The sequence below is a fragment of the Cnephaeus nilssonii genome, assembly GCF_951640355.1.
Source record: "Cnephaeus nilssonii genome assembly, chromosome: 18".
NCBI classification, from domain to species: domain Eukaryota; kingdom Metazoa; phylum Chordata; class Mammalia; order Chiroptera; family Vespertilionidae; genus Cnephaeus; species Cnephaeus nilssonii.
In genome coordinates, this window is record NC_137089.1 from 12839240 (window position 1) to 12911328 (window position 72089).

Below are 72089 nucleotides of genomic sequence, written 5' to 3' on the forward strand. Positions count from 1 at the left end.
CAGAATGCCAAGGTATCAAGGGTGAGGTGGGGACAGAGCACATACAAGAATCAACCAATGAATGCATAAGTAAGTGGAATAACAAATTGATGTCTTTTTCTCTCCCTTCCTCTCTCTAAAATCAATAAAATATATTTTTTAAAAAGTAGTTTCTCGCCCTTCCTTTACTGGAAAATCCGGGTCTTTGGGGAAGCATCAACCCCCTCACCCTCCCTTTCCACACGTCATCTCTCGCTTCCTCTTCTTCAAGTCTCTCTATCTTTGTTCCAGACTCAGGGAAAAGCCAGTATTATTTTCTTCCCCATGAGCTCTTGAATTCTTCCTTCTTTCCTCTTCTAAGACCTAACATCTTATGATTCATAATATTTTTTATTCTGAAATAACTGATATTTACTTTAGACACTTTAAACTGTCTGTATTAAATACAAAACTGTATTTTGACTTTTTTTTGATGAAAGAAATGCGAGTATATTTGCTAATATCTTTAAATTTAGAATTGGCAGTTTCTTTGAGTGCTAATCTTATATTTTTCCTTTTGAATTCTGTGTCCGGTCCCAAAATAATCAGTATGCGAGCCAATGAATTGACATTCTTGGATCCGGTCTAAACATTCTGATGAACAGTTCCGCAGCAGATATGTCAGCGTGACTTCTTTTTAAATGATTTTATTTGGATTGCCTTCCAGGTACTTTCTTTCTATTTTGCTATGCTTTCAGTTTTAAATCTTAGACTGGCTAACAATTACAAAGAAAAATTATTTTCGTTTTCTGATCTAATTTTGAATTGGTAGGGAAGAATGTTTCAGTATCTAAGAATTCTTATAAAATGTCCTGTTAGATTTAGTAATTACTTCTTATGCGCTATTTTTTGCATCGAGGATCCAGGAACCAGGCCTGGCGCGGGTCTGCCTCAGGTCGGCCAGTAGTGTGTGGGTTCTTGACTTCATGCAGGAAAGAGTTCACAAACAAGTCCAGGTGATTTTGAGAGTGTGTTTATTTAAGCTGGGGACAGTGAAACAAAGGAAGGGCTTAAGGTAGAAGAAGCAACAGGAGAGAGAAAGGGAAGAGAAAAAGGGGGCCTTGGAGAGAGGTTCAGAGAGTAAGCCTGAGATAAGCTGCCACTGCCCGCTACTCCCCTGGTTGCAAGTCTCGTGGGGTTCTTTAGAATTTAGGAGAAAGAGAGCAGAGGGGTGTGGGCGTACTCTAGCTAGAGCTTGCCATAGGTCTTTTGTCTTGAGGCTTTAATCTCTCTTTGGCTTAGGAGAGGGTCTTAACAGAATATTCATTAGCTTTCCAGATGTGTTCAATATGTTAATATATCAAAATGTACATATAGAGACCTGAGGTGGGCAGTGGGCTAGAAGGGGTCGATGGGGAAAAAAAGAGGACATACGTAATACTTTCAATAATAAATATTTTTAAAAATGTACATATAGAGATCTCAGAGGTTATTTTCTGGATAGATTTATTTTCAAAGAACGTCATCGAAGAGGGTCAGGGACCAGGCCGTTCTATCTAGGCACTGTCTGGAATGTGTAAACCATTTGCTATTAGATGTCCTTGGTTGGGAAAATTAAAATCTTGTGATTCATTGTCTGGCTGTAAATTGCTCAAATAGTTTGGTCTTGTTTAATTATTTTGTCTCAGTTTCCCTTATTTTGCGTGTCAAGGAATTTTCCTAGCTTCTTACTATCCTGCCACAGACAGACAGTCGGTGTCTTCCCCTGGCACAATTTGCCTCCCTTCTTTGGGTTAGGAAAGAGGCTCCACTTTTGACCACATCCTCAGTGTCCCAGTTGCCCATTTTGTTTAATGATCATAATTGACAGTTTCTCAGAGCCTCGAGCACTTGGGAACTCCTGGTGGGGAAGCAAGCTCAAGCTGATAGGAGGGCGGTGTTGGGCTGAGAGAGCAGTGGAAATGAATTGAAGCAAAAGAGGTACCTCCTATCAGGGAGATGTCTGCAGTCAAAATCAAGTTCGCCCTGGCCGGGTAGCTCAGATGGTTAGAGCATCATCCTGATACGCCAAGGTTCTGGATTTGATCCCCAGTTAAGGCATATATAAGAATCAACCAATGGATGCATAAATAAGTGGAACAACAAATCGATGTTTCTCTCTCTCTCAAATCAATCAATAAAAATTTTTTAAAAATCAATTCCAAAGGACAAAGTGAATTTTACTTCACTTTGGAGTATATCTACATGCAAAGCGTTCATCTAAGAAGCCTGAGGTGACATGTAGAAATGCAAATCTTAAATCAGAGAGGCCCTTAGAAATTCTGGAAGCAGGTATAGCCTCATGAAAAGGTTCTTCTATGAACTAGATGAGGGAGTCATAAAGGAATCCGGACCCCTCAGATAACACAGTTACAGCACAGTCTTCAGTTCCAGTAAGAATGTTAGGGAGTAGGGTATCTAGGAATGTGGGTGGGTAAAAGGCTCATCAAACCACTTGGTTACATGGTGATGGTTCGTTAGGGCTCCGACTAAAGGGCTCTATTCTAAAACACAGGCCAGCTGAGACTGATTCTAAATGCCCCCCTGGAGTTGTCCTGGCTACTACTCTTCCTTTTCTCCCCTCCCCTCCCCTCCCCTCTCCTCCCTTCCCCTCCCGTCCCCTTCCCTTCCTGTCCCTTCCTTTCTTTTTGTTAATCCTCACCTGCAGATATTTTTCCATTGATTCTTAGAGAGAGTGGAAAGGAGGGGGAGAGACACAGAAAAAGAGAAACATCGATGTGACAAAGACACATCAACTGGTTGTCTCTCACACACCCCAACCAGCACTGGGGATTTAGCCTGCAACTGAGGTAGGTGCCCTTGACTGGAATTGAATCCAAGACCCTTCAGTCTGAGGACTGCTACTCTAACCACTGAGCACCGGCTAAGGCCTGGCTACTACCCTTTCATTGGCCATGGAAGAGGGGTGAAATGGTGTTCTCTCATCCAGAACAGTTGATACAAACTAAAGTGGGGGCAAAGGTTGGCAGTGACTGACCTGAAACCATAGGACAAAGCTCATCATCTGATACACACACACACACACACACAGCTATGGGCTAGAAAGGCTGCCCATTTATCAGTGGTGCAACATGTGACAAAGGAGTTGGGTTAATGAGGGGTCCATTCTTTTGCATCAGAGTCTACAGGTCTTATACCACCTGGTTATAAAGGGTCATGTTTTGGCAGGACCAATAACATGATGAGTCTGAAAGAAACAACGAGAGATTTAAAAGAAAAAATAAGAAAGTTCCATTTTCTTGGCTGAAAACAACAACAACAATACCACACACACACACACACACACACACACACAAATTACCACTTGCGTAATTACAAAAGGCCTGATTTAGCAACCATTCATGAGAAAAAAAGACCTGGGTTTTTTGGTAATAATTCAGTGTTAAAAAAAAATCCAATGAAATCTTAAATTGCATTAGCATAATGTCCAGATAAAGGGAGCAAAAACAGCCCTGGCGAGGTGGTCAATTGGTTGGAGTGTCATTCTGTACACTAAAAAGGTCGTGGGCTCAATTCCCTGGGCAACGCACAGACCTAGGTTTTGGGATTTTGGTCGGGTCATGTACAGGAGGCAACCAATTGATGTTTCTCTCTCAACATAATTTCTCTCTCTCTCTCTCTCTCTCTCTCTCTCTCTCTCTCTCTCTCTCTCTCTCTCATCAATAAACATATCCTTAGGTGAGGATTTTTAAAAAGGTTTTAAAAGGAGCAAAAACAAAAGATGGTCTCTCTGAACTCAGCAGTGGTCAGGCCTCATATGGAGACCCTTTCTAACCTTGGAATAACTATGTTCAAAATGTTAACAGGTCAGGCAAGGGTCATATGATCACCCCTCATGGGGCAGGAAGGCAGTCCCCCCCAAAAAGTAGAATGCTGTTTCAAACTCCACTCTAAGCAAAACTCAGAAGACCCCGTGAAGTTGTTTCCTTTATAACCAGGTGCTACAAGACCTGTAGACTCTGTAGTGCCTTTTACGGAGAGACACACACCTGGTACAAACGAGCATGAATCCAGAGAAAGACACTTAGGCTGGCAACCATGTCGCCTAATATGTAGTCAAAAGCACTTGTGGGGCTTGGCCGAAAGAGAAAATACTGTCAGGAATGTGTCTTCCGGTGCTTAAAGGACCATCTGACGAGGTAGTAGCCTTAAGGTTTGTTCGTCTACAGGGCAAGCTGAGAACTAGATTTCCGCGTAATGAAAAGCATGCATTTTAAAGAATCAAACCTGTAGGACAATAAAATTCAATACTTTCCAAAAGCATGGCTATGCATCACTGGACACACTCCAGTGGATGTCAGATGGTTCTGGAATGGAGTGGGGAGGGGAGCTGAAGTTCTTCCCAGCCCCACGAGTCCATAATCATCTCAGCCACCCTTGTCTCTACCTGATCTCCCTCCCTTCCCATTTCTTCCAGGGTTTGCCCCCACAACCTCCCTGTCTTCTCTAGCATCTTCATGTTCTCTTCCTCCAAAGATCCTTTCCAATTTTTATGCATAAAGAAGGAAACAACTTCACGGGGTCTTTTGGTTTTGCTTGGAGGAGTTTGAAACAGCTTTCTACTTTTTGCGGGGGACTGCCTTCCTGGCCCCTGAGGGGTGATCATATGACCCTTGCCTGACCTGTTAACATTTTGAACATAGTTATTTCAAGGATGAGCATGTGACCCAAGTTGTCCGATAAAGATCAGTTGTAAGATTTTTGCTGGAACCATCAGGAGCTGCTAGGGCCACTTATCTGTTCATCACGAAGCTGGAGCTGCCAGAAGCCAGCATGTGGAAAGAGGCTGTAAGAGATGAAAACCAGCACAACAAGTGGGTGTGAGGGGTGAGGAAAGAGAAAGAATATCCTGATGATGTTGTCAGATCCCTGCACTTTCCAGTTACACCAGCCAATACATTCCCTTTCCGCTGACTCTTGAAGCCAGAGGAGTCTGCACAATATGCTTGTGCTTTCCGTCTCTTTCTAACTTCTCTCTCTTTTCTTCTCACTCCTTTGCACGGTTTCCAGGGCCCATAGCAACTTGGCCCTGCCCACCTCTCCGGCTTCATCCCTCCACAGCCCTCCCCACTTTGCTGTAGACACAGCCCTGGTAGGGAGCGGGCAGGCTGGCTCTGAGCCTGCCCGGAGTCTGGCCCCCTTGCAACAGTTTTGCAAAGAACTTTCTTTTCACTCCTAAGTGCTTTTGTCCCTGTGTCTGCCTTGCACATTGACCTGTCTGTTCCTCTCTGTGGCTTCTCCATTTTTCTGTTCTTTAGATTAGAATCCTGGCAGTGTAAGACATATTCCCCATCTGGGCTAGATGCTGGTGATATAACAGGGAAGTCAACGTTCACAGGCCCTACCATTTTTCCTTACATCTTGGGGTGGGGGGGGGGTGCTAACTGAGGCAGCTTTATCTGAATCATAATTTGGAGAGAATCCAAGCAGCTGTTCTTCTGAACCTTGATTTCACACAATGTAGAAAAACCGTCATCATACTCTCAGCAGCCACATTTTCCCATTGCTGGTATAGGATACAAAATTCAAAAGGAGCAAAACAGTGTGAAACTCTCTTTTTACTTCCCTGGCTCAGTTCCCATACCTTCAGCACCCCTCCCCCAGGCAACTATTATTATCAGTGTCAAATGTATCAATCCCAAACAAGTTTGTGCCTGTTCAAGCAAATGCAGATGTATATATATATATATATATATCCTCCCCACACCACCCCTTTTACAAGTCGTAGTCTTTGAACCTTGCTTTTTTACTCATTATATCTTAGAGAAATAGTATATCAGTACCTATAAAGGAACACTGTTCTTTTTAATGGGTGAGTAATACTCAACTGTCCAGATGCACATATATTATTTAAATAATCTCCTATTGATGAACCTTACATTGTGTCCAGTATTATCCTCTTACCAACAGACCTTCAAGTATTTTCTGGGTTATATATTATTTTATTTTATTTTTTAAATATATTTTATTGATTTTTTACAGAGAGGAAGGGAGAGGGATAGAAAGCTAGAAACATCGATGAGAGATCGACCAGCTGCCTCCTGCACACCCCCTACCGGGGATGTGCCCGCAACCAAGGTACATGCCCTTGACCGGAATCGAACCTGGGACCCTTAAGTCCGCAGGCCGACGCTCTATCCACTGAGCCAAACCGGTTTTGGCTGGGTTATATATTATTGCATACACATTGTGAATTATCTGTAGGATAAATTCTTTAAAGTGGACTTTTCAGGTCAAAGGATATGTCCATTTTCCAAATTGATATCGGTTGTCCATTTATTCCCCAAAGTGATCATATAAATAACAGTCTATAAACAATGGATGAGTGCTTGTTTCCCAACATCCTCTTGACAAAGTCTATTATTAAACATTTTGGTTTTTGCAAATTTGTTAACTTGCATATTTTATTGTGAGGTTAAGTATCTGCTTCTGTTGAAAGTCCACTTGTATTTTCTTTCCTTTTCTAGAACTCTGTGTTCATGTCTGCTACCCACTCTTCTGTTAGATTAGTGACCTATTGATTGGTATAAGCTCTTTATATTTTATGGAAAGTAGTCTCTTTCCTGCCATATATATTGCAATTTTTTTAGCTTGCTATTTAATCTTTCATTTTGTTTGTGGGGTATTTTTTTTTCTTTTTACTCTGTCTTGTTTATTTTTGCCAAGAGCATGACTCTTTTCTCTTTTTTCATCCTTAATATATTCAGTCTTAAAATTTATTCCTTCTTACGATTTCTCTGATGGCAAAGGAGAATGAACACACCATTCATAGTGAGGAAATGCAAGTGACTAAATAAGCACATAAAAAGTTCAACCTCACAAATAAAAAATGCAAATTAGATTTTATATTTTACTCCAGCAAATTAGCAAAGATAGAGTGAATCCAGTGTTGCTATAATCTGTTGGCAGGAGTGCCAGTTAGTCAATACATTTGGGAAGCAAATTCTCAGTAAGTAGCAAGAACTCTTAAAAAAAAAAAAAAAAGCTTTAAGCAGTCATGGCATGTCCAGGAATTTGTCCTAGGGATAAAACCATCAAGATGGACAAAGATTAATGCATAGAGATGCACTGTTTTACCAGGAGAATTGATGGTAATTTGAAAGCTGTTGTCCGACAAGTAAATCACAGTGTATCCATACCAACTAAGGCCACACAGCTACAAAAATGAAGCTTAGAGCTATGGAGGCCTGGGAAGATTCTCACACTATTCTATTAAAGACATGTTGCAAAATTGCTTAGGCAGTGAGAGCTCAAACGCATAAAAATATACGGAAAACTAGAAAGAAATATGTCAAAGCGGTCATTACTTGAGTCTAGAGAGATTGTGCACAATATTTTTCTTTTCTGTGATTTCTCAAATTTTATAATGTACATGTATTATATAGTCTGCTAAAAGTCAAAATTAGCACATACACAAAAATGTAGACCTATTTCTAGAATTTACTTTTTTTCTTTATCTCCTCCTATTGTGACCATAGGCCTTCATATGTAGCTTTGTGTGTGTATTTTTTCCCGTTGGTATTATTGTAACGGTCTCTATTACCCAGTCACCTTCCCTCCCCTGGTCTCCTCCAGTATTCTGTTAGATTACTTGAAAACATTGTCTATCATTACTCAAGACCCCACAGCAGCTTCCTGTTCCCTACTGCACGATGTTTAAATTACGCTAGTACAGCAGCCCTTGATAATTTGGCCCCACTCTACTGAAATCATCCGGGTGTATTTCCTTCTACCAGCCCAGGAAGGTTCGGCATCCCAGCTAGAGTGCCCTGGTTATTATTCGCCCCACCCCATGCCCTTTCTCTGACCCTGCTCATCTGTTCACTGTTCTTGTAGCTGCCTTCCTCCTGCTCCCATTGTCCCCAAATCTTACTCATCCTCAGGAGGTTCCATCTCCTCCGTGTCAACCTTTCCCCTCACCCTTGGCTGAACTCTCAAAGCACAGCCTTTAATCACAGCCGCAACCTAAGGCTCCACAGTTCTGCCATCATTTCTTGTGTGTGAATATTGGCTTCCTAACTGTTTTGAAGGCTCTGTGAAGGCAGGCCACTCTACTCATCATCTTCTTTTCTCTTCCCACCCGGTTTCTGCTCATTGCTGAGCAGAAGGTAAGGCCTGGCTGACGTGTGAGGAGGCTGCTGTGATGAGCAGCTTCTTGGGCAATGTCTTCTTTTCTCCTTTCTTCTGTTCTTGCCTGGACACCTGTCTTCCGAGGAGGCCCTGCCCCGTGGCAGAAGCAAATTAGAGGAAGCCCTAGAATAGTGGGGAGCTTTGGGGTGGAGCATTTGGGGAACTTTAAAAATATGGCTGTTTGCTCCCCCCGCCCCTTCCCCCTCCCCATGGCAGAGGTTTAGAATTTAACTGGCCCAAGGTGGAACCAGCATTGGTATATTTTCTTAAGCTCCGTAGCTGCTGCGAATGGCTTTCCTACCAAGTCTTACTCCTTTCGAGCCCCAGCCCTTTTGGCATGCACGCATTCCGGCACTTTTCTGCCTTGTTTCCAGGCAGGAAGTCATCCTAGAACTGGCCAGAGACTCCAAAGAGAGGCAGTCTTTAGATAAACCCTTTGGCATCAGCTAGCGCCTTTGTTGTTTTTCAGAGGTGTTTACTTTCAAATTGACAACTGTCTGCCGTGCAGCCTGCTCTGAAGATTGCCGTGCCTGCGCTGCCTTCCAGTCTAGGCTCTAGATAAGCGCATGGGCAGACAGACGAGACTAGGGTTAAAATAAACGCAGACACCCCCAAACAAAAAACACTGCTGTTCCACAGTACAGCGGGGTGATTAAAGCAACCTGTTTCATATGGAAACGCAATACGTTATTTGTGTGGCCGAGTGAGAACAAAATGTCAAAGAAAAGAGAATAAATATGTACAAATCGGAAAATCGTAACCATTATAAAAGTTTTACTAATGTATCAGTACACAGTCCCCTTTTTATATAAGTACAGAACAGCAGCAGCAGTAGTAATCATGATGAACAACTTTTAGCACTAACTATGCACCCGGTACGCGTTCTAAAGGTTTTATCTGGATGGATTCACTTAATCTGACAACCCTATAAGATCGCTGATGGTATTGCCCTCATTTTCTAAATGAGGAGACTGAGGCGCTGAATTACTAAAGAACTTGCTAGCTGGTGAGTGGCAGAGCCAGGAGTAGGAGACTTTCGGGGATTCTGTTCTTAACAGCTTACCAGGGCAAATTCTTAGTTCAAAGGAAAGTTCGATTTTTTTTGAAAATCCAAGGTTTCTCAAGTATCTGAGTACACATGAAATATTTTCCATTATCGTAAGTTTTATAATCTTCAGTGGAAATTATTTCCAAGTATCCTGTAGACATCACTGCTTCCTTCAAGGACACTGAACACAATTTAACTTTATCTTAGAGCCCCCGTGTTAGCATCATAGACATTAATTTGGGGGGAGGCTAGATGGAGCCTGACACTCTCAGGCTTTTCAAGGTTTAGAGTGAGGTCACTCTGATCCACGCACTGGACAATTGCGGTGGCTGTCTCCCCGGAAGCCCCTTCTAAAGGTGACTGGCTGATATAGTCCCTGCTGGGGCATTGGCCCATCAATTGTGTTCTGATCTAAGCAAACTTGAGGCATCTCAGCCAGAGCAGGTGACGCGAAGAAGACCCCTAACCTAAGCGGCCCTGTTCCGGACTGGCCAGCAGTCTACTCTATGAACCGGTGGGCAAAAATTTAGCTACAAATGGGCGCGGCGGTCCAGAGTCTCCCTTTGGGGGATTTGCCCTGGGGATTACTGGTTCGCAGTGGGAGCTAGAAGAGTGTACCGAGAGAGCCCATGAAGTAGAGCAAGCAAAAGCGACAGGAAGCAGATAGTCCTGAACAGAAGCTGTGAGGTGGGAAAGAATACCCAGCTGGCTATGGAGGTGAGTGCAGAGGGCACGGCCAAGATAACGGGCCGGTGAAGATGAGGGGACTGCCAAATTCAGGCCCACCCGAAGACTTGGGCGTTCTGAACAATATGAAAGCACCGTGTGTGCAAACAAACAAACAAACAAACAAACAACAGAACTGAGTCTGCAGGTTGAGACAAGTCAAGAGCTGGCCGTTCACAAATTCCAAAGAGAGGCTGAGGAAGCCAGGTAGGGGCAGGCAGAGAGGCCGAAAGACCCCTGGGCGCAGCCAGAGGAGGGCCGGATCACATAAACACACTGTGGTGATGCACCAACTCCCGACGCCGAAGTGCTGGGTAACGTGGATTCTTGCTGGCGTCCTGGGTCCCGTCTTCCTCAGGTCTGGCTCCACGACACGCCTGTTCTTCCAGAGGCTTGGTGATTTGGCCTTTCGTGGTTCCCACGAGGCCCTGTGGGGCTGAGATCCTGGTGTGCTTTTTTAATTCCTTGGAACTCCTTCCCCTAATATTAGATGTAACTTGAGCTGTTCCTCGGAACAAAAAGCGCCTAACAAAAATACTCTACAAGGCCCCAGATTGCTCTTTCCCCCGCACACCCCCCCCCCCTTGGAATTATTGTTGTCCTATTTTTAGTTTTTCTGTTTCCTCCTGTGCTGCTAGGATGTCAACCATCACTTTTTATTGCTGTAGTTGGCTTGCTTCTAGCCATTCTCTCTTTGTCATTAAGGCTCCTTGTAGACGAGGGCTCTAGATCCACTAGCTTGGTGGGGCTAAAAAAAGGAAAAGTAAACAGGTAACTGAAGAAGGGTGAATTTTATAGCATGCAACTATCTCAATGTAACTGTTATAAAAATGAAATGAGCAATGCAAGAGTTTTAGTGTCGCATGAGCTTTAGTGTATAGGTTTTGGAAATGCACTTGGACTGTTCAGATGTCCTTCTTGCTTATTCTTTTACGTTTGGTCCCAGTCCAGTCAGTGAATGGCTTCCTAAAGTATCCCTTGGTTCTGAGGAACCACAACACGCTGGAGCCAGCAGCGTAAAGGAAAGAAGATTTATTTTAAGACATGACACAGAACTCAACCGAAGAAAGTAAGCATGTAAGACAGCCTCCCTCTCCCTGATCCTGTCTCTCCATCTTTCCCTCTCTCCCTGGAGTTTCTTGGTTTCCTGACCTCACCTTGTCCTTGTTTCACATCTGCTCCGTACTCCTCTCTGCAGACTCTTCTGCTTCTCTGTCAGGTTCTTAGTGTCTTTTTCCTCCTAACACTGGCTTTGGGCTGCCATGCTGCCGATTTTGGCAACTCCTCGTGACCTCGCATCTTTAATGCCAACACCCTCCGATTCAGCCTCTCTGTGTCCGAGAATACGATTGACCTGTTTTGAGCCGCGTGTCTGTCTGCCCCCGATCAAATGAGATGGTCAGAGAGCAGTGCCCAGAGCTGGGCCCCCACTCCTGAAGGAACGCCCTCCGGCCTGCAGGCAGCGCTCTCAGGAGATTTTGGCAGGGAGGAAGTGACTGGCATGTCAACCAGAGTGAGATTTCTAAATTTCTGAGCTCAGATAGGTGCTGTGTTATTACATGTTTACTCTTCCTCTGCGTTACTCGCCGTTCAGCACTTACAGTCCTGCTGACAATAAACAAATTGTTCCTTGGTGATATCACCTATTACCATCTAGTCTAGTCAGTAGTCACTACTTTGGTTTTCATTTATGTACAAATACAAAAACATATTAAAGGCAGGTCTGCCCTTCAATATTTTCCTGTCCTCTCTCAGGATCCTGTTATTCAATTATCTTCGTAAAACCCGACTCTGGGTTAAACCAAACAATGCAAATTCATTTTTAACAGCAGAGCTAAAGGTTGTTAATGTTTCAGTAAAAACCACTGTGAACACCACATTGCATCTGCACAGGGATGCTTGCCTGACCAACAACTTGTCACGAATGCCGGGGTGACTTTACAGTGTGTCTAAAACCACTACTTTCTACCATGTTCTTTTCACAAAAGTATGAAATAATTATGAGTCAACCATGGGTGGAAGCATTTGTTATTAGATTTTCAAAAGATGCCAAGTGCTGGAGGAAATTTTTCTCCTAGGCCAAGAACAGTTCTATTTTAAAAACAATAAAATGCAAATTAAATGTTTCTTCATGTTTTAGTCTAGCATTTGAATGGTACTAAACAGTTTTTAAGACGTTTTCTCATGCATGATTGAACTTAATGTTCAAAATAAAGTTCTGGTGTTACTAGTATCATTTTGTAGCTGAAAAACGAGCTCAGAGAAGTTATGTGACTTATTCAAATCACGGTGCTTTGGGCTTCAGATGAAACCTAAAGTCATTTTACTCTAAATCTTGTGGTTTTGCATGGCACTTTGCTCTTTCCTTACTTTATCCCTACGATTTTTGTGGGGAAGAGAGGCATCAGTATAAGTATTTCAAAATCCGCAAATTCTCAGTATACAGTCCTGATTTGTTTTTCTAATTCCAAGGCCCATACATGGATAATACGATAACAAAACTACCGCCTACTTATTTATGAAAAATTAAAAGTGATAGGTTGAGGGTTACCACAGCCTAGTACAAAGTTTGACCTATCCCTCACAGTTGAAATCACATACGGTATTTTAATTCAGTGTAATCCTTTCTTACTCTTTATTATGTCAGGGATGTAACATTAATTAGTGAGATTAAAATAAAATGCAAATCTCTATTGAAACCATTCTTGGACAGAATAACTCTCTATGCTATCTAAAAGACCAGATTAGTCCTTGAAGTGATTGGTTGTGTTGGTTAAAAGAAGAAATGTTTTTAAAGGAGGTAAGTGTGTTTGCTATTTATATGTATGTAGCTCTTACTAACTACCCACATGTTATTATTGTTAAAGTAGGCAAATAGGGTTTCTGAGGACAACCCCCCCTCACCCTTGCAGTTCAAGTTACTCTAGGTATCCAAAAGTAATACAAAGTTCTAGCTCTTTAAAAGTCTCTAATTCAGATTTTCCATTTATTTAGATTTTTCTGTCTACTAAGTCTCAAATGAACAGAGTTTTGCTGTGTTTATTATTATACAAAGGGCAGACAGTTGTTGAAATTTAGGTCGTCTATATGCACTATTTACTAAATTTTGTTAATATTACATTGGGTGCTTTATAACAGGATTCCCAGGACTGTGTTAAGCAGAGCAATTATAATAATTTAGAGAGTATGAGCAAGAAACAACCCACATGTAATAAAATATGAAGAAAGAGGGGGCACCTGGAACATGTGAGTTATTTTTATTTCAAATTATTTTTTTAACTTTATTTTTTTTTAAATTTTATCTTTATTGTTGAAAGTATTACAGATGTTGCTTGTTTTTTTCCCCATTGACCCCCTTCACCCTGTATCCGCCCTCCCCAGGATTTCACCACACTATTGTCCGTGTCCATGGGCTATGCATATGTGCATATAAGTTCCCCAGTTAATCTCTCCCCCCCACCCCCGCCTTCCCTCTGAAATTTGTCAGTCTGTTTCATGTTTCTGTGTCTCTGAATCTATTTTGTTTGTCAGTTTATTTTGTTTATTAGATTCCACATATGAGTGAGATCATGGGATACTTGTCTTTCTCTGACTGGATTATTTTGCTTAGCATAGTACTCTCCAGGTCCATCCATGCTGTTGCAAAGGGTAAGAGTTCTTTCTTTTTTTTACAGTTGTGTAGTATTCCATTGTGTAGATGTACCACAGTTTTTTAATCCACTCATCTGCTGATGGGCACTTGGGCTGTTTCTAAATCTCAGCTATGGTGAATTTCGCGGCTATGAACATAGGGGTGCATATGTTCTTTCTGATTGGTGTTTCGGGTCGAATTCTTACTTCTTTATGTTGACTATATTCCTACTCTCTTTGTTTAAAAGCATTTAGTGTAACTTTGGGACAAAATATAACCTACACATTTAGCCAACTATTTAGGGGAAAGGAAAGAGAGCACAGCTGATGGGCAGAGCTGAAGAGGGGAGAGAGGAGAACAGGGACCCACGTTTCTATCTTTCTGTTCTCTCATCTTCTGTTTGAGGATTTCATTTGCAAGGTCCAAGGTGGTCTAATTTGCCTGCCAGGCCTGCCGCGATGATGTTTGTGCTATAGGCAGTACGAAGGAATGGGGAGGGAGAGGAGTACCAGCCCCTCATTCCCGTGCTTTTAGAGAGACTAATTGGAGGTCCCACAGAACACTTCTATGATAACTTAGTCATAAATCCACAACTGGACTGGGATATATAATCCCTTATTTCAGGCAGTAATGTGCCCAGTTAAAAATGGAGTTCTGGAAAAGTCGCCATTTTGCAACCCTCATGGGAAAGACTAATCTGGATAAGAATCACTAGAGAATGTTCAACCCAAGGAGGAAAGTTGCTGAAGAGAACATTTATATGGTCTTAACGTATTTCCTCCCAGATTGCTTATTGGTCACAAAGGGGGAAGGAAGTGTACAATGGAGAAACCAGACAACATCCTGACCCAGTGATGGAGAGTGACATACCCAGGAGCAGGAGACGTCATGTGGCCTCCAGATGTGACCTTGTGAAGGACATAAAGTCACTTCTGTGGTATTCCAGCTGGGAAGACATAACCTGAATCTAATCACGAGAAGACTGCAGACCAACCAAAATGAAGGAACAGTCTGTAAAAGAACTGACCTATACTTTAAAAAAATTGTCAATGTCGTGAAAGATAATGGAAAGCTGATAAACTGTTCCAGATTAAAGGAGGCTAAAGAGACATAACAACCAAATTCAATTCATGATCCTGGACTGCAGCCTGCACTGGAAGAAAACAAAATTCTACAGGGGACATTTGACTAAAGTGGTAGGGGTGTTTCGCAGAGAGAATGAATAGGATCTGCTGACTAAGTGTTGAATCTGTTTTCTTCTCTAGATCCCACTGTCTTAATTCAGGCTCTCAGCATTTCTGCCCTCAGCCTATTTCTAGAACTTTCCAAGTAATATCACATTGTCTTTCCCTTCCAATCTGTCTGCCATATTGTCACCAGAGTGATGTTTTGAAGCACAAATAGGATTATGCTGTGGTCCCTGTCTTAGTCCATTCAGGCTGCTATAGCAAAAAGATTATATACTAGATAACTTATAAACAACAGACATTTATTTCTCACAGTTCTGGAGGCTGGGAAGTCCAGGATCATAGCACTGGCAGATTTTCTGTCTGATGAGGACCCACTTCCTCACTGAGGGCCGCCTCTCCGCTGGAATCTCACATGGAGGAAGGGGCAAACAAGCGTTCTTGGTCTATTTCCTGAGGGCATGAATCCCATTCATGAAGAATTGAACCACATGACCTAATCACCTTTGGAAGGCTCCACCTCCTAATACCATCACATTGAGGAATAGGATTTTAACATATGAATTTGCGGGGACACAAAGATTCAATCTGTAGCACCCCTAATTAAAAATCATCTGTGGCTTGCTATTGCCTATTCCTAATCTGCCATATGAGACCCCTCTCTGCACGGGTCCAGACTTCCTTGTGGGTCATTTCTTTCTGGCACACGCCTCTCAACTGGTCCCAGTTATTGATTGGTCCCTCCACCTTCAGTAGCCACGACATAACACCCAGGATGACGTAATGAAGACAAGGATGGGATGGAATAAGCCAGTGAGATAGGCAGTTACTTTGAAGCTTTTACCTAGTTTGAAATATAGGCTGAGCTATCGTGTGAAATGACTCCATTACAATTTTTTCAAAGAAATTAATTTTTCAGAGAAATAAAGAAGTGCCTATTGCTTGTGCCAACTGAAGGAAAGGGCAAATGGAGATGGGCTTGTTGGCTGACTTCCATTCTAAAATTTCCTGTGAGGCTATTAGATGCTGCCAGCTAAGGATCTCATTAGCTTAGTCCAAACTATTCTATCAACAGCCATTTTCCTCTGTCACAGCTGGTGCTGAGAGTCGTGTGTCATAAAACTCCACATACTCCCAAGGTTTAGAACCCTGGGCGAATGAAAATAAATCACTGTTGTTGAATCAAGTGACCCATAGGGTTCCCAAGAGAAGCTTCCTTTATATTTTATAGTTATGTGGTAAAAACTCATGATTTTCCATACCCAGGTGGCTTTTCTCCCATTTCCCATCTGCTTATTCCCTATAATTTTTCTAAAACGTTATTCCATCATTCTATTCAATAATAAATTTCGCTTACCTCACTTGCTCTCAGGAATAAGGAAGTGTCACAGGAATTAAGCAATGAGATGATAGAATGCTTTAAGCAATGAGATGATAGAATGCTTTTCCTCTGGACTTATCAAATAAGATTACCAGCAGACAAATACTTCTCTAGAATTCAAGACAGAAGGCCCAGCTATTGTATATTTATTCCATAGATCAATATCTATACCCAAACTCACATTTTTAAGGCATCCGCTTTAATTGTTGTCAAGCATTCCCTTAAAAGTCGAGGCTCTATTGGTATAATGAACAGTAAGAGAGGATTGAGAGTATAATTGTGAATTGCCCGAGTAATGATTATTCATTCTGCACCATGTATTCTGTCAAGTGGAATTCCAATTGTGACCATACACCATGCTCATTTCTTTGTAGAAGAGAGAATCTATGGCTCTCATAATAGCTCTGTACTTCAGAGGGATGCTGCTGCATTATTTTATACCCAATCTGTGTACTTATTATGTCTTGATTTCTCCCTTGCTCTGTAAATTACAAAAGTAACTTACCTTATATTCTTAGAGTAAGGGAAGTAATATATCATTTGTGACAGTAGCAATTTCTGAGCCACAGATCTACTTAATATAAGTTATTATACTTAGACTCTAAAATCATCCAAGATTCCAGGAAATTTATGGAGAAAATATGAGTTACCCTTTGATATTCCCGGAGAATACTACTGGTTCATCAATGTTGATGTAAGTTTCCAAAGACTTGCCAAAAATCTTAAGTGTTAAATGCTCCCACATACAATAGATTAGCTATCTCTTTTTATAAGTACCACGCGCTAACCCAGTGGTCGGCAAACTCATTAGTCAACAGAGCCAAATATCAACAGTACAACGATTGAAATTTCTTTTGAGAGCCGAAAACCGACTTCTGCGCATGGGCCACGAAGTTTCAATCGCACTGTACGTGGGCACCCGCACGTGGTATTTTGTGGAAGAGCCACACTCAAGCGGCCAAAGAGCCTCGTGTGGCTCGCGAGCCGCAGTTTGCCGACCACCGCGCTAATCGATTGTGCCACTGGAATTCCTAGTGATCACTTCTTAATGGGACGGGTGATATCTGCTCTGCCATCTCACAGGCTTGTGAGAATCTTATGAAGTAATTTATAGGAAAAAGTCTAAAGTGTTATTTTAATATTAAGTATTATTTAAAATAACACTTTCTTTTTATTAAATTTATTGGGCTGACATTTGTTAATAAGATTGTATAGGTTTCAAGTGTACAGTTCTATGATACGTGTCTGTATATTGCATTGTGTGCCCATCACCCAAAGTCAAATCATCTTTCTACTACTCCTGGCTCTTACTCAGGAGTAGTCCTGAAGACCATTCCTGTGCAGAGTAAAATGGTCTGGCTCTTTGCTTCTGAATGTGGAGGCTCTACCCCGTGTAAAAAGGCAAACTGGGAACTAGGTCACCGATCTGGAAGCCCAAAGAAGTAAGTAAATGTTTCAGATGGTAACTGGGGCATAAACATCTTTGTGAATTGATATGGAAGGAGATCCGTCCTGTCGGTGCCCCAGTTAACACGCTTGTGATGGTCTGTTCTGACTCCGACTGTTCTCGGAGTGGTGCACGTCTATCCACAGGCCCCTCTTTCCCCTGATTGTCTGTCTTCTCTTCCCATGAGCCCCTTTGTTGCTGGCTGATAAATTATGTCTCAATGTCGCTGTTGGCCTTTTGGCAGCTATGCCTGCAATTTTTAATAAACAACCAGCACAAAGGAGTTGACTCTGATGGACCCATGGTCCAAGAATACACATCACAGAGAGACAGGCATCTTCAGTTAATTCAACAGTCCGCTTGCTGGAGAGAGCTCCTGGAAGCAGATGAATTGGAGTATTGTGGCTTTTTTCTTTTTGGCCACGATTTTGTGTAAGGTTAGGCAAAGTGCAACTGCGCTGAGACGCTCTGGAAGAGAGGGGGTAAATGTCACGGGGCTGAATTTGTTCACTGAGCTCGGAAAGGCCCTCTGGGGGAACAGGGGAAGCAGCTGGAAGGTGAGAGGGGGCAGTAGATGGCCAAACGTACCCCTTGGAGATAAGTGGAGAAGGGTGCACAGGACCCCATAACGTGGCTGTGCGAAGTCGGAGCCCAGCTCAGGCAGGGAGGTAGTGGGGCTGGACTTCCCAGGAAGAATGGAAGGATAAGTGTCGGGAATGGTGGCAGGGATGAGGGGCATGGAGATGAAATGACATCATCTATTAGACACATTATTCAGTCATTAAAAGAGCCCAAGCGTCATATGATTTTCTTTTTAGAGCTATAAAAAAGGCAAATGTTAAAATATGGATAGCATCAAAAGGCAAACTCAAACCAATCATATTGAAACCTCAGGTACTCTGCCCTAGCCAGTTTGGCTCTGTGGATTGAGTGTTGGTCTGCTCTGAAGGGTCCTGGGTTCAATTCTGGTCAAGGGCACATACCTTGGTTGTAAGTTCAATCCTTCCCCCTCCCCACCCCGCCCCAGCCCTGGTTGGGGCACGTGCAGAAGGCGACCAATCGATGTGTCTCTCACATCAATGTTTCTCTCTGCCTCTCCCTTCCATTCTCTCTAAAAATCAATGGAAAAATATCCTTGGGTGAGGATTAAAAAAAACAATATCAACAAGAACAACAAAAAACCCTCAGGTACTTCCTGGGGGCAGCCTAATTTCTAGTTCCTGAGTGAAACTACGGGCATGTTCCTGCCCACAGGGGCAGAGGCAGGGTTTGATGGCAGGGGTGACGCCTGCAAGGTGCTCTGGCAATGCAGGGGAGAAAGTGAGCAGGTCGTGTATGGAAAAAACCGGAATGCTTCCCTGGGCTTGGTGCGTTCACTGGGCAGGAACACTGAGGTGGGTGGGGCAGAGCAGGCGGGCATGAATTGTAGGGGAGGTGCTGGGACCCTAAACACCTTGACAAAATTGGAAAACCTGTGCCATTAATATTCCTGGGGGAACCATAGGACCCCCAATCTGTTGATCTGAAAACACCTATTATATAATCTTTTACAGGATCTTTTTAGTCCCAAATGAGAATAATAGACCTTCTTCCCAAGACACTGTATAAAAAATGCTTAGCAGAAATTGGTTACTAAGAAACACTTTTCACAAATTTAAAATTTAGTGTGTAATTAAACCACAAATGAAGACTTGCCCTCTCCCCTGTTGTCAAGAAGGCAAGCCCAGTAGGGATGCAGGATGGATGCAGAGCTAGTGCCAAGCTCTCCAGGAAGTAAGTAGGGCTTGCACAAGGTGTTTTGAAAGAACTGCCAGACGTGGGTGATTAACTACACTGGTGGGGGGGGGGGCAGGGGGGGGGAAGGGGGCGGGGGGGGGAAGGGCAGACAAGGAAGAGAGAAAGCAGAATGAAGAGGCAGTTTGGGGGAGAATGAGTAAGTTTTGCTCTAGGCATGACATGGTTGAGCTGATGGTAAGCCATACACATGGGAGCATCCAGCAGGCCGAGAGGGAGGTCAGGACCAAAGCTGTCCATGAGTTACTTGCTTAGAAAGTGGGCCCTGAAGTCCTGAGGTGGGTGAGTCCACAAAGTGAGAGTGTGGGTTCCAAGAGGGGAATGGAGGTCAGAACAGCGGAGCCTCTCAAGTTAGGATGTGGAAAGAGAATGAAGTGAGGACAAAAGGATCGAGAAGGTGGGTCTGAGAACTGGAGAAAAAAACACACTACTGCTAGGTCTCTGACGTGGGGCAAGAAAAATTGGTAGCACCGACTGACCAGTAGACGGGCAAGGAAAAAAGTCCGTGGGCTTGGCGAATTGAGTTCATCGATGACCTTTACGGGCACCACTTTATTCGATTTCTGAGAATGGGAGCCAGCCGGCAGGGGCTGAGGCATGACTGATTGTGAGGGAAGTTGGTGAGGATTTTCTTTGGCCAGGTTTGGCTTTAAATTCTAGTGCCAAATGGCAGATTAGAGGCCTGAGTCATCAGTGTGGAGTTTGGTTTAAAAGGTTCTGTGGGCCTATTTTGAAAGGCAATGAGTGAACCAAAGGAAGGCAGTAAAGGTTGGTCAATATTTTTGTAAGCCTTTGTATTTTCAAAGCGCCTTTTAGCACAGCCCCTCTTGTTTTATACTCCCAAGAAGCCCCTGGAGGCAGGTACCAGCATTTCCATCTTACAGATGGGGCCCTTAAAGGGGCTAGACGTTGTGGCTGGCTTAAGATGTCACCGCTGGTGTGTGGCCACATGGGGACTCAAATTCTGCCTCCTCGTCCCCTGTGTTCTGAGATGTCATTTCAATTCACAGTTAACGAGGAGCTTTTAGGCAAAGGACTAGGATTCTAGGCCTCAGTGTTCTGTTTGGAGCCAAAGTCGGGAGATGTGGTGACTTGTTGGGGATAAATATTCCATGTTTGTTTTGGTGAGGAGGATGGGTCAAAGTCGGCCGGGTTAGCGTGGCTCAGAAATGAGACAGAGTGCATTTACTTTGTGCCACCATGGAGGGTAGCTAGAAGAGCTGCTCTTGGCAGCATCTGTCTCTCAGGAGGGTCACTAGAATTTGCCCAGCACCAATTGTATGCCAGAGTCCAGAGCGCTTAAGGGTACAAAGATCCATCATGTCCCCAGTTAGTAACAGAACAGAGAGTGAGACAGAGAGTTGTGTACATACACACAACCACTGTGATCATTATAAAATTGCTTAGGAGAAATAGTCATTTAAAGGTTGTTATGGCAGTGTTTGGCACAGTTTTTATTCTAAATGCATGGGTGTTGGGTAAATAAAATTGTCAAACGAATGAGTAAAAGACAAGTAATGAAAATCTGAGTGAGTTCAGCGGGGAATTCAAGAAGTACAAGCATAGAATGTGTATGTGTGTTGTTTGTTGCAGGTGATGATGGGGAGATGGGGTTCAGCAGAAAGAGGAGGATAGCTCCAGGGATCTGGGCAGCGTGGACCAAGACTGAGAGGCAGTGGCGTGTAGAACAGATGCTGGGAGGTGTGCAAAGGCAGCCGGTGGGAATGAAATCTGCAGTCGAGGATAAAGGAGGCTGGAAGAGAGCAATGAAAGGCCAGCAAACAGCCAGTTGCCGTGTTTTCTTCTTGTCTACATCTTTGAGAGAAGCTCACAGGCACATACCTCTCGTTCAGGGCTAAGGTTTTGACGGCTGTTGTTTGCAGTTGGAATTCTAATTTAGGCAACAGCTCCCTGCCAATGAGCCTGGCCTTTCTGATGGTTTCTACACCACTTCCCTGTCCTGGCATTCTACAAAAACCTTGGCACAAAGAAGAGAATGTGTCCTTGAATGCAGACACATTTTAGAGTAAGCAGCAGCATCCTTTTCTAAAAAGATGGTTCTTTGTGCAGCCAGTAAGGCACAAAACATTAGGTTTGTGAATGTTAGTCAAGCAGGACTCTGGAGCTTAATTTTAAAACAAAAATACAAAAAAAATGTCACATTTAATATAAAGCATAAACTGTCACCATCTCATCCTTTTCACTTTATACTTTTTTCTTTTTAAAATATATTTTATTGATTTTTTTACAGAGAGGAAGGGAGAGGGATAGAGAGCTAGAAACATCGATGAGAGAGAAACATCGACCAGCTGCCTCCTGCACACCCCCTACTGGGGATGTGCCCGCAACCAATGTACATGCCCTTGACCGGAATCGAACCTGGGACCCTTCAGTCCGCAGACCGACGCTCTATCCACTGAGCCAAACCGGTTTCGGCTATGCTCTTTTCTAACGTTTGAATTTTTATCAGGTATATGCATTACTTTTTTAAAAAGCCTAGAAACAAGTTTAACTTTGTTTAACCCAACAGATCTGAAATAATATCCTATCTAATAAAGAAGGAATATGCTAATTGACCCTTATGCCATCACAAAGATGGTGGCGCCCACAGCCAATAAGGAGGGAATATGCTAATTGACTGCCCTGCCCTCAAAGATGGCGGCACCCACAGCCACAAGTTGGCGGCACCCAGTCCCCTCAGCCCCTCAGCTGCCCAGGGCCGGCCGGAGGTGCAGGCAAGCCTCGGATAGCGGCTGCCCAGCTGCCCAGGGCTGCCCAAGGCTCAGGTAACCAGGGCTTGCTGAGGCTTGTGCTGCCAGCAGTGGCAGCAGCAGAAATGTGATGGGGTGTCGCCTTCTCCTGATCGCCGGGTTGCCTCCTGCCGCTGAGGGCTCCCAGACTGTGAGAGGGGGCAGGCTGGGCTGAGGGACCACCCCCTCCAGTACATGAATTTTCATGCACCGGGCCTCTAGTAGTTCTATAAATCCTCTCTCCTGCCCCCCATAACATCCAAAGTTCATTTTGGGAAATATTTTCCCAGGTTCACTTTCCTTGTATCATTTTTGAAGATCCAATAGTTTTCTTGTTTAAGTCTGGGAATGTACTAGTTTTAGAAGACTTTGATCTGAGGTTTACAGGGAAGCCCGTTTTTATAAACTTGACTTAAGCAGAATCACTGTAATTGAGATCAGCTATGCCAAAAGGCTAAACGTTTATTAGTCTTTCCTGCCTTCCAAAAAACTCTGCTGATGCAAATAAAGTTGTTCTTTCCACAGAGCATTCGCTTTTAGCTGACCTAAGTTTTTTTTCTCCCTCTGTTTCTTATAAACCTGGCTCCCAGTTGCTCTGTGTTGATATTCGCTTGTATCCTTGCTAAACTCTGTGCTCTTTGAGATCGGGAATGCCGTTTTCTTGTTAGAACAAGCATTTGCTGAGAGTATATGTAAAAGGCACTCTGCCAACACTATTTCTCTTTCTTACAACAACCAGGCAAAGGTGATATTCCTGTTCCCATTTCACAGATGAGGAAGCTGAGGCCCAACAGTGACTTGGCCAAGCTTTCTCAGCTTTGAAGGGATGGGTCTAGGACTCAAACCCATGTCTGTGACCCTCCAAAATGCCTGTATTCTTTCTGCTCAATTCTGACTCCTTACACTGTTCTGCTGCTCGAAGCAGGTCTTCTCCCCTCTCCCCTCCGACAACTATTTCTCTGCTACTTGAAATGCATCTCAGACAAAAATTTTCCAACTCCTCAAGGTTTGTGCCAAAACAATCAGAGGTTGATAAAAATGATTTTATCACAAAGATAATGCTTTCAAGATTCAAATCTTCTTCCTTATCATCTGTTATATTTTGAAACAAATTTGCAAGAAAACCCTGCCTGGTTTGAAACTATTATTATTTTAATCTCAGCTGAAGAGAGACAACTGTCCAAACTAATTAAATTAAAAGGCTATTTAGACTTGAAAAAGTTGCATGTCTAAGGGGATAAAATTTACAGTCTCTCATGCAGAAGCTCTACATATCCCAGCTGTCCAGGAAGCTACCATACATTAGACTCCTCTTGGCTCTGACAGTTTCTCAACTGTTTTCCATGACCGTGCCAGTTTTGAGGAGTACATCTCTTTCAATTGCCTCCTTACTCCCTTCACTCCCTAATTTGTGGCGGTAAACATTAGGGTGCCCTTTACAGTTTTGGCATAAACTTGGGAACAAACTTACCCCAAATAAGAAAGGTGGGAGCCCTGGACTGGGAGAGCCAGGAGCAGAAGCAAATGCTAAATGAACCAGAGTATAGTCAGTGTTGCCTGCGTATTACTATCTTCTTGCGTGGACTGCTCTGCCTTTTGTGTTTCTGCTTTCATTTTTTAAAAAATCTTTTTATTTTGTTACTAGCAAGTGCCCGGGGGGTGAGATGTTTCAGCTTCTCACAGCCCTCTGTGTGTCCTGCTCAGATGAGCTCTCTCCTCTGTGTCGAGCGCACACTCGGAAAAAACAAAGCCCGGTGGACGGACCTGTCTTTGGCACATACGTGCACACGTGTGGTCTTCATTTCTGGTCCTTGTCTTAAAGTGGAGAAATGCTCTGCTAGGCTTATTCTGGTATTTTCATAATCCCTGTGCCGGTGCCCAGAAATCTTGCTACAAGGTCCCTAGGAATGGACAATAAAGCCAGACCTCTGGTTTTATCATCACTGGGGCTTTCTTTTGCATCCATAAAGTAAGATTTATGCTAAGCAAATGAATGTGTAGACTTTTTAATTTTAAAAATAATGCCCTTATCTTTCCCCCTTTAGGACTTACTGATTATGACAGTCTTTCAACATTAAGGTTTTAATGGCTAAAATTGCTGCTGCCGTTTTTTTTTTTTTTTTTAAGGGATTGGATAACTACTTTTAGATAGTTCTGACTCCTCAGCTCATTTGCTAGGACAGCCAAATTTTGCCAGGCGTTTTGAGTTCATCTCTGTGAACTGGTCAGTGCCTCCGTTGGATAAATACGAAATCGTTTCAACAGCAGTTGCCTGATTGATCGTCTTCTCTAGCTGGTGTTATGGCTCTTGTTGCCATCTTGTCAGAATGTTGGCTTTCTTGAAGTAAGATGACTTGATTGTGTCAACTGCAGGGGAATTTATACATTTCAGTTAAACCTTTCCCTGCCCTGGCTCTTTATAATTTTGCTTGTTTGCAACACATTTATTTATGACTGCTTATCCTTCTCATGGCTTCTCTCCTCTTCTTTTGCTCTGTCTCCTCCACCTTCTCCTTTCTCCCCGCCCCGTGCTGAGGTGCGGTGTGATTAAGTCAAATAAATGAGAGTGTGAAGAATGGTGTACATGCATGAAGTTCTCAGGGAGTATTTGCGGTGTGTTAATCCAAAATGATTTCTGCAGGGAAGTGGATTAGAGAGAAGGCAAAGGGATCAATTGTACAGTGGTGGATAGAAACTAGACTTTTGGTGGTGAGCGTGACGTAGTACAGTTGACCCTTGTACAACATGGCTTTGAACTGTGCAAACTCACTTATAATGTGGATTTTTTAATATAAATATACAGTCAGCCTTTTGTATCCCCAAGTTTCACATCTGTGGATTCAAGCCAATGTAGGATGTGGAGGGCCAACTATATGCATTGTTCTGTGTCATCCTATATAAATAAAAGGCTAATATGCAAATTGTCCCCTCTATAAGGAGTTCGACCAGGAGGGAGTTCAACCAGGGGGCGGGGCCGACCAACCACCTGTGGCCCCTTTCCCCAGCCAGCCCAGCTCAATCGGCCCCAATCAGGGCGGGCTGGCCGGAACCCACCCATGCATGAGTTCGTGCACCGGGCCTCTAGTTTTATATAAAAGACTTGAGCAGCCATTGATTTTGGTATCTGTGGGGATCCTGGAACCAATCTTCCAAGGATACCAAGGGATGACTGTAGTTAATTTGGGGGGGGGAGTCGAAAGTTATACATTTAGATTTTGGGCTGCATATGGGTCAGGACCCCTAACCCTCATATTGCTCAAGGGTCATCTGTATATACAGATGTAGAATTATATTGTTGCACACCTGAAACTTACATAATTTATAAACCAACGTCTCCTATAAAAAAAAAAAAAAAAGAGAGAATTTTTGACCTGAGGCTATATTTGTGGATGGGATGAGGAGGGGGAAGAGGAAAAGGGTTGGATGGGTATTTCTGAGTGAGAAATCTTCTGTCGTTATTTGCTTATACAAGGGATTGGCAAACTTTTCCTGTAAAGGGACAGATAGGAAATATTTGGGGTTTCACAGGCCATGCAGTCTTGGTTGCAACTACTCAGCTCTGCGGTTGTAACAGGAAGAGAGACGTAGACAATATGTCAATGAATGAGCATGGCAGTGTTCCAATAAAACTTGGTTTATGGACACTGACGTTTGAGTTTTATATGCTTTTCACCTGCCACTAAATGGTACTTAAAAATACCTTTAGCTGTTTACAAATGTAAAAACCATTGTCATTCTGAAGGCCATACAAAACCAGGGGAAGGGATAACATGAGCCTGTAGGTTCTTGTTTGTTGACACCCCACTTAGTCCAAGACCCCTCTTCTACCAGCCACCAAACAAGCAGCAAACTGGGAAACAGGATTACAGGAGACAGTGTCTTGTGGAGGATCATGCCATGCAGGTAGCGGAGGGGCAGAAGGGACAGCGCTGAGCCTACTAGAGCTGGAGGACTGTCGGCTAGGCTCCTGAGGCTGTGACATCGGCGCCTCCCAGGCAGCTTGACATTAGAGACAGCTCCCCTTTATAAAGCACTCACTGTGTGCTGGCCCCTCCACTTGCAATGTCTGATGAACGCTTCACTCTCCCGTGTGGCAGGTGTATTGTCCCTCTGTAAGAGGTGCAGAGCTGCTGAACGCCTTGCCAGAGTCACACGGCTCGTCCGTAGCAAAACCAGGATGTGAGCCCTGGCCTGGCTGACCGGACCCACAGCTTCCTTCCTTCACCCTCCCCAGGATGGCCCCCGTATCCTCATCCTGTGGGACTTGCCCCAAAGCAAATCTGATGTTAAATGGGAGACAGCTTTAAAAAAAAACAACAACAACAACAAAAAACTGGCCAGTACCTGTAAGGATGAGCAAACGCTCTGAGCTGCTGACTTCCTCCATCTGCCACTGTAGGAGTGGGCGGCGGGGAGGGGCGGCATCAAAGAGGTATAATGGGAAAGACCAGTGAGCTTGTGCCTGGCTCGGTTGTTTACTACCTGTGTGACTCACTTAGCTCCCCGAGCCCCCATTTCCTTGTCTGAAAAATGAGGAATAAGAGTAACTGCGTGTGAGTTGTAAGAATTGAATGGCTTATGAGGCTTGTGAGAATGTAATGAAACGATGCCTGCAAGCCACTGACATAGTGCTTGTCACAGAGAAGGTCCTCCTTCAATGCTGATACCCTTCCAGCGGCCATTGTTTGCTCATTCATTCTAGAAGCATCTGTTACGTGGCTGTTGTGTGCTGGGCACCACGTACACTCGGGGATAAACACGCGAGGCAAACAGTTCCTGCATCCAGGGAGCTGGCAGTCCAGCAGAGTCACAGGCATGTACGCAAAGAAGCCTGGCCGAGTGCCCCAGGGGCACGTGGGACCAGAGAGCACCGGGGAAGACATGGCTATTTCCGAGCGAGTAGGCCAAGGGGCGCCGAGTCGGCTTCAGAGCAGATGTCGCAGAATTTATTCCCAGGGAACGCAAGCCGATCCCTGTCATGCCTGGGCTGATCACTCACCACCAACATGAATCTTGTCTCCTGGAAAAGATTTTTAAAAATCCACTTTTCCTAAAAGCATTTTAAAAAAAATAAAGTCTATGCAAATTTTGGAAAACAAAACAGGAAGCCAAATGATAGGCGAGGGAAAACACTCCTTCCTCCTCCAGTCTCCTGTGCTTGGAAGTTTCCTGCCGGGATGTTGACCAGAGAAGCAGCCTGACCGGGAGTCAGTTATTCCTCATGAGCTCCTTTAAAAAGAAGCGGGTTTCATTTTTTCTTTTTTCCCCACATTCCGTGGCCTTGGGAAACACCTCCTACAGAAATAGAAGTATTCAAAAGAGATTTGGGGAGAAATGATTCCTTCTGGGTCTAAACTGCCCGTGTATGACATTGGCATTCTGCCTTGGAGTCTGCGCTGAATTTTCCTACCAAGCACATTACAGCCTGAAAGGGCTGGGGCAGGAGTTTGAGTTCTGGCTCCACAATGAATAGGTACACAACCTTGTGGCTATTGGGAGAGATGAATGATCCATGTAAAGGAATGACCTTGGCACTTGGCCCAAGAAATGTTAACACTTTATTATTCGTTTTTGTCTCCTTGGAATTCATCTATTACAGCCTCTGAGGCTAAGTACAAGTCTGGCCCACCTTCCCCCTGTGGTTTTGCACCGCCGGGCACTCTGCCCCTTTCTTGGTTCAACGTGCCACGTTCTCCCCTCCTCGGTCTTGCCACCGCTGTCCCTTTACGTGACTACTCTCCCCTCCTCACTTCATCTCTGTGACTTTTTTTTAAGGTACTTTAAAAAAGAATATATATATATATATATATATATATATATATATATATATATAATTTTATTTTTTTATTGATTTTTTACAGAGAGGAAGGGAGAGGGATAGAGAGTTAGAAACATCGATGAGAAAGAGGAACATTGATCAGCTGCCTCCTGCACACTCCCTACTGGGTATGTGCCTGCAACCAAGGTACATGCCCTTGATCGGAATCAAACCTGGGACCCTTCAGTCCGCAGGCCGACGCTCTGTGCACTGAGCCAAACCGGTTAGGGTCATCTCTGTGACTTTTACTCGTCCCTTGCATCTCAGCTCAGATTGCGTGTTCACGGAAGCCTCGTCTGACATCCCAGTCTAGGTTAGGTGTCCCCATGAACGTGCCCGTAAGTCCAGTCTCTTTTTCATTGTGAATCATCTCACTTGTCGTTACTTGTTTATGTCCAATTTCATACTGGAATGGAAGCTACGTGAGAGCAGGGACCATGTGTCTCATTCTCTGCTGGCTCCCAGCATCTAGCTCAGTCCCTAGAGTAAAATGACACTCTATGGATATCTGTTGACTGAGAGGCAGGCCGGCAGGTGGCCTGTTTTTGCGGGGATTTTCTGTTACTTGCAGTCAAAACTCACCCTCAGTAACACAAAAATAAGGCAAAGGGTGCAGAGTAAAGGAGGAGAGCACAGAACACTTTTACTATTGTCCTCAGATAACCAGGATGGGATAGAATGTCTCAGAGGAAGACCTGGTTGAGTTGGTTGGGTAAGATTTTGGCTGATCTGGGAGGCAAGGCCAAGGTAATGTTTTAAGGCCGTGAGCAATGGCGAGTCATGAGTTACGTGTTGAACGTGAGCAATGCCCTCCGAAGAGTCTTCGGGCATCGGAGGGCATGGCGGACTGTCGAGGGGAGAGAGGCATCCGATGGGCTGTGGCAAAGTGAACAAGGGGGTGGCTGCTGGAGCTCAGAGCGAGAGGAACGGAGTGTGGGAAGTACCCCACAGCTTTATTTCTGCACAGTGAGGACAGAGATTTCATAAGGCTCACGTCGCTGGGGTATAATTCACCGAATTGAACAACATAACAATGATAATGGATTTATTTTCCTTTTATAAATGACTCAGAGAGAGAGGGTTACTAAGGCAAGGTCATGAAGACCTGGACAGACCGGCTCTCAGTGCTTTGGATAGCCTTGGCCATTGAGTCAAATCCGGAGTTATCCGAGAAAAAGGGCGTTGTTTTGTCTCAGCTTTAAGTCAAGATTCTAGGGTGGAATCTTTGTTTTAAAAATTCTTTCCATTAAGATCTGGTTGTAACTTCTGTTAGCTTGCTTTTTTTAATTTGTATGACACGATGGCAGAGGAAGCCAGAGAAGCCCCTATATAGTCACTCTTCTTATCTCCTTCAGTAACAGAACCCCTAGCTTTCCAGCTGGAAATATGGATACCCAGAAAACACACCTCATTTGCCAGCTTCCCTTGCTAGATGTGGCCCTGTTGCTGAGCTCTGACTAATGAGATGGGGGCCGAAGGATCATGTGGAAGCATCTGGCAGTTTTTCTTACGGCACCCAGGGTCTGCTCTCTGCCCTCTCTCTTCTTTGACCCTTCCTCTGTCTTGCTGCCACCACGCAGATGTGGCCACTCCTAGGGATGACAGAGTGAGGGGACAAAGTGGGTGGGAGCCTCGAGGACGGCAGAGTTGCCACACCAGCCCTGGACTGCCTCCCTGGACCTTCACAGGAGCCTGAAGTAATCTCCTATTTGTGTTTGCCTCTCTTTGGGAGGGTTTTCTGTTGCTTGCAGTCAAAACCAATCCTCAGTAATACAAAAAATAAAATTTGGTTCTATTAACTCACGTACCTTATTACAAATATTTTTAAACTTCTCGTTCATTCTGTCCTCCCCACCATCTGTCTCACATGTCGCTGGTAAACAATCTCTTAACGTCCTGGCTGGCTCTCATCACCTCTCACCTCTTGTAACCCGTGTTTGAAATCTTCAGTGTCTTCCCTTTTCCCTCTAACCGTGTTACGCCTCCCCAGCCTGGTATGTAAGGGCTGCAGTCTACATCCACCCTACCCTTCCAGCCTTCCTGCACCACTCCCTCTGCTTGGCTTAAACAGCCCTCTTTTCCTGAACGGTTGATCTTCTTCTCTGTCTCTCAAAGTTCTCCACATTCAAGGCCCATCTGTACGATCCCCTTCCCCAGGCACAGGCTGGGACCCCTCTCTCCACGCTACATCTACACCACAGAGTCTCTCTCGCCCGACAGTTATACTCCGGGTGCCCTTTAAATATTCTGTCCTTGTTTTATTTCCATCCTAGGGAGCAAATTTTGTGAAAACAGAAATGATATCGAGTCCTCTGTGTAATCTCTACTGCACTTGTTTAGGACATTTGCTTAGTAATTAGTTATGGGGTTGAATGGCTAAGGCTTCTTGGCATAGAAAGAAATCAATACAATCCATGGATGATTGGTTTGCTTTAGATTTTACTGTTCAATGTCTTTCATATTTTCCAGTTATTCTTCAAACAAAACCCTATACTGTCTTGCATATTTAGTTATCTTCTCTTATTAAATTGTAACCTCTTGATATCAGAGACTTTTGTGTGTGTGTGTTTTAAAATATATTTTTATTGATTTCAGAGAGGAAGGGAGAGGGAGAGAGAGATAAAAACATCAATGACAAGTGAGAATCATTGATTGGCTGCCTCCTGCATGACCCCGGCTGGGGGGATCAAGCCTGCAACCCAAGCATATGCTCTGACCGGGAATCAAACCATGGCCTCCTGGTTCATAGGTCGATGCTCAACTACTGAGCCACGCCGGCTGGGCTCAGGGACTGTTTTAAACTTGTTTTCTGTTTCCTCCCTGTCATCTCTCCACCCCTACCTCTAATAGTTCCGACCTCAGTATCATACTCACTGAATTGTTTAAAATACTCGTTAAAGAAATGAATGAATGAAGTCAAGGTACCTCTTCCTTGACATTGTTCACATTTATTTCCCCAAACCTTGTTCTTTCTTTCCCACATTCTGGGATTCCACTCATTCTGATGCCTTCCGCTTTCTTCTGCTAAGCTGCCCAAGCATCATTCTTCAGAGACCATGCCCAGCTCTTTTAAGAACTCCCAGGTGTCCAAGAGCCAAAGAGAAAAAATAAGCCAGCCTTTCTTTAGTCTCCACATAATGAAGAAGTGGTGCAGGACCCAACGGCTTGAGGTGCTACATACTGTTTAACAGGCATGATTGTAACACAGGCAGGGTTTTTAGATATCTACATGGATATGTTTAATTTTTTATATATTTAAATAAAAAACTGATATGAGGCCAACAAGAATAATGCTATGCGGTCAGCACTCCAAGGTAAATATTGTTTTTATAGCCAATCAAGGTCTGTTCTTGTTTGTTTTTTTGTCTGAGCATAGCCTACCACTTTCCAAATTGGAATTAAAAGTAGATTACAGCCTGTTCATTTTCTGATTGCAGGCTTTCAAAGTATCACCAGGAAACATGCCCAGGAAGAGATTCTCTTGTTGCTTTGAAACAAGGTTGGGCATGATGCCCAGGACAGCACCCCCAGCAGAGGGTTTATGGCCAGTAGATTCCCCCGGGGCACTGCCAAGTAGGAGGATTTCGTTTCCAATGACCACACTGTTTCCTAGCAAAGCTTTCTCCATCTCCTTTCCCTGGCATCCCTCTTAGATGGTGTCGTGTCTAATTAAAACACACTTGGCTTATAAAACTCCCCAAAATGAACACAAAAGAATAATACTACGAGTTTGAGTGGCTTCACTATCTGCATACTTTTTCTACACCTTTTCCGTAGAAGCAAGGTCACTTTGAACAGCCCAGGAGGGCAGGAACTTATGTCAGGCAGGCTGGGGTTATGTGGAACTGCAATACAGACCATCAGTAAGGTATGAGCAACTGGATGATTCTATCTGAGCAACGGGTCAACACACTGAGCAGCTTTTTATGTTGGAGTGGTTTTGCCAATGCTGTCACCAGAGAGGAGTGTGCCATGGTGTCCCCACAGGGTCTTTCAAATTCAAATCCTATTTTTATCATAGCCTCTTACACTTTTTAAATATATATATATATATATATATATATATATATATATATATATATATATATATATATATTTCAGAGAGGAAGGGAGAGGGAGATAGAGATAGAAACATCAATGATGAGAGAGAATCACTGATCGGCTGCCTCCTGCATGGCCCCTGCTGGGGATGGAGCTGCAACCTGGGCATGTGCCCTGATTGAACCGTGACCTCCTGGTTCATAGGTCAAAGCTCAAGCGCTGAGCCACACTGCTGGGCGACTCTCACTTTGTAACGCCTGATGTGGGTAGATAGAATTCTGCAGTCCCCCTTGGGTGCAGCCTATCTTCTTGCCAGTGATTAGAATGAACCCTGAATCTTCCATCCCTCTTTAGGTTATAACGCTGTATCTTTTACTTCACTGTCTGTTTCATTGTGGCAGAGACTGCCTCGCTCTTCCATCACCCTTGTTTCTCCTTCTTCCTGGGCACACAGCTAGATTTCATTTCCCCGCTTCCCTTGCCATTGGGTGTGGCCCCGTGGCTGACTTCTGGCCAATGAAATATGAGTAGCCTGGCCCATAAAACCTCTCCAGGCTCCAGCATCTTTCCTCTTCTGCAAGGCTGATGCAGAGCGGTCGGGCAGCCCTGGGAGCTGTATGTTGGAGATGGTGGAGCCACGTTTGGCAGGAATCCGGGTTGGACTTGACCATGGTGAAAAGTAAAGCTTAGTTGTGATATTAAAGAAATTATGTATTTTTATAATTGTTTGTTATCTTAATTAAAATACCCACTAACCTTTATTTATTATCATTAAACAAACATTCCTAAAGTTGGTGGTAGCAGAAAGTAAAGTTTTAAAAATTCATATACTGTTAGTTAACATTGCATATCCTGAGTCAATGCTAGGAAACATCAAATGGAGGCGCCGTTCTTAGCCATTACATGAAAATCTGACCCAATTAACTCATTCTTTTCTAATAGGTACTAATGCTGCTAAACTTGTGCTGCTTTTTAGATAATTAAAAAAAAAAACACGCAATAAAACAAAAATCAGCATCCTACTGACAATTAAACCAGCTACAATATTCATGAGATAAAAATGAAGCTATTGCTCAGCTATAAATATTCTCAGTTCTATGATCAAACAGAACATTTCCCCCAAGGGCCCAAACAAACAGGAAACTACATGATACAATGGACAATATCCTTAACAGACAGCACAGCCTGCCAGCTACCCAGCCTCTCTTAAACAAACCACAGGCACATATCCCAGGAAATAATTTGAAAATGATTAAAACTAGAGATTAATTTGTTTCTAAAAATACATGTTTCTTTATAATTTGAAGGTGTATTACTGTAACAACAATCAAGACGAAGGCCCCATTTTTTTCTACTCTGGTTATTTCACACTCTGCTTTTGGCATTTGAGGATGCCGAAAGGTTATGGGCTTCTAAAAGTTTCTTCATGCACAAACAGGCTGTCGTCCGCTTTGCACTTACACACCGTCACAATTCCCCTCTCTGGCTCTCCCACAGCAACTCCTTCTGCCATGTGTGGTTTGCAGCTGCCCCAGGAAACACTTTTGTCTAAATGGAGTGACACACGTTAGGCTGTGAAATTGAAACTACTCACGAATATATGTCTTTCAAAATGGATGTTGTAGATCTTTCCTTGCCCCCAACCCCAACTTAAAACTGAAACTTCTATTAAATTTCCATGAAAAGAACCTGTGGAAACAAAAACAGACTTTACACTGAAACACACAGGAGAGAGAAAAGAGGGAAATGGTGGATATTAGGTAGAAGTATTAGAGTAAATATTAATAGAGCAGAGGACGGGTATATACTAACCTTTTGCACTCTGATGTCGAGTGTGACTCGACACGGTTAGCATCGGTAGCAGCTTGTATGTCGAATTGTATTGAATGTATCAATAATTTGAAATATAAAAAAAATCCAAATAAAGAAGTTTGTATGAAAAGAAACTCAGGTTTTTTATTCTACTGCCGCGCTTTGTAAAATCTGGGGTATTTAAAAAATTAAATCCCGAGTAGAATAAAGGAATCGAGAAAAAAGCAAGCGAGTGCAAAGGGCTAAAGTTCTATCCCAAAATTGTATTAGTTGGTGTATGCAAGCAGCAAAAGACTTCCTAAAAGTGTTTTTAAACAACTAGGGGTTATATTTCTTACACAATATACAGGCTGGAAGTGAGCAGTTGATGGTGTTGAATCATCAGCTCAGCGGGGTGTTGTCAGAGCTAATAGCCCTCAGTTCTCTCGGCCTTTCCTTATCAGAGCAAGAGGACTGCCCCTGCGGCTGCTGCCTTAGCTTCTAGCATCACGCCACTCTCACGGAAGGAGGAAGAGAGAAGCCGCTCACAATAGCAACATTTTCTCTCGTGTCACAAAAGCTTTCTGTGTGTAGCTGTGTCACGTGGCATTTCCTAGACGCAAAGGAGGCTGAGAAAGTGAGTGATTGTTGGACACAGGGAAGAGAGAAGGGTGTGACACTGGTGTGTCAGCCACACGTGCCATACGACTGGATGGATGGCTTGTCGCGCTCCTGCCTTGTTGATCTCACAGCACGTTCTTGAAGCCAAATGATGCTACATGGCATGCTTTTCTTAGCCCATGTTCCTGTAAGAACCATGAGTAGAATTTCATGTTTCAGAGAAAAGGAATGCTGAACCTTTCTTACTAATTGTGTCCTGCCATCAAGTTGTGACTACCTGTCAGCTTCTCTCCTCTGTCCCTACCTCAGACATTCAAACACTCACAATTAAATCCTATCTAGACTCTCTAAGAAAACAGGCCAAATTACCCAGAAACTTGGGTGAGAAAAAAACTCCCTGGTTTCTGAGCATCTATTCTATGGCAGCACCTTGAAAATCAGTTAGCAAAGAGATTTCTGGACAGTAACAGTTATAAAAAAGAAAATCACAATATACAAACATTTTGAATGTCCACTATAACCTGTTAAAAGAGATTGGAGCTTTGAACAATAAAGCCATCTTCCCCTTTTATACTGTGACAGGTAATGCGTGCATTTAGAATGGATCCAATAGGACCACTGCTTTCCTAGTTATGGCATCTTCGCGATTGGGAGATAACTTACAATACAAGGAAACACAGCAACTTCCTGCTGAAAAAGAGCAATGGCAGCCCATCTCCCCGCCTCACTCCACCCCCAAGCTCTGAAACAGAGCGGCAAATTATATTTAGCTGCAGCTTAAACGGCTCTGGTTTACCTCTGATTCCCTGCTGTGTGTGCAGCAGCTAAGTGAACTGTGCTGGGGAAGAGTGGGCTTAGTAATTCTGGGCTACATTCCGTTACAATGAGCGGAATGTCTAGCAGAATTTCTCCTGTGCGATAGCTTATTATGTTAAAGCAAAGGAATTAATTACAGGACAGCCACTTGCCTGATTGCACCTCTGAGTTGCATTCCTGCTAAAGACTGAGCAAGCTGTTTATAATATCCTGGCTGAGTTTGAAAGCATGCCCCCTGTTATGGGGGCCTCTCAAACTGAATAGAAGAAAGAGAGCATACAGAGAGGGAGAAAATTGGGTCCACATGGCGAACTGTATACAATGAAATTGCCTCCTAGAAAAGGGCTGCATGCTCCCCAGCTCGGGTTAAGTTCTACCTCCAAGAAACATCTTTAAAGGGAAAGACTCTTACTGAGCTCTCTGTCTAGAATCCACTTTAAAAAGCCCATGTATGCAGCCTGGGAATGAGCAAGAGGGAATGAGCACTGAGCATGCTACGACGTGGACAAACCTTAAAGACATTCCGCTAAGTGAAAGAAGCCAACACAAAGACCACACAGCATATGATCCCACTTATGTGAAACATCCACAACAGGAAAACCCATAGAGACAGAAAGTGGGTTAGTGGCTGCTAGGGGTTGGGGGAAGAGGAAAATGAGGTGTAATTGCTAATAGGTACAGGGTTCCTTTTTGGGGTGATAGAAATGTTCTGAAATTAGAAAGTGGCAGTAGCTGCACGGCATAGTGAATCTACTAAAAACCACTAAAGCATATACTTTAAAATGGTGAATTGAATGTTATATGACATATATCTCAATTTTTTAAATGCTAAAACAAATCTCACATACAAGAGGATGATAATTGAAAAACAATGACTAAGGATATCAAAGGACTTTGGTATGCCTAACTCACTATTTTGTTTCTCCAACTTGCATGATAAAATAGTTTATGCTCTGTGATAATAATAATAATTAAGGTAGAAAGAGAAAAGATACCCATCCTCTTGGTGTTGCAGCCCAGCTGGTGAACTGATGGAGGCTGAATTTCCTCACCAGCCCATATGGCAGGATTCCTCAAGGTCAGGTACAAATGGCACTGGATGTGGTTAAGATTTGTTTCCAAACCTTGCCTCCTGCTGTGATCTACCCACTTTCCCCTGGATATGTTAGGACTTTCCTACATCTGGGACTTTCCTCACACGTGGAACAACCTCTACATTCTCTACCAAATTCCTTCTCATTCAAGAGTCACCTCATCCTCCTCTCTGAAGGCTGATCCTCCCGCAATCAGAGCTCCCCCAGTGTGATATTTATCCCTCTATTTTAAAAGTCTGGTTTGTATTATAGACTGATGTTGGCACGTATTTCTTTCTTTGTCACCATATTATAATGTCAGTGGTTCCAGGGTTTCCATCTAACTCATATTTCTAATCCTTGCATGAAGTGAATATCCCAAGACAAAACATGGAGAGCCACATGCAACACAGAAGATCTGAGAGACGTCTCGCCCACATTTTCTAGGCAGGAACTTTATCCATTTTTGCTGAGGTTATAGACACACAATGCCAACAAGGTGTGTCTCTAACACACCAGGTGTGACTATTAGAAAGACTGACTTCCATTAACAGTGATTGTAAAAGAGACCCTCCACATGTTGGCATTGGCAGCACTGACGGATAAGCATGTAATGGTTATGCATTTGCTCCTTGGCACTGCACAAGGAAGTGTCACATTCTTTTAATTTTAAAAATCAAATGAAATCAGAGTCATCTCCTACCTACCAGAGTTGGCAGGGATGGCAAATGGATCTACGCCAATCTGGATATTCAAAATTACTGGTTGTCATTGGTAGCTATCATAGTCTTCAATAGTTAAGGTAGGTGACAGCCATAACCACACCCTCTCCTTACAATGAATGGGAGTTTCCAGCTGAATTCTGCCACACACAGAAACTTATTACCATGTAGGTTCCAAAACAGTCATAAAGTTGTTTTGCAGGCTTGGTGAGGTCCCAGACATGGTAATTCTACTTTTAATTCTTTGAGGAACTGCCATACCGTTTTCCCTCAGTGACTGCACCATTTTACGTTCTCACCAATAGTGCACAAGGGTTCCGATTTCTCCACATCCTTGGCAACATTTATTTCCTGTTTTCTTTGTTGTTGTTGTTAATCCTCATCTGAGGATATTTTTCCACTGGTTTTTAGAGGGAGTGGAAGGGAGGGGCAGAGACACAGAGAGAGAAACATCAATGTGAGAGAGACACATCGATTGGTTGCCGCCTGCATGCACCCTGACCAGGGCCAGGGATTGAACCTGCAATTGAGGTCCATGTCCTTGACCTGAATTGAACCTGAGACCCTTCAGTCCAAGGACCGACACTCTGTTCACTGAGCCAAACCAGCTAGAGCTGTTTTCTGTTTTTTTGATAGTAGCCATCCTGATGGGTATCAGGTGGTATCTCATTGTAGTTTTGATTTGCATTTTCCTAAGCATTAGTGATGTTGAGCATCTCCTTATGTTATTGGCCATTTGTGTATCTTCTTTGGAGAAATGTCTATTCATTTCCTTTGCCCATTTCTGAACTTTTCATTTCCTTTGCCCATTGTTGTTTTGCTGTTGAGTTCTGTGAGTTCTCTATATATTCTGGATATGAATCCTGTATCAAGTATATGCTTGCAAATATTTTCTCCCATTCTGTGGATTACCTTTTTACTCTGTTGATTTGTCTCTTTACTTTTCACAAGTCCAATTTTGTTGTTGTTGTTACCTGTGCCACTGGTGTCATATCCAATAAATCATTGCCAAGTCCCATGGGGTAAAGTTCTTGTCCTGTGTTATTTTCCAAGAGTTTTATTGTTTCAGATCTTACATTTAGGTTCTTGGTCCATTTTGAGTTAATTTTTCCATATGGTGTAAGGTAAGGATCTAAATTAATTTTTTTCTCATGTGGATATCCAGTTTTCCCAGCACCATTTGTTGAAAGGAATGTCTTGTCCCCATTTAATGGTGTTGGTGCCCTTACCAAAAATCATTTGATCATATATGTGAGGGTTTATATCTGGGTTTTCTATTCTGTTCCATGGGTATATATATATGTATTTATGCCAAATCACTGTTTTTATTACTGTATTTTGTAGTAAGTTTTAAAATCAGAAAGAGTGAGTCGTCTAGTTTTGTTCTTTTTCAAGATTGTTTTTAACTATTTAGTGTCCCTTGAGATTCTATATAAATTTTAGGGCAGATTCTTCTATTTTTATAAAAAATTGTCATTGGAATTTTGATAGGGACTTTATTCAGTCTGTAGATTACTTGGTGAAGCATTGAAAATTTAACTGTATTAAGTCTCCCAATTCATGAACATGGGATGTGTTTCTATTTATTATGTCTTCTGTAATTTCTTTTACCAATGTCTTGTAGTTTTCATTGTACAAGTCTTTCACCTGTTTCATGAAGTTAATTTCTGAGAATTTTATTCTTTTTGATGCTATTGTAAATGAAATTGTTTTTATAATTTTATTTTCAGATTGTTCATGGTTCATGTATAGAAATACAGCTGATTTTTGCGAGTTGACTTTGATCTTGCTACTTTGCTAAATTCATTTATTATTTCTAACACTTTTTTGTGGAAACTTTAAAGTTTTCTACATGTAAGATGATATTACCTGTGAACAGAGATAATCTTACTTCCATCTTTCCAATTTGGATGCCTTTTACTTTTTTTGGCCTAATTGTTCTCGCTAAAACTACTTATACTATACTGAATAATAGTGGTAGAAAGGGACATCTTTGCTTTGTTTTTATCTAGAGAAAAGCTTTCAGTTTTTCAGCAATGCATATGATATATAGCTTTTATTATGTTAAGATAGTTTCACTCTATTCCAAGTTTGTTGGAATGCAAAGATAGTTCAACATACAAAAATTGATCAATATGATACATCACATCAACAGAATGAAGGGGGAAAATTACATGATCACCCCAATTGATGCAGAAAAAACTTTTGACAAAATTTAATTCCCTTTTATGATAAAAACACTAAAAAAAACAAGGAATAGTTTGTAACTACTTTGACTCTGGAATCTTGAATTTTGCAAACCAAGAATATTGTCTATCATTATCATTATCTTATAAAATTATTTTATTTCCTACCCCCAATGGAATATGGCATTTGGGATGGACATATGTCTATTCATTCATTCAGTAGGTATTTATTGAGCACTTACTAAGTGCCAGGCACTGTGCTAGATGCTGAGAATACAATGATAAATTAATAAGATGGATATTTTCCTGTCTTCTTGGAACATCAATCTAGTGGGAAACATGGTCACATAAAACAAGCAATTTCACAAAATAATCTCAAACTATTTAAGTGCTGTTGTGGAAATAAATCAAGAACAGAGAGTTGAATTACCAATACACCACTGGTGGGGAAGTAAGTCCTTAAAATGGATAAGGAATAGAGTTGGTGGATACACTATAGTCTCTTAATATGTTTTGTACTCTTCCATATGTTTAAAAATATTTCATGATTAGGTAATTTAAAAAAAATAAAGTAACCTCACCTATTTGCTTTTTTTCTTTTTAAATCCATTTTAATCAGATAATGCAACATTTTAGAAATCAATATTGTGTGAGAATTTATTGCCAATTCTACTTGCACTCAGAATCACCTGGAGCAGTTAAGAATACAGATTCTCATCTCCAAGAGATTCTGATTCAATAAGATTGGGGAAAGGCTCACAAATTCTTTTTAACAAACACCCAGATGATACTGAAGCAGCCATGTAAAGTTCTCATTTGGGAATCACTGGGGTAAAGCAAGGGGTATTGGCAATTGTGTGGCTAGACATAGGCAGGTGTGTGTGTGTGTGTGTGTGTGTGTGTTTTAAGCTTGCTTTTTAGAGAAGACAAGAAGCTAATTTTTGTAAGGACAACTCTTTGTAACACGAATAACTAGCCAATCAGTCCTATGCCTCTACACACTGTTGTTTTCAAAGAGGGCCATGTATAAAGAAATTGTCTAGGAGCATTTCTCCCATATAGGAAGTGGCCCCTTCTGCCTATTCATTATTTTCCTCTTAGATACTAGTTTGGATATATTCAAGTATTGCTTTAGTTCGCATCCTTGGCTGGGTGAAGAGGCCTATGAAGTCAAGGGCACACGCTCATCTCTTGATGTAATAATGAGTTATGTTGTTTCTCTGGCCAGACCCAGCCCAAATGCCCCACAGACACCAAGCCCTTGCAAGCCTTCCTCTGATGGTAGAATAGAGTCCTAGCTGCTGGGTCTTCTAGAAATGACCTCTCTGTGCTCCAGCAAGATCCGCCCTCTCCTCCCACTCCCAGGGCCCCCCTCCAAGCAGAAGGACCTTAGAGAAGCTTCCAAAGGACTGTGCCAACATTTGGCAGATGGAAGGGATAAACACCTCTTATAAACTCAGACTTTAAATCGTTGTGTTATTGTAGCACTGTCATTGTTGTTTCACTATTATTTTTAAATTGGGCTTTTTTTTCTGTTGCTTTTCTTCCTTCTCTTTCTTCTGTAACCAGGAAGCTGAGCAAGGCAGCCTGTCAGGAAGGCCTGCTTCCTGCTCGAGTGCCGTTGGTGAGGAAGCCCCGTTTCCACATTCCTGAGGGCTTTGGGGCCCCCACAGGAGAGCCCACATGTACCATGGCTGCCCGGTCGCGGAGCTGGCAGAGGGCTGCCCCGAGCTCTGTCCCTTTGTTAAGAGGCAGCTGCCTATTTGCTGGCCCTTCCTGTCCGGCGGGGAAGGAAGGAAGGAAGGAGCACAGTTCTCTTTCTTTCCAGCTGCACCAAAACTCATGGCACGTAGGCCTTTCTCTCAGGGTCCGGAGTGACTCAACTTCAGGTGTCAAACACGTTTATCTCATGCTAGCTATTAATTTTAGTGAGTTAGACCAATGATGATGAAGAGAGGGATAATTTTCTAATCGATAGGATTGATTGGAAATGTACTATTCTAGGCAACCATGTAAGTGTTTACCAAGCAGCAGCTGAAGTTAGCCGGGGACACCAAGGGTGTTTGACACAATGCTGGAGCAGACCCTCCCGGATTCAATGCTTTCTAGTCAGGCCACTTGCCTGCGTACACCTGAGCAACTTGCTTAATCTTTCTGAGCCTCAACGGTCTTTAATTTTAACATGGAAATAATATTACCTACCTTTTAAGTTTGTCATAAAGATAAAGCAAAACATTAATATGAAAGCACTGAACATGGGGTCTGGGTATTCAACAGATAATAACTCACACACAATGCTACCCGCAGACTTAGCACTTGACCCATATCATTTTATTTACTCTTCTCAAGAACTCTGTAAGGCAGACAGTGTTATGATCCCCATTTGACAGATGGGAAAACAAAGGCACAAAGATGTTAAAGAAGATTGCCCGAGGCTAGACAGCCCTAAATGGTATGAATCCACGCTATTTGCTCCAAAATGTTGTGCTCGTCACCATGTACACAGCATTCTTCTAATATGTGACGTCTGCCCTTCACCTCTGCCCTCATGACTGCAAAATGTAAACTTTCAGGACTCAAAAAGTAGGTGCTTGCTCAGGGACCATGGCCTTTCTCTCACATTATCTATAAACCCAATAACATGTCACAGCGTCTCTTGGCCAAGGACCAGTGGTTATTCTGACCATCCTGTATTGTTATGTCCGATGGCCAACGTCAAGGAGATGTGTGCCTCTTGTTTTCCTGTTCTGAGGCTTCAGACTGCCAGTACCTTCCTCTTCCCCTCTTCACCCATCTTTCAGGCGGCCATACTGCAGAAACATATATCTTAGTCACAAAAGATACAGGATTGGAGTGTGTAGGTGGATGCATTCAGATTAGTCACTGCTAGAAGCATTTTTATGGATAAAAGATACCTTACTATAGAGAAAAATGGGGCTTCCCTTTCCTGATACCCAATTCTGCTTACAAAGGGTTTCAGAAAAATCTACCCCATTCACATCAATAGAATTGATTGGAAATGTACTATTCTAGACAACCATGTAAGTTCCCTGTGTTTGTTTGTTTGTTTCAGTGCCTGTCGTTTTATCCATGTGTAGAGGATTGGCATTTGTGCGTCTGATTTATAAAACGCTGAACAAAACTCTGGCACTTATTCCAGGCGTCCTTAATCACGCCCCGAGTCAAGTGGCAGAGAAACAGAAAAAGGATTTGGGAACTCAAAAGGCAGCACAACATCTGGGTATCCCTGCCTGTTTCCAAAATGATGTCTCGTGAAAACTTCCTCTCTCATAAAATGCCATTATAGCACTTGATCTGGGAAGGGGCTGAAACAAGGCATACCCAAATTTGGCAAAGCTGAATCTTTATAGCCAACTATAACATTCTAAAATTTAATTGTGAAAATAAACCCGCAGCCTGAAATTTCGTGATATGAAATAATAACAAACAACACAGCCCTCATAACCACTGGTTAATGTCTAAGCATTTTGAATGTTGCGTAGGGGAAACAAAAGATTTTGATGGAAAATTTCGATTAATGCCAGTTTTGAGTTTAATAAAATTCATTTGCTAGCAGCCTAAATTATTAAAACTTAACTTATGCATGGCTTTGGCTTTGAAATTTTTTTTTTCCTATTTACACTCAGATGAGGACATTTTTAAAACATGGACTCTTAATCACTGTGTTTGGAAGTCTTCTCCAAGCCTTGGTATCCTAGGCTGTGCTGCCGGGACTATCTGTCCTAGCTCACTGTGGGCTCTTTAAGCTGCTCTGTGGTACGCTTGACTCTTCACCAGTAAGATGAGACTGGAGTTTCTAAGTACCAAAACCCATCTTCTCTGAAATGCTCTAATGGGTAGTAGTGGGAACGACGCCATTGCTTCAGAACAATTTACAAAGTACTAGTACTTCCCATGCAGGATCCAGCAGGGCTCTTAGCGATCATGTCTCATTGTTGGCCAATAAGTAAGAGGTCAAGGAGAGCAGCACAGAGCTCCGTGAGAGTCAAGAACAGATAAAGGAAGCATCCGACTTAAATTTTTAATCATTCTCCTTGCGTCACTGACCTCATACTCAAAATGAATTAGTTGCCATAAATCCTTTTAGGATTGGAAAAGAAAAGAATCCATTTTTACTTTTAAGTCACGGTTGCGATTTTTCAACGAACCTCTTCTTCCCAGTAAATTATCAAGTAGGCTACACTCACAAAGGGATTCTACATTCAAATGTGAATTTGAGCGAGGCCCCATTGTCCTAACTCTTGAGTCCCCAAAACAATTTCTTCACTTTTGGAGTTGGGGATCAAGGTAAACCTTTTCTCTTGTATCTTTAGAGAAGCACTCAAAACCTATCTTCTCTCTGTGTAAGAGTCCAACCCTTGATGACATGGTGGCATCCGGTTTGGGGAAGACCAAGACAAAATAGGTTCTAAATGGGGAACAGGCATGTCTGAACAAATTGTTCTTATCGGAAAGCATTACTGGGAATCAATGAGATTTACTTACATCTTGGAGGAAACCCGATATCTTTCCTGCTTCATGCAGGGGGGAAAAAATCCCTGAGCAAACCCCTGGGAGAGTGCCTCTTTTCAGTACATGAAGTCAATGCTGTGTACTTTAGCTGCTGGGTAGAGGACTTCCTGGTTCTTGGCACTACTCTGCATCAAACTACCGTGTAAGTGTTGGGAAAACAGTCTTTGGTGCTAGTTAGATAAGGGCTCAACACCACTTCAAACATCGCTAACTGTGGGCTAGGCCACTTCATCCTATCAACAACCTCAGTGTCCTTCCTCCTCTGTAAGGTTGGGGTGAGAGTATTGTACCTACAAACCTCACAGGATGATTGTGTCGATTCTATGAGAGACTGGGTGAAGGTGTCTTACAGAGTGTCCATTGTACAGAAGAATCACAAAAAGTATCAGTTCTCCTCCCCACGCTCTTTCATCTAGCAAATGAGGTGATAGTTTGTGTGTGAATTCCCGGTGCAATGATGCCGGTAAACAGGAGGGTTAAGTTGGCATTATTACGCCCATGCCAATATTTGCTGTACCACTCAACAAGTCTTCCTCAGAGGCAAAGCCAGGCCGGGGCTGAGTGTCCATTCCTGAACCCACAGCTGGCCAGTCATTTTAAAAACTGTATTCCCCTCTGCCTCTCACCCAACCTGGCTAAGCACAGTGGGGAAGCAGGTTAGAGCTCTGTGGTGTGTCCACTTCAGCCTTCGGTTAACCTGCTTAGGCAGCTGTGTTGAGTCATCAGAACCTCTGTCTTCACGTCCAAGTTCTCGTCTCTGGGAACCAGCGATGGTGCCAGTTCAGGATCCCTGAGGAGGAAGCTGATAGGACACAGTCATGCCGCCGACTTCAGGAGTGTTCCCTGTGGGCCACCACCGGGCTTCCTTGACATTATCTCGAGTCATTCATTCTCTTACAGACCCTATGAGAAGGCGGGGGCGGGGGCGGGGGCGGGGGGGTCAGTGCCCTGTGACTCAGAAAACTTTAGCAATGTTTTTCACTGCCACTTAGCAACTAAATGACAGAATTGGGTTCGAATCTGCACTGGCTGGTTCCAAGAGTCAGTACTCCCAAGAACTCAACAACTGGAGGAATGCGGGGGTGCCATGGAGAGGTGTCCCCAGGCCCCCTCTGCTGTGCTCCTGGCTGCAGTCTTTGCTTATGTCTATCGAAGTGCTCTGCATGTTGTATCTTTATGATTCATTTTTCTTTTTAAATTTTTACTATTTTTTAAAATATATTTTTATTGATTTCAAGGAGGAAGGGAGAGGGAGAGAGAGATAGAAACATCAATAATGAGAGAGAATCATTGATCGGCTGCCTCCTGCACGCCCCCTTGCTGGGGATCAAGCCCGCAACCCAGGCATGTGCCCTTGACCGGAATCAAACCCAGGACCCTTCAGTCTTCAGGCCAATGCTTTATCCACTGAGCAAAACCAGCGAGGGCTATTCATTTTTCTTTTCAAATCCATCTTACTGATCTTTGTAATCAGAATCTGGGCACAATATCAGATTTAGTTGGACAGCTTTATACAAATAATGTTTTTCCTTTGCGTTAAAGAGGGTTAGGCAGGAAGACAGAATCATGCAGCCCATTCCTGTCCCCCCTGATGTACCGAGAAAGAATGACATTCAAGGTTCTGTCTAGACAACTGGAACAGAAACCTCCCAGGCCCTGCACTCCAGAGTCATAGGCCTGGGCAGCGTTTAGCATCAGCTCAGTGGAAGAAGAGAAATATATCAAAGTGTCCGCAATGGTCAGCCCTTTGATAATAAGCCTGTTCTAGAATCAATTAAGCATAAGCACTTGTAAAAATAAAATGGATAAGTTATTGTTCAAGCTCCCATCATTTTCTGCTGGTTTCACCTTAATTAGGAACATTTGCCAATGTTTCCTAAGTTATCTCCATTACTGAAGGAAAGTAGGAGGTTGATAAAATTTTTTGAATAACAGGAAGATAGAGACCAGGAACACTTTCTAGGAAATTCAATGAACAGTCTAGGTTTGGGAGCCTGAGCTCTTTAGAGAGCAAACGCCAAAGTCTATGCTGTGCTGGTTATGGCATTACAATCACATAACATTCAACACACACACACACACACACACACACACACACACACGTTTTCCCCTACGATAAGAGGAATATCTGCTTGTTGTAGAAGTTTTGGAAAATACAGAAGGTGAAGGAAAGACACTGTTACCGATTTGGGAATTGCCTTCCTGTCTTAGCATATATGTTATAACCACACATGAATCACACGGTAGACAGTGCTTTGTAGCCAGACTGCACACTATTTAAAGGATGCTGCTCTGGGTGACTGAAGCTCATCTTGAGTAGACATAATACAAATGTGCATGGACTCGCCGGGGAGCTCCATCCTTAGGAGTGTGGACAAAGAGAAGGGAAAGCTTAAGTATCCCGTCAAGGTCTTTAATTCCAGTCTAAACAAGAGCTTTCCTGGGTGACTTCACAGCGATGGTGTAACTCAAGCTCCCTAGCAACGATTTCAGGCTACTGCCAGAAAGGACAAGAGCTGACCCAACAAAGCACAGAGAACGCCAGGGAATATATAAGGACAAACATTTTAGCTAACACTGATCCATCGGAAAATCCGATTCCTTCCTGCCAGACGCTCAGAGGAAGGCTACAAGTACTCCTCCGAGAGCCACAGTTAGTCTCTCAGCACAGAGGGCTTTGTTGAGAAAAATGAAATGTTATGCGGTTTGGACTTGTGTCTAAATGCATGCTGTTGACAATGGTTTCTCCCCACATTCTATGGAAGTAATTTGTACCAAGAAGTGGCTGGAATGGTTTATTAAGTGCACGATTCGAAGCCAGAAGCTCAAATCAGGGCTCTTCTGCTGACTTGGTCTGCAGAGCTCATGTAACCATTTTCCAGCCTCTTCTCTAGAAAACTTCTAGGGCTGACCACGTGATCAATGGTGGGGGCTGGGCTTTGGGAGGGCCAAGTTTTAGAGTTCACGCTCTCAGAGCATGAGTTCCCCAAGGCCATTGCCAGATGGCATGTGGTCTTGAACTAGCGCAGGCTGAAGCTCATGGCTGAGCGTATGGAAGTGGTTTTGGCTAAGGCTTGAGTCATAAGACTTGAAGGCTCAGCTCCGCAGTGCTCCGCCTTCTGCAGCCTTCCTCCGAGAAATGTGTACTTCGCGTTATCTGGGGGACACTTCGTATAAACACAGGGGGCTCTGTAGCACCAGCCGCAAAGCCGTTCCTATGTGCAGACCTGCCGTCTCCCTCAGACACTTGCCAGTGGAGACCTCAGATTCTCTTCTCCCAACACAGGCTCGAAGCAGCGTCCACAAATGAACAAAGACAAGCATCTGCTCCGGGCGAGCGTCTCGCTCTGCTGCCGATGATGGAAAATGTGCTTGGGGTTTGGAGTTGGGCAAATGTGTTTTTGTCCGCTCAGCTTCCATCACAACCACCTCTGTTATCAGTAGGGCGGGCTGTGTTGGTATTAATAGCAGGACTTTCTCAGGCCTGCCGCTCTCCTTCACAGTGTTCTGGCTGCAAGCAGTACACAGAGAAGGCTGGGGAAAGCCAGCTCTCTGCGCTAGTCATGTTGCCCTGTGGATTTTTCTGGAAGGCCTGCCTCTGGGTCTGAAATAATTTATATTTTCCTCATTTAAGAACCTAATCTAAAAGTGAAGCAGAATAAAGAGCAGCTCTGTCATCTGTCCCTGGCTTCTCAGGCATGCTACCGTGTTTGATCCGTTCAAAATGTCCCACTTGTCTGCCTTCTCTCTCCACAGATGGGCTAGGTTTTCCTCGACATCTCCTCAGCCACCATTCTGTGGCCGCCGGGTTTGCGATAATAGAAGCATCCGGTGTGAGAGCTGGAAGTGACCTCAGGGATCCCCTAGACCAGTAGCTCTCAGACTTCACTCCTTGGAGGAGGTGACTGTGGGGTCACCAGGGCCAGGGCACACAGGAAAGAACCAAGATCATACCCCTAACACACAACACAACACACATACACCCATACACACCACACCCACAACACACACACATACACACAGACCTCGCATACATATAACACACACCACACAGGCACATACCACACATGTATACATCACATACACACTCCACACATAGACCACACAACACACACAATACATCCATCATCACCTCCACACACCATAAATGCCCCCCACCACACACCCACCATATACCCACACCACATATACCACATAATACATACAACCCCCCCCACATCACACATATGTACTTCCGCTTAGCATATTCAAAGTTAATACTTCATTTGAACAAAGGGTGAACAAATGGTGCTGCAGCTAAATAACATTTGAAACCCATAAATTCTACCCCCTAATTTTACTAGTTAAGAAATAAATTCCCAGGCAGGTTAACCAGCTTATCTAAGGTGCCTGGTTACTTTGTGACAAAGCCAAGACTAGAGCTTAAGTGTTCTAACTAACTAGCCAGCTCCCTCCCTCCCTCCTTTCCTTCCTTTCTTTTTTATTTCATAGATGTTTCCTGTCCCAGCCATTGCGCCGATTGCTATATCCCAAAAGACTTATTTAACAATTTAAATGTCACATCTATTTGAAAAAAATTATTTTCTGTGAATTTGAGCATCAGGTTACATAATAGATTATCTTTCAGTGACTTAATGAAAGGCCTTTTCTCATTAAATATCACCTTTTTTTTTCTGATTGCACTGAGGAATTTGTGGTAAAGTCTTATTACCATTTAAAATGTGTGGAATATATTAACATTTGCAAATTCTGTTCATTTTAAAGGCATCTTTGTAGTTTATGTTAGTGGGGTCATAGTTGGCATTTATTCCACTACATAATGCCATTCATTAAGTTACTTTCAATGAAGGCAACATTTCAAACGGAACCATTTCCCATGAATGTGCTCTGGATGGTCATGATGGCTCGGTCAGGACACAGGCCACACTGTTTTCTAGCTGTCTACTGATGTGTCTCTTCCTCCCAGCAGAACAGGAGCTGCTTGAGGGCAGCGACCGTGTCCTACTCATCTCCATAACCCTCTGAAGGGCTTGGAACAAGTCCCTGGTAAATGTTGGGGGTAGGGGGTGAATCATGCACAATGCCTCTCTACACATGTTTTTTTCTGACAAGGGAAACTTTATAAACATGTAGTCCTATGTTGAAGCCAATCCTCTTTTTAAATTTTTTTTAAAAAATATATATGTTTTTATTGATTTCAGAGAGAGGAAGAGAGAGATAGAAACATCAATGATGAGAGAGAATCATTGATCGGCTGCCTCCTGCATGCCCTGCACTGAGGATCTAGCCAACCACCTGGGCATGTGCCCTGACTGGGAATCCAACTGTGACCTCCTGGTTCACAGGTCTATGCTCAACCACTGAGTCATACTAGACGGGCAAAACCAATCCTCTTGAAGTACAATACAGCATCACTGTTCTTGAACAAAGGAATCTTGTCATTAGCTTCTTAAGATTGAGACCAACCTTCTGAATGAAGTCTGCTTGAGCTTAGAGGGGAGATGGAAGAAGTGCAAGAGGGTTCTCTACTATCTTCCCTCTACCCTTTAAGTGTTTTGACTATCAAAAGAAAATGCAGTCTACTCTCTTCTTTTTTTATTTTAAATTCTTTTTTTTTAAAATATATTTTTTTACAGAGAGGAAGGGAGACGGATAGAGAGTTAGAAACATCGATGAGAGAGAAACATCGATCAGCTGCCTCCTGCACACTCCCCACTGGGGATGTGCCCGCAACCAAGGTACATGCCCTTGACCGGAATTGAACCTGGGATTTTTCAGTCCGCAGGCCAACGCTCTGTCCACTGAGGCAAACCGGTTAGGGCTACTCTCTTCTTTAAGGAAACTAGGATATATACGCACAGTTTTTTATGATGGACATTTTCAAACATGCATAGAAGTTGAGATAATAGAATAATGAACATCTTGATCTATCCAACAAATTTAACAATGAACATTTTACTATTCTTATTTTATCTCCCCTGCCCCCACGTTTTAAAACTATGTTAAATTAATGTGATAGAACATCAAGTGAGCATTAAAAACTACAAATGTGTGAATTATGGCCAAACATGGCAATGTTCACATGAAGTAACATTTAGTTACAACCACTCAAGTAACAAGAAGACATTAAACATCTATAATAATCTATAATAATAAAAGCATAATATGCTACTTAGACCAGATGTCCTTCCGGATGACCTTCTGGACGAAGCCAGGGCTGCGAGGGAAGCCAGGGTCCCAGATGCCAGAGGGAAGCCGGTGCCAGCAGCCGGGGGGAAGGAAGGCCTACTCTTGCGTGAATTTCGTGCATCTGGCCTCTAGTAACTATATAGAATGATACATTTAACGATGAGAAGAAAACTTGGAGTATTATAAATTGTTCAGGGTTTAGTGTTTATTTAGTTCATGTTTGGTATCTTTGTTCGAAGTCTTATTTTTGAATCTCTCTTGTAAGAAAAAGTATTCCAATGTTTCACTCTCATTATAATATGAAAAGTTTTCCAATGGTCCTTGGCTCCAAGATTTCTATTAGCTGGGAATATCTTTTCTCTTTTCCTTTCTCACCCCAATTTTCAGCTGGGCAAATACCACTGGAATAAAGACTGCATTTCCCTGCTCCTGTGCTATTAGATGTGGACATGTAATTAAGTTGTGGGTTAAAATGATATAGTTTAAGAATGAAGGTTCAGGTAGAAACTTATGGAAATATTCTTAAAGGCAGGAGCATGCTCCTCCTGTTGGCTGTAATTCAGATTTGACGGCCGGAGCTCAAGCAGCCTTGTTGGAGTCCTGAGGTAGAATATGCCAAGGATGGGAAGAGCGGAGAGGTTACATCCCTGTTGGCTTCGTGAAGACACTTCGTTAGCTCTGTACTCCCTCCCTCCAGACTTGCATGAAAGAGAAATAAACGTCTATCTTGTTTTGTGTGTGTGTTTTTTTGGCTTTCGTCTTTAATTTTTTTTTTATTCAAGAAAAACACTGATTAATACACTTATTAGTGAATTATTTTCTCATTTACTTCTTCACCTGGAATCTATATTGTATCAATTCTTAGTTTTTCAAATTTGATTTTTCAAGAAAGCAATCCTTTAAACTATATCATTTTAAAATACTTGACAAATCTGAGGTAATGTGAAACTCCGGTTAAGCATTAACAACATTCTAAGCCATTTGCCCTTTGCAAACAGATACACAGAAATGCCATCTGATAGATCACATCTTTCTAGGTCACTCGACATCCTGAAAACCTTTCCCATCAGCGGCGTATGTGCCAGTGAAGTTACACATCTGAGGTTCAGCAACATTCTTTGCATTATTCTGCAGGGGCTGCCACCACAAAGTACCACAGGCTGATGGCTCAAGCAGCAGACATTTATTTTCTCATAGTTACAGAGGCGAGAAGTCCATGATCAAGGTGTCAGAAAATTTAGTTTCTGGTCAGAGCTCGGCATGGCTTGTAGGCAATTGCCTTCCTGCTGTGTGCTGGGGGCGGGATGGGGGCAGTTCTAACCATGTCTCTCTCTCTTTTTTTTAAATACAGTTGATTGATTTCAGAGAGGAAGGAGGAGAGAAAAAGATACATCAATGATGAGATAGAAACATCAATGATTGGCTGCCTCCTGCACGCCCCCTACTGGGGATCAAACCCACAACGGGCATGTGCCCTGATTGGGAATCAAACCAGTGGCCTTTTGGTGCATGAGACGATGCTCAACCAAATGAACCACCTTGGCCGGGCTAACCACATCTCTTCTTAAAAAGACAATAATTCTATCAAATTGGGACCCCACCTTATGACTACGTATAACTTTCATTACTTCCCGAGAGATCCATCTCCGAATACAGCCACATGAGGTCAGATCTTCAACATAGGAATTTGGAGGGACCCACACATTCAGGCCATAGCACTCTGGAACTGTCTCACGTGTTGCCTCAAACAAGGCAAATTGGGAAACCGCTAGGAAACAGGAAGAGGGGCAGGAGGGCGCAGTGATGGCAGCCATTGGGTGGCTCTGCTGTTTGAAAGGGGGGGCCTGCCCTCTGCACAGCCCTCGCTTTGCCCCCACGTCCCCTCCCTCCAGGCCTCTAACCTCTGTAGAAGCCAAAGAGCACTGTTCAGTGCACATGTTAATGTAATGTGAGTCGAGAATACGGATTGTTTACCTTCCCAGGAGCCATTGCCTCTTCTTCAGCAACAGCCCGTCGGTCCTGACAGCCCCCACATGGCCTGGGTGGATGTGGCACTCAGCTCGAAGGTTGGCAACGGGTCTCTGCCCGAGCCAATCAGTGTATCTCATTTCCTGGGCCACAAAGATTGAGTTAGTAATGAACATGTGATCGACGCTGATCTAATTGGAATGCATCTTCAAGTTTTGTAGGAGCCTTTGGAAAAACAACTTTTCTATTTGTACCAGCTCTGACCCTTAGGAATATGAAGCTGGAAAACCACAGCTATCACATCACCTCAAAGACAGACCCTTATCCGAGGATGTAGCCAACTTAGGGAAGGCTGGCCTGGACGGTGGAGGAAGAGCAAGTCACGCTGTTGGCGACATCATTTAGGCCCAGCGTCGGGTGGTGCCTCTAAGCAAAGTCAGTATGGCCTGTAACTAGGGCCGCCAGCGAAAGTATAGACATCCACTTAAACCTGAAAGTCAAAAACCAAAAGACAATTTTATATTATATCACGTTCCAAGCATTGCACGGGACATAACTTACACTAAAACATTATTCTTCGTTTAGCTGAAATTGCCATTCAACTAGATGTCCTGCATCTTTATTTACTAAATGTGGCAACCCTACTTGTAACCAAAATATATTAGAGATGGGTGGCAAAACACAGTGTTGATGAGAGGGTCTGAGACGTCTGCTGTTTTGGTGAACGGGCACGAGGAGTCCCTGGCTAGGCCTCGATGCGACAGAACAAAGACTGAGGATGTTGTTACCAGCACTGCTGTCAAAACGGGGTGTCACATGTTGGTGTTCACAGTGCTGATGTGGGTGGGTGAATGGCAAGAACACTGGGGTCTGAGCTAAGCCGAGGATTAGCAACCACTGGGAAAGCCCAGACCTAAGATATACACAGGAATAACGATCAAGGTTGAAATGCAGTTGAGACACATCAAAAAAACACATCCAATTCACTTTGTATTCAACAGTATAGGCAAGGAAGGGGGAAGGAGAGGCAGAAAGAGAGAAGGAAAAATGCCAATTGAAATAATATGGGTCATGTGGGGGATGAGTGACCTGACCCCTCCGCTGACCTCTCACCGGGCAAGCATCTCCCCACGTTGAGTGTAACTCAGGGGTCCAACTGTTTAGCAACTGGCACCCCAGGCTGCTGTTTACCTGCTGAATGTCAGCTCGGGCTCAGTTTGCACAATCTCCCTTTGAAGCATTGACATTAGCCCTTAACTTGTGCATTAGAGGTCACACCTCAGTAAGTGAGAAATGAGGCCAGCGAGCAGAAACCAAGCATCAACAGATATCAGAGGTCAGAGGGCACAGGGGCAGAGCGGGGTGGGAAGGGCCGTCATCACAGTGCAAGCTAAAGTGAGTTCAAGGGGCTGGACCAGCAGCCCCTGTTTTGCAGTGCTGTGCCCACCCCTTGCCCCCTCCCTAGCACACCCTGTGTCACCCTCTAGGCAGTTGCTGGGTTCTGGGCGCCCTACCCTATGGCTGACTGCTCTTGCCTCCAGAGTGTCCCAGCCCTGGCTAAGCAGCGGGTGGTCTGGGAAGCTATTTATACCTGCCCGAGCTAGTGTTGCAGATTCCATCAGTGTTTCTCAAAGTATGTTCCTCAGGTCACCCGCATCCAAATCAATGGTTATACTTTGTGTTTTGTTTTGTTTTTTAGGACCAGGGCATATTCTTGGGCCCCTTCCAGAATCACTGAATCACACTCTCTGGGTATGGGAACCAAGAACGACGGTGTTAACGAGATCCCCAGGTGGTTCTGAAACACACCTGCTCAGGTCAGAATTTGATTTCGTTGGACCCAAAGAAGCATCGCAAAAATCACTGAGCAACACCAGGAGGAAGACGTTCTTCATAATACTTTTCAGGAACTCATACCGGTACTTACCAAGCAATTTCTATGTGTCAGACACTGTTTGGGGGATGGATCACTTGAGAGATAAAGGGACCTGTCCGCATGGAGCCTGCTTTCTAGTGTGTGGGAGCAGAGGTAACAGACCAGCTATTAGTAAATATAAAAATAGGTGGGTGACAGCATGTTAGGTGGTGATGAGTGTGGTGGGAAAAAATAGAGCAAGGTAAGGGGTCAGGATGGAGGAGTGTTAACATTTCTCCTAAATCACATGCACCCACAAAACCAACTCATAGATTGATTACAAAGGCCTGACAGGTGGGCCCAAATGCACCTTGAGGTGGACCTGGGACATGTAGTAGATTCTATTGGTGCCCCTCCCAGATCCCCTTTAGGGCTGGTACACCTCCCCGAACTCCTTCAAACTCTCCTACTCCTCACTCCCCCGCTCACATTCTTTTTTTCTTAATTTTTTACAGAGAGGAAGGGAGAGGAATAGAGAGTTAGAAACATCAATGAGAGAGAAACATCAATCAGCTTCCTCCTGCACACCCCCTACTGGGGATGTGCCCACAACCAAGGTACATGCCCTTGACCGGAATCAAACCTGGGACCCTTGAGTCCGGCAGGCCGACGCTCTAGCCACTGAGCCAAACCGGTTAGGGCCCACTCACACTCTTTTGCCCCCTGTCCGTGACGCAGTCTCTGACTATGGATGGCACCTTGCCCCAAGGTGGGGTCAGCTTGGTGGTGTGATTTCTGCTCCCTGAGCTCCCCGGGGGATACCGCATCCTTGCTCGTTTTTCTGCTGCCCTTCCTCCCCTTGTCCTGGGAGCATTCTCTGTAAGTCACTTGCACAAGAATCCCTGTCTCAGGTTCTGCTGTTCTTGACCTAACGCAGCCCGGTCCCCGCAAATAGGATAGGGTACTCACCTCCGTGGGGTTCTACAGACCACAAGGACTGAGGGTTGTTAATGGATCACTTGCCCCCAAATCTTCAGCCCCAATTTCTATTTCTTATTCCGAGCCCTCTGCGGGCCTGGCATTGCCCTGCGGAGAGAAGCAGGCGAGGCACTCAGAGATGCATCCCTGGTGTCTGCTCGGCCTCCCATTCCTTGTCTCCTGCGGCCGCAGGCATCTCCTGATGCTACCGCGTGGCCGAGACCGTGGAGGGCTCGGGGATACGACACGGCACGAGGCCCTTGACATCACACCCTCAGACACACTCCATTTTCTATCAAAAACCTACTACTTGAAAAAGACCACACTTTCTGTACCATCAGCTGGCTTGAAAAGAATGCGCATGTAACTTTCACATCAGCAACGTATTTTTGAAAACTCTGACGTTGACATATTTCTGCTCGAATAAATGAACCTTCCCCTGTGACTGCCTCTTTGAAGCAGAGACGGGCGGGCGGGGGCCCCGGGGACGGGGCCAGGAGCATGTTCCAGTGTAAGGCGATCCGCACATGTGCGCTCCGGCGGTCTCTGTTACGGAGAGAAGAGGCCCACTTCTCCGAACAGACTCCGCCGTCCACGTTCACCACATCAGACAGAGGCGGCGTCTTTAAGGACGGTGACGGATGCTGAAGCAGACATTCTTCGCCGTCGGACAGCACCGACATTCTTGAAATAGCTGCAAGATTAAAAAATGCTTTGCGGGTTTTCTTTCAAATAAATCTTGTAATATAACTTCTCTTTGTTCCTGGCAGTTGGTGGTGGTGGTGGTGGTGGTGGTGAGGCAACATGAGAGACATTAAAGGGGTCCATCGATGGAAGCTTGCAGGGGCCTCCGTGATGAAGGTCACCTGCCTGCCCATCTCCGGTGGCTGGGACCTGGCTGTGCCCACCGGAGGGTGACGGTGGGCGCCTTGGACTGGCAGCTCCCGGGAGGGAGGCCTGAGGCCCTGGCTCCGGTGCAGACAGCGGCCCCACAGGTGCCTGATGAGCGTGGTGTCCAACAGGCACAAAGCAAACAAACGGTGCCTAGCTGGAGGGCTCAGGCCATGCACTCTGGCGATGTACCTGGCTGGGTAGAGGCGGAACTGGTAGCACTCGGAAGAGCAGCAGGAGTGATGGTGACTCACCACCGAAGTGTCTTGGTGTGAGGAGTTTCCCGCAGGCGGGAAGAGCTGCTGTGTTCCTCACGGGCCACTTCCTCCTGCGGCTACTCGGCCGCTCGCAGGCCCACAGAGGCAGTGCCTGGGTCCTCCGGCCTCGCCCTGTCACCTCCTCCCGCCTCTCTCGCCTCACCACGCCGAGGGGTCCAGCGTGCTGCTCACCCTGTGTGCGCAGGAGAAGCACCAGAGGACTGTGTTAAAATCAGCTGCTGACTCCGTCGCTTGGCCCAGCGCTGATAGCAGGTAGCAGGGACCTAGCGGCCGGTTCAGACCCAGGCCACACCGAGGGGCGGAAAGTGGCCTCGTGTGGCCATTATACTGAGAAGGGCGCTGTCTTTCTTTCTCTGGTGACAGCAAATCTCCAGTCTCGTTCCTGGAAATGAGCCCAGTGATTGGGTGCTGCTGTCAATGCCACTTATTTCCCTCTTTATCCATCACAGTCAGGCAAGGGCTCTCGCTCTGGCCCCCGTTCTTCCTGCCTCCTGTGCCTGGGCCCAGAGCAGGCCCCCCAGAAGTGCATTCAGGGGACACAGAAGTGCAAACAGACTTCTCGCCGCCCCCCTCACCGGGGATTGCAGCTCCAGCTGCTCCAGCAGCAGCGGCTGGGCAGGCAGCCTTCCCAGCGGCCCGGAGGCGGGCTCTGCAGCTGGGCCGCTCCTCCTCCCTGGCGGTGTGGGCTTGGCAGCAACAGCCACTCCAGATGAAAGGGCCATTTGCTTCTAAATGGCATAAATTGCTCTTTCTTTATTGCTCTCCTAACAGGGGCTGCCCTAAAATGGGGGTGGAGGCCTCCCGGTTTGCAGCTTCTCCTGATTTCCAAGCCTTGCTCAGTTCTCACAGCTTTGAGAGCTCCCTCAATTGCAGCCTGCCTGAGTGGGCACCAGCGCAGAGGATGGGGTGGGGGTGGAGGGTGCTAATTAGCCCAGAAAAGCAGCCTTGGCAAGAAGCCATAGGGAGGGAGCTGCGGTGGGGGGGAGAAGGGGGGTAGGCCTTGTCAGGTGGAGCAGCCTGAACCGGCTTAGGGCTTGGTGAGGATGGTGGATGGTGACTCAGGGATCACAAGGGAACCTGCGTAAGGTGCAGTTTAGGCAGCAACCAGTACCTGCCTTGAGTCACTGATGCGTGTTTACTGTGTTATTAGGAGGAAGCCAGGAGCCATGATGATTTCTGAATAGGGAGAGACCGGTTGACACAGACATGAAAGCTGTCAGGTGGGAATAAGGCGCGTCTGTCAGCTTCGCCTCTGGGATTTCGTGTCCTTTGATGAACGCCGCAGAGGACGGAGCAGAGGCAGGTGGCTGCTCAGAGCAGCCTAGCTTGATCCGAGTGCGCTCCTGGGTGGGGAGGGGAGTGGGCAGATTGCTTCAGGCTGGGGTAGTGGCATTCGCTCCCTCTTGCAGGCCACCTGAGCTCACCAAGAGGTACTTGAACCTGTTCACTCTGGAATTGACTTCTAGGAGGCAGGGCTGGGCTGACAGGTCCAAGAAACGGGATAGGCCTACCTTTCCTGCCTGGACCCTCCAGGCTGCCCTGCAGGCATGCTCAGGGGCAGAGGTTTGGACTAGGGTCCTACTGGGGGAAAGGGCCTATAAGTAGGTGGGGGTGTTAACATGTGTAAAGAGCTTAGATCAGCACCCAGCCGTGTGGAAATAATAGTTACAATTATCAGAAGATCCGATTCACTCTGGGGGTGCCCTCAAACCCACCTGGAGTTGAATGGCACCCCCCTGTCGGAAGTAGCCATCTTTCCCGGGCTGCTGTGAATCAGTCTCCACCACTCTGTCATCATCAATGTACTTTTTTTTAACTGATGTAGGAGTAAACGTTTTCCACGGATTTATGTCTTTAAAGAAAACATGAAATTAGAATGGACTTGGAGCTGCTCTCTGAATAGTACAGGAAGTTAGCTATAGCTAACGCTCTGGGACTTACACATCATCCTTGGCATTGGCCAGCTATGCCGTGACGTAGGTGGTGATGAGCACGTGCACCGGAGCCACGCCGCCTGGGTTTTACTCCTGGCTCCTCGTGTCACTAGCTGTGTGACCTTGGGCAGCTGACTACCTTCTTGACTCAGTTTCCTTATCTGTAGAAGGGGGAATAATAAGAGTCCCTATCTCAGAGGGTCGTGGTGAGGATTCAATGTGCTCATGTGTGCAGAGCACTTAGCACAATGCCTGGCATGTGATTAGCGCTACTGGGTTGCCACCCTTTGGCGATGCTGGGTGTCGTTGGTAACATGTCTGCCAGTAAAAAGAAGATGCTAGGTTGTCTGTTGGTTATTCCATCAGTAAGTTGGTCAGTGAACTCAAAATCCCCAGTGCAACTGCACACAGAGAAATTTGGGGGAGGCTCTAAACTGTTCCAGTGTCCGCTCCACAGGGGTCTGAAGCAGCAGCGTGTAAAGCTTTGGAGATGTAAAAATGTGGGTAGGAAGAAAATCAGCGAGAGCCTTTGTGTAAGGGTGTTCATTTGTCACATTTTCCTGGCTGCACAGCACCTACTGAAAACTCTTCCTGTCTCTGGAGAAAGTCCTGCCTTACGAACCCCAGGTAGAACTCTGAAAACATTTTCCCAGGATCCCTTGCAGCTAAAGCACAGGCACGTGAGCTGGGCTCCACCAATCAGACACCATTCACTCCCACATGAGCCGTCTCTCTGAAAGTGGTCAATGTAAGAAGCTAGTGCCATTTGAAATCTATTTTCCAGTGAAGGTGGAGAGGAAATTTGGGAAAGTGGCAGTGACTGAAAGGTCAAGTTCTTGGTGCTGCTGAAGGTAGTGGCAGTTACAGTAAAGTGAGTTCCTGGTTTAATTAGCAACATTGCAAATTGTAGCATCCCAGTGCCTGGTGACCATGGTGACTGAGCAGTTCTGCAGTATGGCTATGAGTGCTATTCTTTAACATACCACCCAAACCTGTTTCTCCTGATAATTCTGTGAGCTACAATACCCTTTGCAAAAGGGCGTTTTCTACCTAGCCAAAAAAATTAGTAAAAGAAGTGCAGGTTGGTACCCTGCAAAATTCATCAGTAGGGAGGGCATATATCCCTGGCAAGAGAATGAAAACGTGGTGAAATAAACATAACATAAAATTTACCATTTTAAGTGTCCACTTAGTAGCATTAAAGTATATTCACGGCATTGTGCAACCACCACCAACATCCATCTCCAGAACTTTGGGAAGGAAGATTGTTAACATGGACTCATGTCTTTGGAGATTCTAGGTTTCAAGGTCACTTTCAATTCAAGTCAACAAGCACTCACCCTAAGTTCTACAGCACAAGCTCCAGCGTTCTGTTGCTTATTGCTACGTTACTAGCATCTAGTCCAGGGGTCCTCAAACTTTTTAAACAGGGGGCCAGTTCACTGTCCCTCAGAGATAAGGTGGGGAGAGTGCGGCGCACATTCCACACACGCGCACTGCGGGCCCGGGACGAGTCGGCTGCTAAGCAGGACAGGCAGCGGTGGCAAAAATGTCGGGGCCGGATAAATGTCCTCGGCGGGCCGCATGTGGCCCGCGGGCCGTACTTTGAGGACCCTTGGTCGGTGCCTAAGAAATATTTGTTAGCTATGGAGTGGTCAAGTAGGATATTCTCTAGTCCAGTTCTCGTGCAGTCTGAATGGGGTGTTGGCAGGTGTATTCACTGCATGTGGATGGGTCTTCCTTCAGTGAGAAGTGTTTACTGAAGGTGTAAAGCAGCAGTTTCCAGCCTGGGCACTCCTGTTCCCTGGCTGGGGGTGGGGGATGGGGGGAGGGAAGGGACTAGAAAGGCTAATGCAGATTTTACGTTTACCTAGGAGGAAGCTAACAAGGTCAACTAGAGCCCCCCCACCCCCCACCCCGTGGCTGGAAATATGACAAATTTATGAGGATGCATCAGTTAGCTTCCACTTCTTAGAAACTCAGGCAGGTTTTCAGTGATTTTTGCGAGAAATATTTGTAATAATCCAATATTCGGTGGTGAATGGGTTGGGGGACCATTCAGTCATTTATTCAAGAGTACGTACTGAGCCGCTGCCTTGTGGCAATTCTCTTCTGGGTATTGAAGACTCTGACGCAAACAAAACAGACACACGCCTCATATCTAGAGCTTACACACGGATGGGGAGAGACAGAAATTAAGCAAATGTCAGATGGATCTGGTGGGGGAAATGCTAGAAAGACAAACAGGGCTGGGGAAGGCCGGGGAGAGTGACAGGGGATGTATGTTCACTCTTTGTACAGTCATCACGGAGGCAGGGTGTCACATAGACATGTACAGTGTCCCAGACAGAGGACAGAGCTGCAGAGGCGGGTCCCCGGAGCCACAGGGAGGTCGGTGGACAGAGTGGGGTGAGGGGAGAGCTGTAGGCACGAAGGTCCAAGAAGCAGCGGAGAAGACGTTGGCTCTGGCACGCCCTGAATGAGTATTGCAAGGCACACAGACATACCTGCTCGGTCTCAAAGGAGATGTTTTCCTCCAAGTGTCCACCATCCTGTAGGGCAAGGGAACCACCAAAGCCGCCCCCCTCCCCAGGCGTTTTGGTAGTTCCCTCTCTGGAGTCCCAGCTGCCTGGGTGAATCACCATTTTTGCTCTCTGCTTCTGAGGCCCGTGCTGGCTTTTCTGCAGTGAGATGGGGACCATGCGTCATCCTCGGCGAGCCCGCAGCCTCCCCTCGGTGCCTGGCGCCGGGCCGGCTGTGCTGTCAGTGAGTGGGATGCGAGCCTATCCATAAAGTAAGGACGTGAGCGTGAGAAGAAAGGGAGAGATCTGAATGGCAGGACCAAAGCGGGAGGGAGAACTCCGGTCCACAAGCCTGGGAGGTGTGGGGTGATGGAGACAGCAGCACAGTACCTCCCACCCCCACCCCAGTGTTTGCTCGGCCTCTTGAAGATGGTTGCTTGTATTTCTGCCTCAGAGCTTCCCATAACGTCCGGGATAGGAAGTGAAGAGAACAGACTGCGGGGGCTGATCAGAGAGCGTAACAAACACAGCGGGTGCCCGTGGCCCTGCCCCGGAGGCTCACGCCTGTGGAATGTGTCAGATTTGAAACGGGCACGTGGAGCCAGCGCCATGCGTGCCCCCCGCACAGCAGAACATCTGATTCAATACAAGGGGGATTGTGCTGTTTTCTTTCAGCCTGTTCTTTGCTGACACAAACTAGTCTCTGATATCAAATGGAAACTATCAGAATTAGCCTGGGAAGGGCCATTCTTGCTGTCCGATTTGTATTCTCAGTATCCCCACTGGTCCTTTGTAAGCTCATTTTCTTTTAACTCCCAAATGTAATAGCCCGAATTCTCGCTCTATGTGAGCTGCAGAAAACCAGTTCCCTCCAGATATGTCTAAAGAGGTTGCCAAGCACTTACATGCCCTAAGTGTTAGTTCTCACGTACCCCCAGCCTCCCACCCAGTGGCACCTTCCTGGGTTCTGCCTACAGCTGTCTCCTCACTCTTTTTTTCATTCTACTCCTCCCTCTGCTCTGCTCCAACCCCAGTGTGGACCCTGCCTCTTCCTCTATTCTCCCCCCTTAACTCCCTACCGGAGCTGGTGTGTGTGGAGGCAGGGGAGAGAGTCAAAATATTTAACAACTGCAGTGGCCCGGGCAATGGCCAGTCCGTCCTAAAGGATCGCTGCTGTGTCAGGCATAACCCCTTGGGGTCTGGATCTGGGGAGGTTGGGGGTCCTGGGGCTGGGCCAGGCCATTGAGGCAGTGATGGTAGGGATGGGGGAAGAGGATCTTTACCAGAAAGATTCGAACACCGGGTGCAGCTGTACAGGGTGTGCGCTCCCAATAGTCTCGTGCAACAGATTTGCTGGAGGTTATTGGGGCAACTTTAAAACGGTCTCAAGCATCCGTGTGGGCCGGTCAGGTGTGCCCGTTAGAAGCCCCTCCCTGGTGATCTCTCTCCGTGGGCCCCAGCCGGCAGCCCTGGTTCTGGGTTCTCTTCCCTCCGAATGGAGTTCCTTCTCGAATCTGCTTTCACTCTCAGGTCCACAGCTCTTCCTGCACCGAGCTCAAACATCCCGAGGGAACGCTGGAAATCCCTTCACAAGACCAATCGCGCTGTCCAAGGATGCTACCTTCATCATTTTAGTTCATTTCTGCAGAGCGACGTCAGCCCATGGTCCCCTCATTTCCGCAAAGTGCCACTGAATTCCTCCGCAGCAGACAGCTTGATCCCCAGGGTGAATTCTGCCCCCTCCCCCGGAGCCAGGGGGACAATTTGCAGCCATCTTTTCAAATGGCATTTGGGGTTCTCTGCCTTAGAGAGGGGAAGCACTGAGCCAGTCCTCGGGAGAAAACAGAGGCTGAGTAAGTGATGTTTTTGTCCATGGCTCTCTAGTCACCCCTCTTGGTGGTTATTGAAGAAACAGATTCATTCCTTCTCCCATCTGTGCAACAAATACGCATTGAGAGCCAGCGATGTGCTGGGCACTGTGCTTGTTTGGGGACAGAGGATGAAACAAACAATAAAAGACAAAGATCCCTACGCTTGTGGGATCTGCAATTTGGTGGGGGAGGCAATCACTAAGTAAATAAAACACGCAGTATGAGAAATAGTAATAAATGCTAAGGAGCTAAAAAGCGAAAGGTGAACAGGTAGCGGTGAGGGAACTCTAGGTAGAGGTCTTGATGGTAGAGAGAGAGATTTCGTAGGATTTTAGATAGAGAATGAGAGAGGAGGTATCGGAGATGACACTCAGTGAAGACCTGATGGGGGACGGGGGGACGGGGGAGCTATGCTGATATCTGGGGTGCGATGGGGAAGAGAAACCCATTGCCACATGGCAAGTAAAACCAATGGCATGAAGACATTCCAGTTTGTAATAATGATGGAGATAAGGACAAGTGCTCTTGGTGGGTCCCTGGTTGTTGTTGTTGTTTTTTTTTTTTTTTTTCCCTTCATTAAATGAGAAAGGTTTATTATTTTAATGGAAGGAACTGCTTTTCCTCCCTCTCAGTGCTTTTGGCAATCACCACACATTTCCTTCCATGTCACTAAGCCAGAGGAGGGCACATTCCACCGATAGCTTGCGTATTTGTTCTTTTGGTGCCCTGCATTTCCCCCAGCAGGTCCATCACAGACGGCAAATCAAGTGCGGGCTGCTTTTATGAGCCTGAACCAGGCACAGCTGTGCTGAATAAGGTCACGTTGAAACAGTACAAGGATGAAAGTTTGCTCTCACATTTCAGAGCCTGTCTGCATTGGGTAGTTCTCCTAGCTCACAAACTCTGTTGCCTGTAACAAGGGTTCAGATTTAAGCTGATGAGAGCTTTGAGAAGTGATCGATAGTTGAGAGGATTTCCGGGTTGGAAAACAGTTCTGCCCTCCAGCAACTCGTGTTCCTGCCACATCTTGTGTCTTTTGCATTTGGAGGTGGCATTCTTTTTGTTGCTGTTAATCCTCACCTGAGGATATTTTTCCCATTGATTCTTAGAGAGTGGAAGGGAGGGGGAGAGACAGAGACAGAAACATTGAGGTGAGAGAGACACAGTGATTGGTGGCCTCCTGACCAGGGCCGGGGAAGGAGCCTGCAACCAAGCAAGGTCCGTGCCCTTGACCTGAATTGAACCTGAGACCCTTCAGTGCAAGGGCCAGTACTATAACCATTGAGCCAAACCAGCTAGGGCTGGGATGACTTTTTTTTTTTTTTTTGTAACAGAAACCACTGCGTCCTCTCCCTCTTACTCTCCCAAAGGAAGAGAAGAGCGATCATCAGTGGCTCGTGGTGGTTGCAAAAGGAGCACCAAAAGCCAGCTCCACGCTCAGGAGAGAATGCTGCGCCTCCGCCTCGTGGTCTCGGGGGCTCTGCACATTCAGAGAAGCTTCTCTGGTAACAAACCATAGAGATGATCCCTGAAAGTATAGGCTTTGGGGGCGACATTCTTAATAACAAGGCCACGTGGATTTCATTCTCAGGGCAGTAAAGACCTAGAAGGAATTTAAACGTGGGAGAGGGGTGAGGTACTTTGGCCACTCTGGCTTCCCTTCCACTCCTCTGCAAGGTGTCCCTGCTCCCTGTCCCTGCCTCACCCCCACAGATTCTGAGCCCCTCTCCTCAGATCCCTCGATTTCTAAGGTAACTTGCAATTATACGAGATAAATGTATGTGACGGAAGACTGTAATGGTAGTCAGGGCCTTCAGACAAGGGCTGATGATCTGACTACAGAATTGTGGGCATCGGCCAGGGGTAGGAGAGAACTGATGCAACATTCTTTAATCATGGGCTGTTCTTCCACCTCTGATCACACACCTCACAAAGGATCAGACCGGTCTCAGAGGAATCCAAGCAAACACCTGGTGCCCCCTTTCCTGAGGGGGGACCCACAGCACCATCCCCAGGTGGAGGGCAGGGTTTGAATCCTAGAGTCTTAACAACAGCAGGGATCCTGGAGTTCCCCTGAGCCATGGCCTACATCACCCAGGGTCCTCGGAGGGCAGGCTCAAAGTGCTTCCTTTGTTATTATTAGATTTGAATAATTGGCATCTCTCCATGTTTTCCATGTCTGATCACCTTCTCAGAGGAGCTAGTGAATGGAGAAAGAGCCAGCAGGGTCCAGGTCATCCACGAATCAGACACCTGGTTTTGGTGTCATCGGAGTGGAAAGTGTTCCATTGTCACGAGAAATAAACCCAAACCTTGAATGGCTGAGCTGAAATTCACAGCATTATCTCCCTCGTAGTCTTACTGTGGATGGGCTCTTCCCTGTAGAGAGCTTCAAATCGCCTCTGTATCTTTGCAATCTTATCACGTGGCTGCTGCAACGTATCTTTTGAATTACAGAAACTTCAGTGCAAGGTAAAGCAATCAGAAGGAGTTGCCTGCAGGAGTCAGGTATTATCTGGTGCATCGCAGACTGCCCCGGCGTACCTGTCTTTCTCTCCCACACACACCCTCCAGGCCCCTTCAAAACACCAGCCTCGCCCTGGCACCGTGGGACTCCTTAAGTCACCTGTGTCAACCAACCGTTCAGCTCCGGCTGACCCCACTTCCTGCCTGAGCCTGCCGAGGCTACAACAGCGATGTTCCTGCCTGCTCTGTCACAACTTAAATGTCACCCTCCGATGTTTACCTGCTTTGAAGTTTCCCGGCTGCGGTCTACAGGGAAACTTTTCTGTCCCCATCGCACTCCTCCTCACGCCCTTCTTGCTGTGATTGCGCATTTCTGCCCTCGCGTCCTTTCAGTGGTGGGTCTCTTGTTGTCTTACTAACAAAAGAGCAACAATGCTAACCCAGGACTTGCTATGAGTCAGACACCCTTCGAAGCCCAGTTGGGTAAATTAGCTCACATCACCCTCACACCGAGCATCTGAGGGGGCTGCAATCCTGAACGCTGTTTTACAAACAAGGCGACCGAGGCACAGAGAGGTGAGGGAACCCGTCCACGGTCACCCAGCTGCTGAGAGGCGGAAGCTGAAGGACAGGGATTCGCTCCTCTGCTGTCATTTTCTCCTTTGGCACCGATCTCCGCTGCAACTGCATTTAACCAACACTTCCTACTCGGTGCCCAGCACCAGGCTGGCACTTGGGATTCAGGGATGGAGATATGGAAACCCATGCCCCTGGTCTAGTTGAGGAGACACGTGGGCACATGATAACCTGGAGTGCTGCACGGGGCAGGGGAGGCCTGAGCATGGGGATGTGGGACGCTGAAGGTGGACACTGAGGTGTGTGTGATCACGCGGTAAACAGTAAGTTTCTCTCCCACGGCCAGATATTTGTGTGTTTTTTAAAAATATATATTTTTATTGATTTCAGAGAGGAAGGGAGAGGGAGAGATAGAAACATCAATGATGACAGAGAATCATTGATTGGTTGCCTCCTGCACGCCCCCCACTGGGGACCAAGATCACAACCCGGGCAAGTGCCCTGACCGCAAATTGAACCGTGACCTCCTGGTTCATAGGTGGACGCTCAACCACGGAGCCATGCCGGCCGGGCCACTGTCAGACGTTTGTTTGCTTCCTTCTGTCTCTTTCTCAGTTTTTGAAACTTCCATTTTCTTTCCCTCCTGCCCCAGGAGAGCAGTTTTTGAATTTAGCTGTGCATTGAAATCACCTGTAGTGCCAGGGCTGGCTGGTTTTCGTCTTGGCTATGTGGTTGACCCATTTCTTGGGCCCCCTTACACCCAGCTGTGGCCGGCAGAGTGGGGGTGGAAGCAAGGCCTCCCTGGAAATCCTTGAGCCGCGCCTCCCGTCTCCCGGGGTTCAGTGGAGGACTCTGGGTTATTCCGCTCTACGCCTGGGTTTGAGAATCACCAACCCAGGACATTTGCCTTAATTGTCGTCTCATTACCCTTGCTATAGCAAAGTCACCTGGCTTGATATTTCTTGGGGGGCTTTGTTTTCATCCTTTAACTTTTCTGTTAGGAAACACTCCCTCAGCCAGTGTTTGCTACTAGGTTTAGCTGAGCAGATAAGAGCTGTGGGTGTCTGAGGGCCCTAACATACACTGGAGTCATCAGGAAAAAACAAACACATTTTCTTTCTTTTTTTTTTCTTTAAATATGTTTTTATTGATTTTAGAGAGGAAGGGAGAGAGAGAAACATGGATGTGAGACAGAAACATCAATCAATGGATTGCTTTCCGTATCAGATGATGCTCAACCAACTGAGCCACACCAGCCAGGGTGAAAAAAGCATTTTCTTCTCTCTTAGGACTGGAGGCATGTGGTACTATGTGAGGGCAGAGATACTGGGAATGGCTCCACCCAGAATAATAAAAGTAAGAAATAATATGAATATAACATAAATAGATAAAACAGCTATTATTTCGATAGCATTTAATAAATATATACATATGTGAATACAATACTATTTGAGCATCTAGTATATATCAATCACTTTACATGCAGTATCTCATTTAATTCCAACAACAACCCTAGGAGGCTGGCATTATTACTATTACCTTATCATGCAGATGAAACGAAGGCACAGAAAGGTGAAATTATTTGCCCAGGGTCACATGCTAAGGGAGATGAGCCAGGACTGAAAGGCCATCTAACGCCCAAGCCCACAGGACTAACCTACATCAGGGCCTTCCCGCAGCTGCCCAGGCCCCAGGCCCCTGTCCCACAGCCACCCTGTCCCCCCTCCCCGCAGGGGCTCCTTTTCAATCCTGACTGGGCTGCACTCCCCTTGCCCACCGCTCACCTCACTTCCTGTAATTAAAATTTACTCCATTTGAACAAAGCCCCTGGACCTGGTGATTCTCCCTGGCTTTCTCCACATAGTTTGAAATTTCCCCGTCACCATGGCAACCAAATTCTTGGATGAAACTGGATCCCTGGAGATAAGGAAACGCAGGGACTAAGGTATAAGCTGTGAAGGTCCCCTGGTTGGTAAGTGGTGTCCTTGGGCGCCATCCGCCAGCTGCAGGAATTCTCTCCAGCCTTACCCTCCCTCACCAGGGCCATTTTAGCCATTAAGTACCCTTAAGGGTCTACAAACATGTTTAAACCTCTTCTAAAAAAAAAAAAAAAAATCATAGGAACTCCAAAGTAGGAAAAGAAAACTACAAATTGAAATGAATGAAGGTTGGATTAAATGCCTACAAAAATATCACATTAAACTTTAGGAATACATTTGGAAGTCATAAAACATTCAGGGTGCTTAAACACCAGAAGGCTTGTTTTTTCTTACTTTGCAAAGCTGTCCTAGTGTGCATATCGGGTGTTGAGAAATCATGGCCAATCATACATTGGACGTCTTTCTTGGAGGCGAACCATTTCAAAAGCAGAATTGTAAAACTCCCATTAGTTTACATCCAAAATAACAAATAGTGTTGGTTCAAGTTGGCCAAATGTTGAACTACATCACATGGGGATTGCTTTCCAATGCGTCTGATAGGATGTGGGGTGGGGCCTCCCAAAGGAGCTCCTTATCCCTTGGAATCATACCACCTTCCCAAACTTACCCACGCAGTAGAGCAGGAGGCAGAGGTAAAGGGTGGCCCGGGAGGAAGGGGCCCAAGAGGGGGGGACAGGGATCTTGCAGCTCTTCCAGGGCCAGCCAATACCAGGAAAGAGTGGCCGTGAATGTGCCAAATAGATTCCAGCTGCCCTGGCTGGAAGCAAGCCAAGAAAAGCCTGAGTCCCATTTCCCCTTCCCCAAAGGAGGGAGGTTGGGAGACTTTTATTTTTTAAAGCGGAGGAGGGGAGTGAGAGGGGCTGCTAAGCTCCGTGTTATTCTTTCCTTATCCTTATCGCCCAATGCTGGCCCGACAACTCTTGGAGGCATTGCCAGTTCACATCTGTTTTCTTATCAGCGTCCTGGACGGGAGGGAGACCCCAGCAGCCGTGGTCTCCCCCACATCAGGACTGGAGCAGGGAGGGCCCTGCGGTCTGTGATAAAACCCGAAGGCAGGGATTAATCAGGGGTCGCCGTGGTCCTCTGTCTCGGCTGCCAGCACCTCTTGATAAGGCGGCACAGGGCCAGCGGCCCCTGGGTTCCATGGTGCAAACCTCGGACGTGAGAGTCTGGGACCTTGGTTTTCTCACCTGAAAACGAGGCTAGCAATGCCTGCCACTTTTCCGAGAGAGGAACTGGAGGCCACAATGGGATAATGGATCTGACGTTGCCTTAAGCGGTTTAAAGATTTGCTACTCAGGGTGGCCCTCGGACCAGCAGCCTCAGAATCACGGGAGAGCTTGTTAGAAGTGGGGACTCTCAGGCTCTGCCCCAGGCCTGCCCCAGGCCTGCCCCTGACCTGCCCCAGGCTTGCTCCGGCCTGCAGAAACTGAATCTGCATTTTAAGAACACCCCAGAAGCACAGGTGTGGAGAGCGGCTACATTGGACAAGTTCAAGCCTCAGAATAATGAGAGGCAGGGTCCTCTCGTGGCAAAGCCATGTGCAAGTCCCAGCTTGGAAGGCAAAGCCCTCCCAACACAATTATAGCCAACGGCTATGGTTGTAAGCTTGAACCTATGGTCCGAACCTGTGGTCCCACGTGGCTGAGTGATGTGGGCTTCATAGAGTTCAGGTGCATGTAATTGAGTAGATTCGAAACCCACGGGAATGTTGTAAACATCTTTTTTAAAAAATATGTATTTTATTGATTTTTTACAGAGAGGAAGGGAGAAGGATAGAGAGTCAGAAACATAGATGAGAGAGAAACACTAATCAGCTGCCTCCTGCACACCTCCCACTGGGGATGTGCCCGAAACCAAGGTACATGCCCTTGACCAGAATCTAACCCGGGACCCTTCAGTCCACAGGCCAACGCTCTATCCACTGAGCCAAACCGCCCAGGGCTGTTGTAAACATCTTGACCATGCCCTTTGCCTCGTGGAATCTGGCTATAAAATAAGGACTCGGTACTATATGTAATACTTTAAACAATAAAAAAAATATATTTCACTGAAAAAAAATGAAAAAATAAAATAAAATAAAGACTCGGCAACACGGACCCACCTACAGTCATGGAAGGTCCAAGCAGCGGGGAGCCCCGAGCTCCCCGAGAGGGCCGCCTCCCATCCTGACCGCCCTCTGCTCTCAGGAGAACCACTCCTCTCTGAACATTCTCGGCCTGCAAGCTCCCCATTGCAGACATGAGCACCGGATCGTTTCCCTGAGACCACAACCCCCACCCCATGGATCTGCCTGTCCCTGTGGGTATGGGGTGGGGGTTGGTCTGGAGGGAACCCCACCCTGTCTGAGCGCTCCTCGTGGTCAAACCACACCTATAGCTTCATAAACAGGCCCAACCATTTTGGAGGGCCGTGCCGTGATGGTGACCAAAAGCTGTGGGAAGCATGCACCTCTTTAATCTTGTAGGCATTTATCCTGGAGAAATGATGAAAGATTATACACAAAAGCTACAAGATGGTTCGGCTCAGTGCTGTTTAGAAAGGGGGAATATTGGGAACAACCTAAAGGCAGCTACGATGAGAACGCCGTCAGCTGGGGAACACTGTTGTAGGATAAATATTGACACGGAGACATGTTTACAGTACAGCTTTGTGTAAATGTTCCTTCCCCCTTTACCCTCTTACTGCTGGTCTGAATTTTTGACATTTTTATAATGAATGTGTTTTGCTTTTATTTTTTTTATTAAAAATAAAACCCATTGCTCTCCCCTGTGCCACCCAGCTGACTTGGATGGGCTGACCCTGGTTGACCCTCCTGAGGTAACGCCCACATGTGTGTCTCTGGCCCGGAGTTTCTCTCTGAGCTCAGACTCAGCCATTCACCTGCCCACTTGGGGTTTCCACATGACCAGCCAGAACGACCTTAAACTTCACATGTCCCCAGATGAATGCTCGATGCCCTCCTGCCCCAAGCCTGCTCCTCCGCCTTCCGCCTGCTGAGTCATTCTTGATGCTTCTCTTTCTCATCCAGACCTGACACCCCTCTGCCACCTGCCATCGTTCTGTCATGGAGTCCTTATTGACTTGACCTCCAAATTCCTCACCGTGACCTGCCAGGCCTGACGCTCCAGCCCTGCCTCCCTCTCCACCCCACCTAGTGTGACTCCCATGCTTGCTTCCCTCAGCTCAGGGCCTCAGTGCAGAGGCTGAGAGGACCCAGCTCTCCCCACTCAGGACCAGGACGCCAGCTGCTCCTCACCCTGCCCCTCTGCCTGTGAACCTTCTCTCATCCAGATGTCCCACCTGAGGATCACTTCCTTGGAGAGCTCCTCTCTGGTCCTCATTCCAAAGCAGCCCGTCTGTGATTCTGTGTGAGGGCACGGGTTCTGTTCCTCTCACCGTCTGTGATTATATAGACAGTGCTGGTGTGTCCCCCAGGGCCTCGGCTCAGATGGAAATCCAGCGGGTTCTGTTCAGTTCCTCTTATTCCTCATCTCCACAGAGGTGTCCACGTCCCCTTGGTTTAGAGGGACAAGTGCCTGGGACCCTTGACAAGGTGGAGAGTTATGGGGTGGGAGGTGGGAGGGGCCCCCACGCAAGGGCAGCCCAGCCACTCCTTTCCCTGGTCCTCCCCATAGAATGTGCCCCTCTAGGACCTGGCTCACCTGGGATCTTAGCTGGGAGAGGATGCAAGCTGTATGCATCCGAGGATCTTCCTGTGGCCCCGACGGTCCCGTTTCCCTTTGTTGTTTCTGCTCTGGTGTGTACTGACCAGGTGCCCTAGTGAGAAGGAAGATGGAGGCGGAAACACACAGAAAACAGGCAGATCCATACTTGCCATATAACCCTGCCCCATCCCTTTTTGCTTGTGTGTTTATTGGCTTATCATTTGATACTCTGTACCTGATTAAACTGCGTCCCCCTCCCTCCCCCACATTCTATCCACCTGGAACCTCAGATTGTGCCCTTCTTTGGAAATACTGTCTTTACAGGTGTGATTGGTTAAGATGAGGTCAGATTGATTTTGGGTGAGTTCTAAAGCCAATGTGACTGGTGTCCTCATAAGAAGAGAGAACTTTGGACACAAACACAGACACACAGGGGTGAAAGCCATGTGGAGACAAGGCAGAGATGGGAGTGAGGCATCTACAGGCCAAGGAGTGTCCAGAACGCCAAGGACTGCCAGCAACCAGCAGAAGCCGGGAGGGACAGGAGGGATTTTTCACTAGAACCTTTAGAAGGAGCACAGCCCCACCAACACCTTAATTTGGACTTCTGGCACCCACAACTCTGAGCCCATACATTTCCGGTGTTGTCAGCCACTCGTTGGTGATACTTTGTTATGGCCACCATGGGAAACGAATACACACCCAACTAAACTCTAAGACCCTTGAGGGCAGGAGCCATGTCTGTTTTGTCCACCGTTGAACCCCAGTGTCTAGCACAGTGTCTGGTGCATAAATGGTCCAAAATGAATTTTTGTCGCGTGAAGGTAACTAAGCCTGAGCAGGTGCGACGGAAGCAAGAGGGAAGAGCCAGGACCGAGGAGATCCGTTCGGTCCCATGGAGAAATCCAGCAGCAAGAGAGTGAGAGATTGAACGTGGCTCTTCCTTCCCGATCTCACTTTCAGATGCTGAAGAGACTATTTTTGGTGAATGCAAATCATCGCTGTGGCCAGTGTCTTCAGCCCAAGGCCACAAGAGCAGGCGCTGAGTCTGCGTTCATAAGAGTTTATGTTAAAAGTCACCACACCTGACCTTCAGGCTCAGAGATCCGCAGACTCAGACTTCCCTGAGGGCCACCCCAGCGTGGCCACCAGTTCCACAATGGAAGAGCCCTTGGCCTTCCCTCCACCGCAGCTAAGGGATACCGCCCCCTCCCATCTGTCGCCTACAGGCCTGCCGCTT